The 66,967-nt window shown below is 53.7% G+C and overlaps 1 protein-coding gene across 6 annotated transcripts; it reads right to left on the minus strand.

The window, feature by feature from the left end:
* Positions 1 to 4,500: 4,500 nt before the first annotated feature.
* On the minus strand, positions 4,501 to 50,399 carry HEPH (hephaestin). Of its 6 annotated transcripts, none has more exons than XM_029067503.2 (21): positions 50,128 to 50,399; positions 39,407 to 39,609; positions 38,768 to 39,012; positions 36,435 to 36,647; positions 28,901 to 29,083; positions 27,374 to 27,628; positions 26,197 to 26,365; positions 22,392 to 22,531; positions 22,084 to 22,215; positions 21,687 to 21,973; positions 21,274 to 21,424; positions 20,099 to 20,311; positions 16,006 to 16,219; positions 15,231 to 15,370; positions 14,917 to 15,048; positions 11,881 to 11,987; positions 11,464 to 11,689; positions 8,673 to 8,812; positions 7,800 to 7,962; positions 6,465 to 6,497; positions 4,501 to 5,644 (listed from the first exon to the last, which is right to left on the minus strand). In XM_029067503.2, the coding sequence occupies exons 2-21, from the start codon at positions 39,580 to 39,582 to the stop codon at positions 5,409 to 5,411; spliced, it is 3,555 nt and encodes a 1,184-aa protein (XP_028923336.1). In that variant the 5' UTR covers positions 39,583 to 39,609; positions 50,128 to 50,399; the 3' UTR covers positions 4,501 to 5,408. The 6 variants fall into 6 exon arrangements, with proteins under 6 accessions (XP_028923336.1, XP_028923337.1, XP_028923340.1 ...); XM_029067504.2 differs by having other exon boundaries at positions 50,123 to 50,399; XM_029067507.2 differs by having other exon boundaries at positions 21,762 to 21,973; positions 50,128 to 50,398.
* Positions 50,400 to 66,967: the final 16,568 nt, after the last annotated feature.

Genomic DNA, 66,967 nt, shown 5'->3' on the forward strand with positions numbered 1-66,967 from the left:
TGGTATTTGCTAAGAGCTTACTATGTGCCAGGAGGATCCAAGCCTGGGGTGGATACAAGCAAATTGTGTTGGACACAGTCCCTGTCCCTGTGGGGCTCACAGTCTCAATTCCCATTTTACAGATGAGGTAACTGAGGCGTAGAGAAGTTAAGTGACTCGCCCAAGGTCACACTGTAGACAAGGGGTGGAGCTGGGATTAGAACCTTCTGACTCCCGGGCCCACGGTCTATCCACAACACCATATTTCTCTGTGAACTCGGCTTTCTTCTGCATCGAGACTGGAATAGGTCCCTCTCCGGCCCGCTCCACCCCAGCGACCTCAAGAGCTTCAGGCTCATCCCGCCCAGAGTTACATCCCTAAAATGCAGCAGGTTCTGGGGAGTTGACCAACTCTCAATTATCTGCCTTCGAAGGGGATCAGAAGAGCCCAGCTGAGACCCACAAATGTCAGTTTACCCGACTGGTTCACACTCTCCCCCCACACCCTGCCCCTATTCGATTTCCCATCCTTTTCTCTATAATAATAATAATAATGTTGGTATTTGTTAAGCACTTACTATGGGCCCAGCACGGTTCTAAGCGCTGGGGTAGATACAGGGTAATCAGGTTGTCCAACACGGGGCTTACAGTTTTAACTGAAGCACAGAGAAGTGACTTGCCCAAGGTCACCCAGCAGACAAGTGGCAGAGCTGAGATTAGAACCCGTGTCCTCTGACTCCCAAGCCCGGGCTCTTTCCACTAACCCACGCTGCTTCTCTGTGCTGCGTGAAGGAAGGAAGAAGAGAGGAGGAAGAGGACAATTCCATCTCCTCCAAGAGGCCTTCCCAGACGAAGCCCCACTTTTCCTCATCTCCCACTCCCTTCAGCCTCATCCCGACTTGCTCTCTTTGCTCTTCCCCTTCTCCCCCTCCCCAGCACTTATGTGTATATTTGTATTTTCATTTATTTATATTGTTGTCTGCTCACTTGTGTTGATGTCTATCTGCAGACTGCGAGCTCCTTATGGGCAGGGACTGTCTCTCTTTATCGCCGTACTGTACTTTCCCAAGTGCTTAGTCCAATGGCCTGCACGCGGTAAGTGCTCAACAAATACGATAGAACGAATGAAGGAGGAGAAGGAGGAGGATGAGGAGGAAGAAAAGGAGGAGGAGGGGAAGGAGGAGGAGGAGGAGGAAGAGGACGGGGTCAAGGGGAACGTAGAATAGTTGAGAGTGAACTAGAGAAGCAGCGTGACTCAGTGGAAAGAGCCCGGGCTTGGGAGTCATGGGTTCGAATCCCGGCTCTGCCACTTGTCAGCTGTGTGACTGTGGGCGAGTCACTTAACTTCTCTGGGCCTCAGTTCCCTCATCTGTAAAATGGGGATTAAGACTGTGAGCCTCACGTGGGACAACCCGATTACCCTGTATCTCCCCCAGCGCTTAACAGATACCAACACTGTTATTATTAATGCTCTGCACGCGGTAAGTGCTCAATAAATACGATAGAATGAATGAAGGAGGAGAAGGAGGAGGAGGAAGAAAAGGAGGAGGAGGAGAAGGAGGAGGAGGGGGTCAACGGGCACGTAGAATAGTTGAGAGTCAACTAGAGTAGCAAGCGAGGAACGCAGCGGCTTGGGTTGGGGCCGTCATGGACCGTGAGCAACTTGGCCGAGAGGCAGGTTAGACGTACCGAAGGCCGCCTGTAACCCGGTGTTCGCGGAACTGCCTGGAGAAACAGGTTAGTCCCACGCTGGCCCCCAGGAAGCCTGGGGTGGTTGAGGGCCTCAAGATAAGGGAGCCAAGGGACTCTGGCCTCTCTGGCTCAAGATCAAGATTTTGCAAGAGATCCTTCGGCCTCGCTCCTGGTCTGCAAGGCGGTCAGTCGGTCTCTCAGTCGGTCGAGCAAATTTACCCAACGCTTACCGTGTGCAGAGCACCGTACTAAGCACTTAACTATTAATGATAATAATAATAATAATAACTGTGGTATTTTTAAGTGCTTATTTGGGGCCAGGCACTGTACTAGGCGTTGGGGTAGATACCGATTTGTCAGGTTGGACATAATGCCTGTCCCTCCTGGGGAGCACAGTTCCAATCCCCATTTTTAACAGATGAGGTAACCGAGGCCGAGATGTTAAGTGACTTCCCCAAGGTCACCCGGCGGAAAAGTGGCGGAGATGGGATTAGAACCCACATCCTACTGACTCCTAGGCCCGTCGTCTACCCGCCAGGGCATGAATTTAAAATCCGATGACTGGACCTCCTGAAGGGAAAAGCAGGGTGGCGTTTGGGCGTGATCGTTGACTTCTTTAACCCTGCATTGATGTCAGCAGGTCTTCGCCCACTGACTTCAGTAAATGCCATTTCTCTCTTTTCTTCTGGCGAGGAAACCCGGCTGTGTCACGCGCCTTGGATCCCCAGTCCACCGAGGGACCGAACTCCGAGCCCGGCTCTCGGCCGCAGCGTGGGCCAGGTCCAGCTTTTACTGTTACTCCCAGGATGGCAGGGGTGGTTTTGTAGGGGCAGAGACGATGCAGGGAGATCCAGGGCTGGGGGCCGGGGCATGGGAGGGGCCAGAGTCAGACTGGGAGGGTGGGGGGCAACTTGGACCGTTTCCAGGACTTTGAGGGCCTCAGGGGGAGGGCGGAATTAATCCCCCCCCCCTGACCAAAACCACTCTGGCATCACCAAGGGACGTGACCGAGGGGTCCGCTGACCGCCGGGCACGGGGACCACTGGGGAGGTATGAATCTCACACAGATGGCGCCCACCATCCGAGCACCCCGGACAGGCTCTCGGCTGTCTGACTGCCCTCCAGGCCCCAGGATGCACTTCCTCCTTTTCCGGGAGCCGGCCCCGCCTTGACCACATAATAATAATAATAATGTCGGTATTTGTTAAGCGCTTACCGTGTGCCGAGCACTGTTCTAAGCGCTGGGGGGGGATACAGGGTAATCAGGCCCCACGCGGGGCTCACAGTCTTAATCCCCTTTTTCCAGATGAGGTCACTGAGGCACAGAGAAGTGAAGTGACTTGCCCAAAGTCACACAGCTGACAAGCGGAGGATCCGGGATTAGAACCCATGACCTCTGACTCCTAAGCCCGGGCTCTTTCCACCGAGCCACGCTGCCTCTCTACATGTCTCTTCTCTCTCTGTTCTCGCGACTTGGGTTCCAATCCCGGCGCCACCACCTGTCAACTGTGTGACCTTGGGCAAGTCACTGAGGTGCTCTGTGCCTCAGTCACCTCATCTGTAAAATGGGGAGTAAGACTGTGACCCCCTCATGTGGGACAACCTGATTACCTTGTAGTTACCCCCGTGCTTAGTACAGCGCTTGGCACATAGTAAGCTCTTGATCAATGCCGTCATTACTATTATTATTTGGAGAAGCCGCATGGTCTGGTGGATAGAGCATGGGACAGAAGGTCATGGGTTCTAATCCCCGCTCTACCACCTGTCTGCTGTGTGACCTCGGACGAGTCGCTTCACTTCTCTGTGCCTCAGGTCCCTCATCGGGAAAATGGGGAAGGAGTCTGTGAGCCCCGCGCGGAACAGGGACCCCCGTCCAGCCCGGTTTCCCTTGTATCCGCCCCAGTGCTTAGTGTAGTATCCGGCACATAGTGAGTGCTTAACAAATACCACAACGATTCAGGATGGGCTGCTTTTCACTTCACAGCTCTGGATCCTCTTCAGCTACCTGCCTCCGTTCGGCACCTCCATCCCACAGTCTCCAGGAGAGGGAATGTGAGCCGGTTGTTGGGTAGGGATTGTCTCTATTGCTGAATTGTTTTTTCCAAGCGTTTAGTACAGTGCTCTGCACACAGTAAGCGCTCAATAAATGCGATCGAATGAATTGAATGGAAGAAGCCCTGCTCTCTCTCTAGTCAGGCTGCCATGGGAAGCAGTGTGGCTCAGTGGAAAGAGCCCGGACTTGGGGGTCAGAGGTCGTGGGTTCTAATCCCGGCTCTGTCGCTTGCCAGCTGTTGACTTTGGGCAAGTCACTTAACTTCTCTGGGCCTCAGTGACCTCATCTGGAAAATGGGGATTAAAACCGTGAGCCCCAGGTGGGACAACCTGATCACCTTGTAACCCCCAGCGCTTAGAACAGTGCTTTACACATAGTAAGCGCTTAACAGATACCACCATTTATTTATTTTTTTTATTTTACTTGGCAGGGGTGGAATGAAGTGCAGAACGGGGTAAAGAGGCAGGGAGAAACAGGACCAAGGAGTCACGAGTGCCCACTCTACCAGCAGCCTGGCACCAACATGACTTTGCCCGGCCCCTTCTAGGGGTCCCACACATAATCAGTGTGGCTCAGTCAGGGAAAGAGGCCCATCCTCGCCTGATGACTGTACCTTGTTATTGCTCAGGGTCAACGGCCACAAAATCTGTAGAAAGAGGAAGCTTCAGGTGCCCACTGGACTGGACGAGGCTCCTTCTTCACTGCTGCCCTTCTCTTCCTCTCCTGTCCCCCAGCTCACCTCCAAGACGGCCAAGAGGAACCCAGTGCCAGTCCCCTGGGAGTGGGTTAAAAATTTATTTATCCACTCAGTAGTGATTTTTCATCTACTTCAACCCCCTTCAAGTCATCGATGTAGGACCGCTCGACCCCACCGTTAGACTAAAAGCTTCTCGAAGGCCAGGAACGCATCCAGTTCTTCCTCGGCCCGTATCCCAAGTGCCCGGGGCACTCGGTTCGGTCGATCCCGGAGGGGGTGATGCTTGTGGTGGTGATGATGATGAAGATGGTGGTGATGATCCTGCTTAAATCCTGCCTGGATACGTGCAATGGTGAGGAACGAATGCCCCGTCTCTTCCAGGCCCCTGACCCCTTTCCTCCCCTCTCCGCAGTCTCACACGGTCCCTTGCCATCGGCTCGCCTTCTGCCCCTGGGTTCCCTATCCCTTACCCTCTGGTCCCGCCCAGGGAGGGCAGGGTGGAGTCGTGGTCCACGGAGTGCTTGTTCCTGGGCCTTTTCTTCAAGGCCTCGTGTCTCTCTGCCAAGTCCTTCCCCTCCCTCCCGTGAGAGAGTCTCAAGACTGTTCCCCTCCCCGCCCTTCTCTACGGGAGGCCCTTCATGCTCAGTCGTCCAGCCGTTGGGGGAGGTGAAGCCGGGGAGCCAGGTGCTCAAGGGAAGGGGTGAGGAACTGGGCAGACTGTGTGGGCCACAGGGGGCCCAATTAGGATGGTCCAGCTGACAGACTGGCTATGGGACGGCAGGGAGGGGGACCCTGAGATGACCTCAGCGGGGAGGGTTTGGGACAAGGGGAAAATTTTGCTTAAATAAATTACAGACCAAACACAAGTGATGCCCAGTGCCCCGTCCGACCCTCCCTCCCCGGGGGCCCTCAGGTCCGCTGCTTCCAGCTGGGCCTTTGGGAGGGAGGGGGTCACCGGAAGAGGGATCCCGCAGGCCCCAGCGGTCACTACTTCATCGCCAGGAGTTTGAAGCTGTCGTCCAGGATAGACCTCCGATTTCTCCTCAGCCTCCTCTGCCTGCGTTGGTACCAGACCATGGCGGCCAGGGCCACGGTCATGAGGAACAGGATGACCCCCGAGACCAGCAGTCCGATGGTCAGCAACTGGGCGTTCTGCTCGGCCATTTCTAATCCCAGCATCCTCACCTGGCCCTGCTCGCTGCCTGCAGGGGCCGCAGAGGTCGCTGAAACAGAGAGGGGATGAGGGAGGGCGCGATCCAGAATCAGCGAGGAGGCAGACAGCCATTCTCCCCGGGGTTCAAATCCCTCACGATCCCCTTCGAGTCTGGGACGGCCCACGTGGATGACTTATCCAGGGTCAACCCTGAGTCAAGGGTGGGACCCGGAAGGACGGCCAACCCAGAGGCAGACGCCGCGGTCCCGGGCCCCTTAGCTTCTCTGTCTGGCTTTGCCAGCGGGAAGGCGTTTCCTCTGCTGAGTGATCAGCTGACCACCCATGGGCCCTCAGGCTGGCTTCATGGGCTTGCTCCACGTGTTCCGGGCACGGTGACCCAGGAAAGTGGAAAGATCTTGGCACGCTAGCCTGGGAGAGGGGGCGGGGTAGTCGGGTAGGGTCCCCACCCCTGCTCGCCCTTCCCGGGGACCGTAGTCACTCCCACCACCACCATCCTCTGAGACGCCACTGTAGTCCTCCGGCCTTGGCTGGTTGGAGGATGGAAAGAGGGAGGAGGAAGAATAAACTAGGCCTGTACGGCTTCTACCTGAAAGGGTTCTGTAACTGGCTCTGTCCTAGGAGAAAGCGGATTTAGTCCTTCTCTGCCAGCCTTTCCATACTACATACACCCAGCACACACCCATGCTCCAGGAGGGCCATGGAGGCCTCTCACCCAAAGGGAGGAGGCAAAAAAGGGTATGTGAGCCTGGGTCAGGGAAACAGGATCAATAGTGCCCACTCCCAAGACCATGCCCAGAACTCCCAGGGCCCCTACACATATCCAAGGGGCATGGACAGGGTAAGGGATCCATCCTCGACCAGTGTCGTACCTATTTCCTGAGCGGGATCGATGACCACTGATTCTGTAGAAAGAGGAAGAGGATTAGTGTCTCAGCCACAGTCAGTGGCAGCGTCTCACCTCGTCTCTGAGCACCTGTGCCCTGTTTCCTCCAGGATGCCCCTTTCTGCTCCAGCCCCACCGGGACAGCCAGACAGCAGGTCCACTTCTAAAAACTCGGATCACCCTGCCCTGCCCTGGAAGGCCTCAGACCGCGTGTCGGATCAGCCCACGTCAGAACCATTCATTCATTCAATAGTATTTATTGAGCGCTTACTATGTGCAGAGCACTGTACTAAGCGCTTGGAATGAACGAGTCGGCAACAGATAGAGACGGTCCCTGCCGTTTGACGGGCTTACGGTCTGATCGGGGGGAGACGGACGGACGAGAACAATGGCAGGTGAGTGGCTGAGCTGGAATTAGAAGCCAGGTCTCCTGTCCCCCAATTCCCAGGCTCTTTCCGCTAGATCACGCTGCTTCGCATTTAATCTATCAGGGTACGTTGTCTGTGGGTCGGTCCCAGCTCCCATGATAACAATAATAATTGTGATATTTGGTGTTCGTTAAGCGCTTCTGTGGGCCAAGCAAATTGGGTTGACACAGTCCCTGTTCCACATGGGTCTCACGGTCTCAATCCCCATTTTACAAGTCAGGTAACTGAGGTCCAGAGGCGTGAAGTGACTTGCCCAAGGTCACACAGCAGACAAGTGCGGAGCAGGTGTTAGAACCCATGACCTTCTGACTCCCAGGCCCGTGCTCTATCTACTACGTCATGTCACTCAGGGCTCCTTGGGGATGCGGACAGTGTATGTTCCATCTCCCCCTCTGGATCGGGGGCTCCCCGAGGGCAGGACCACTCCCGACCCATCTCCAAAACCAATCTGGGACACCCCGAGGGCCGGGACCGTGTCCATCCATACGCTCTACTAGTCCGGGGCACTCCGAGAGCAGGCCGAGCCATGTCTGTTCCATCCCCTTAGCGGACCCCCCCCGGGCTGGGCCATGTCCATTTCATCCCCCCAGTGAACACCTGGGCCGGGCTGCGTCCGTCCCGTCCCTCACTGGAACCCCTGGGTTGGGCCATGTCTGTCCCATCCCCCTCCTGGACTCCCTAGGCCGGGCTGTGTCTACCGCATCACCCCCGCTCGGACCGGGGCCTCCCTGGGGTGAGAGTCTGCGCTCTAACTGGGATCCCCGATGGCCGCCCCAAGCTCTGCCCCGATGGCGCTCAGCATACGCCTGCTGACTGGCTGCCAGGAGATCCTGGGCAACTTCCGCCCCTCCCCTACACCACCCACCCCTCACCCACCTACTCGGATCTCCTACCTTTTCTGGGTAGGACGGTGAAGAGACCCTCCATGCCAGCGTGGATGTGGTCGGCCACGTGACAGTGCAGCAGCCAAGTCCCGGGGTTGCTGGCCAACATCTCCACCACCTCAAAGGTGCCAGGGAACAGATCCACCACATCTGCCCGATGAGTCTTTCCGTTCTACTGGGGCCGGGGACATAGTCAGCCACCGGAGGGTCCCCGAGGGCTCTCGAGAGCCCCGGGGCCCAGCCTTCCACCTCGGGGCAGCAAAGCCGTCAGACTTACAGATACCTCAGACTGGAAGCGACCGTGCCTCTGCTTCCAGTCTGGAAGGAGCCTACGGCTCCCTGTTCAGGGACTCCCCTCCCTCAGCAGGGATGGGAACTCTGGTCCACCATTTCCTAGCCTAAACCCTCCCTCTGGTTCGGCCTAGTCTCCTGCCCCACAGCAGCAGGCCTCCAGGCTCTAGGCCTTCTCTGACCTTCTCTCCCTCGTCCCCGGCTACTTGCCATCGCATCCGAAAAGGCTGATCCCGGCTCACCTGGACCTGAGAGACCGACTTCAACTTTGGGGGACCTCAAGGGATCCCCATCCTTGGTGAGGGAAACATTGCTCTGGTACCTTCCATCACCCCATCCTAAATCCTCTCCCTTTATACAACCACGCTGATTTTCCCCTTTCTTCCATCCCAGAAATAAACCCACTGCCCAGACTGGGTGAGGGAGGACCAGAGAGCGGGGTGGGGTGGGGGCGGGGGTTGCAACATCCCCAAGGACCCCTGGTAGAGAACACCATTCCTCCGAACCTTCTTCTGGGCCCAGCTGTAGCCCAGGCCTCAGGCCTCCCTCCCCCCGAACCCCGCGGCCAGGCCGCCAGCCCGTGCTGCTCACGCGATAGAGGACGCTCTCGGCGTGGAAGTGGACAGTGTGGAGGTCGATGTCTTGACCCATGGCCAGCAGGTACCAGCTCACTCTCTCTCCCTGGTGCATGGTCAGGCCCGGCAGGTTGGCATACAGCTTCCCGTTGATGGCTGCAGAGGAGGTACAGAGGGATGAAGATGAGGATAGAAGAGGAGGGGGTGACCGGTGGCCAAAGCCCTGGCCATTAAGCTTTGCATTCCACAAGCTTCTCCTACCCTGGGCTCTTTCCGGATGGCCCGTACAGAGCGTGGACCGAATCCTGATGGTTCTGGAAGTACAAAGTCCCCAAATCCAGAAACCAGGACACAGACGAGCTCTTCTGGGAAAAATCTTGAGCATATCCCACCCAGCGACCCTCTGGAGCAGGGCAAGTCAGTTAGGGTCCTGACCCAAGCCCCTCGGGGCAAGGAAAGGCCTAGGAGACCTTGATTAAGCCTTAGAAATGCCTCCTGCCTCTTCTCTATCCCCCCACCTGTACTTCTCAGCAAATCAAAGCAACTGTCCCCTTTCTGACTTCTCAGTGGCTCCTTCCCCACTGCTTTCAAGCTTGCCCAAGTATCCCTTGGCTCCAGGGCACCTTCCAGTTATCACCCCATCTCCCTCCCTCCTATCATTCCTCTATAAAGTCTCTGAATGAGTTGTCAACACTCACCGCCTCCACTTCCTCTCCCCCGACCCTCTCCTTGATCCCCCGCCATCTGCCTTCCACCCCTTCCGCTCCATGGAAATGGCCCCCTTTAAGGTCCTCAGTGATCTCCTTGCCAAATCTAACGGCCTCTACCCTATCCCAATCCTCCTCGACTTTTCTGTTTTTTCCGACACCGTGCACCACATGGCCTTCTCCTGGAAACACTACCTAATCTCGGCTTCGCTGACACTGTTCTCTCCTGATTCTCCCATCACTCCGGCCATTCCTTCTCAGTCTCTTTCTCAGGCTCCTTCCCCACCTCCCTCCCCTTAATCATGGGATCCCTCATGGCTCAGTTCCGGCTCTCCCATGCTCCATCTTGGCTTACTCATTTGTTCCCACAGCTTCAACTACCATCTCTATACGGACGATTCCCAAATCTACCCCTCCAGCCCTGACCTCTCTCCTTGTCCGCACATTTCCTCCAGCCTTCAGGACAGCTCTATTTCGATATCCTGCCGACATCTCAAACTTAACATGTCCAGAACAGAACTCATCTTCCGATCATCTTCTCACCCAAACCCTGTTCTCCTCGTGACTTTCCTATCCCTGTAGACAGCACCATCATTCTCTCCTTCAACCCACACATTCAATCTGTCTGTCAGTTTTACCTTCCAACGTCGCTGGAATCTGCCCTTTCTTCTCCATCCAAAATGCTCCCACACTAATCCAAGCCCACACTTATCCTAGCCCACCTCGACTACCGCATTAGCTTCCTCACTCCCTTCTTCAGTCCATACTTTGTTCTCCTGCCCGGGTTTTCTTCCTGAGAAACTGTTCAGTCCATATCTCCCCACTCGTCAAACACCTCCGGTGGTTGCTCATCCACCTCTGCATCAAGCAGAAACTCCTTACCTTCTACTTTAAGGTGCTTAATCAGCTCTCGCCCTCCTACCTCTCGCCTCGCCGATCTCCTACCGCAATCCGGCCCACACAGTCTGCTGTACTGCCAACCTACTGTCTGCACCTCGATCTCATCTATCTCACCACAGACCCTTTGCCCAGGGTCTCCCTCAGGGCTGGGACTCCCCCCTTCCTCATACCCGACAGTCGACCACTCACCCCACCTCCAAAACCTTCCTAGAATCACATCTTCTCCAAGAGGCCTTCCCAGACTAAGGCCTTCCGCCCTCCCTTCGTCTACTGCGCACTGGGCTGTCAACCCCTTAAACTATTTGATACTCACTCTATCACCACAGTACTTACACAAATATTCTTATATCTACTATGTACTACTAGTGTTATCTACTATGTACTGCTAGTCTTCTGTCCACAATAAGTGCTCTATGAATGCCACTGACTCATTAGTGAACCTGGAGCGGGAGAATCTTCCCAATGGGCTTGTGAGGGCCCTGTTCCATCACCACCCACTGGCCATCCCTGGAGGTCAGAAGATGGCTCATTCATTCGTTCATTCAATCCTATTTATTAAGCGCTTACTCTGTGCAGAGCACCATACTGAGCGCTTGGGAAAGTACAGTATAATAAACGGTAACAGTCCCTGCAGCTCCTCCCTCGGATCCCCCCCCACCCCCAGCACCCAGTTGTGTATCTGTTCAGGTGTGTGAGGATGTGTGTGTCCTGCCTCTCTCTTTAGGCTGTCTATCGCTCAAGGGTAAGCTCCCTCTAGACTGTAAGCTCTTTGTGGGCAGGGAAGGTGTCTGTTTATTGCGGTATCTTAGACTCCCAAGCGCACAGTGCAGTGCTCTGCACGCAGTAAGCGCTCGATAAACACGATCGAATGAATCAGTGAATGAATAGGGACCATGTTTCTCCTCCCTCCGATTCCCCTGCCAGCATTCAGTTGTGTATACGTGTATGTGCCTATGTGCACGTCCTGCCTCTCTCTTCAGGCTGTCAGTCTCTCGAGGGTAGGGACCGTGTCTCTCTGATTTCCTCCGACCTCAGCACCCACTTAGGGCTCTGCCCCCCCTTGCGCTGATGACACCCCTTGGACTAGCTGACCGACTATATCGGCGGCGGCTGCGACATTCCCGCTCTCCTCCCCGGGACCCTCCCCATCCGGAGCCGTTTCACGAAGTCCCCCGGGGTGGCAGGGGGTAGCTCACGGACCGTGCATCTTGTTGCTCTCAATGAAGGTCTCGTTTGGCAAGCTCGATCCGTCCGACTCCCGGCCGCCGTAGACGGCCACGTTCTCCTGCAGGTACCACGACTGGTTCTCGTCGAAGATGAGGAAGAGCAGGGCGAATTCCCGATCCATGTCTCTCCGCTTCCCGAGAGGGTCGAGGGTCCCCTTCCGGCAGATGGCCAGAGGCCCAACCAGGCCACTGTACATGTCCTAGGCGAGCGAGAGGGTAATGAAGCAGAGCGGCCACACGGCCAGCTGCTCCTGCTCCTCGGAGTTCAGGTCTGTAGACGACAAGCACGACAAGCCCAGAGCCGGCTTGACCCAGTGCCCGTCTCGCCCAGTGGCGCAGGCGGCAGAGAGCCAGGCAGAAGCAGCCACGCAGCTGGTCGCTAGGTGCTTACCTTGATGGGATCGACTGCTGAGTAATAGATCCAGGGGACGCAGGCCGAGTCGTCGGGGCCGGGCCCCGACTGCTCTGGGATGTTCCACTGGTACGTGATCACCTCACCTGGGGCAGGGAGAAGGGGTCAGCAGGTCCAGCTTGGGAGAGCGAGCCGGGAAGCCTGCCCCTACACCCCGGGGAACCTCCCCTGCTGGGGGGCTCCCCGAGAATCGACATGCCCCACTGTCCCGATTCTGCTTCTGCGCTGGTGAGGCTTCCTCTCACTTTCTGGGCCTCAGTTTCTCCTTCTGGGATACAGGAACACCCCCCTGTCTGAATCCACAGCTCCCAGGAGGGACAAGGACTCCGGGTGACAGGAGCTGGGACTCTAGGAGAAGCGGCACGGTGGAGTGGATAGAATCTTTCTAATCCCGGCTCTGCCCCTTGTCTGCTGTGAGACCTTGGGCAAGCCACTTCACTTCTCTGGGCCTCAGTTACCTCATCTGTAAAATGGAGATTGAGACCGTGAGCCCCATAGGGGACAGGGGTGGCGTCCAACCTGATTTGCTTGTATCCACCCCAGCGCTTAGTACAGTGCCTGGCACACGGTAAGTGCTTAACGATTCCACAATTATTATTACTATTATTATTAGGACGTGGATCCTTTGACCTCCGACTCTGCCCCTTCCCCACAGCGTCTCCAGCTGAGACAATGAGAATTTCCCCTGGGGACGCTGGGGACGGATTGGGAGTGTGGCCCAGTGGATAGAGAGCGGGCCTGGGAGTCGGAAGGACCTGGGTTCTAATCCCAGCTCTGTCGCTTGCCTTCTGTGTGACTGTGGGCAAGTCATTTTACATCTCCGTGCCTCAGTTACCTGGTCTGTAAAATGGGGATTAAGATTGTGAACCCCATGTGGGACAGGGACTGTGTCCAACCCGATTAGCTTGTTTCTACCCCAGCACTTAGAATGGTGCTTAGGATACAGTAAGCCCTTAACAAATGTCGTTATTATTATCATCAGTATTATTATTATTCATTCATTCAATAGTATGTATTGAGCGCTTACTAGGTGCAGAGCACTGTACTAAGCGCTTGGAATGTACAAATCGGTAACAGATAGAGACGGTCCCTGCCCTTTGACGGGCTTACGGTCTAATCGGGGGAGACGGACAGACGAGAACAATGGCAATAAATAGAATCGAGGGGAAGAACATCTCATTAAAACAATAGCAAATAAATAGAATCAGGGTGATGTACATCTCATTAACAAAATAAATAGGGTGATGAAGATATATACATTTGAGCGCACGAGTACAGGGCTGAGGGGATGGGACGGGAGAGGGGGAGGAGCAGAGGGAAAGGGGGGAGAAGAGGGTTTAACTGCGGAGAGGTGAAGGGGGGGTAGAAGGAGCAGAGGGAAAAGGGGAGCTCAGTCGGGGAAGGCCTCTTGGAGGAGGTGAGCTTTGAGTAGGGTTTCGAAGAGGGGAAGAGAATCAGTTTGGCGGAGGTGAGGAGGGAGGGCGTTCCGGGACCGCGGGAGGACGCGGCCCGGGGTTCGACGGCGGGACGGGCGAGACCGAGGGACGGTGAGGAGGTGGGCGGCGGAGGAGCGGAGCGTGCGGGGTGGGCGGTGGAAAGAGAGAAGGGAGGAGAGGTAGGAAGGGGCAGGGTGATGGAGAGCCTCGAAGCCTAGAGTGAGGAGTTTTTGTTTGGAGCGGAGGTTGACAGGCAACCACTGGAGGTTTTTAAGAAGGGGAGTGACAGGCCCAGAGCGTTTCTGCAGGAAGATGAGCCGGGCAGCGGAGTGAAGAATAGACCGGAGCGGGGCGAGAGAGGAGGAAGGGAGGTCAGAGAGAAGGCCGACACAGTAGTCTAGCCGGGATATTACGAGAGCCCGTAGCAGTAAGGTAGCCGTTTGGGTGGAGAGGAAAGGGCCGATAAAGGGACAAGCTCCCATGAGTCCCCAAATCTCTTGCAGCGGATGTGTGCCCTCTAATGGAGACAGCAGTCTTCGGTCCGGGGCAGGAGCCAAGCTTGGACAGGAGGGCAGGGGTTTGCAGAGCCTTTCCCAGAGAAGCGGGTGGGCTCCAGCCTAGCCACTAGCCCTCCCTCAAGCTGCCTCACAGGGGGCAGCTACTTCAGAGCCGAAGAGTCCTGCCCCACCACAGAATGAATGCCCCAAGCCCATTATTTTTCAATGGTATTTAATAATAATTTAATAATATTAATAATATTGATGGCATCTGCTAAGCGCTTACGATGTGCCGGGGCGGATACAGGGTAAGGAGGCCGTACCACGTGCGGCTCACGGTCTCCATCCCCATTTTACAGATGAGGCAAGTGAGGCACAGAGAAGTGAAGCGACTTGCCCAAGTTCACAAAGCAGACAAGTGGCGGAGCTGGGAACAGAACCCACTACCTCTGACTCCCAAACGTGGGCTCTTTCCACTAAGCCACGCTGCTTCTTATTTGCTAAGCACTTACTATTGCCAGGCACTGAACTAAGGATACAAGCTAATCAGGTTGGCTACAGTCCCTGTCCTGCATGGGGCTGTAAAATCCCCATTTTACAGATGAGGTAACTGAGGCCCAGAGAAGTGAAGTAATAATAATGGTGACATGTGTTAAGCGCTTACTATGAGCCAGGCACTGTACCACGCACTGGGGTAGATACAAGGTAATTGGGTTGGACACTGACTCTGTCCCACACTGGGCTCACGGTCTCAATCCCCATTTTACAGATGAGGTAACTGAGATCCAGAGAAGCAAAGTGACTTGTCCAAGGTCACACAGCCGACAAGTGGCAGAGCCGGGATTAGAACCCAGGTCCTTCTGACTCCCAGGCCCATCCTCTCTCTATCCACCAGGCAATGCTGCTTCTCTTCCCCCGGCTCCCCGTGTTCCCGCTCCCCGAGGCGGCCCAAACGCGCAGTAAAGTGGTGCCAGACATAGAGGAACCAGGGGGAGGTGAATGGAGCTGACATCATTTCCGCTTGCGCTGAAGATGGGGTGCAACCGTCTCGGTCCCTCCGCCCCCACCTTCGCCCCGCTCACCGGGCTCGGCGTAGGGCACGTGGCTCCCTCCCTGCTCCAGCACCCCGTGCGCGTGCACGGAGAAGGCCCGGCTGGCCTGGTTCTTGAACACGATGGTCAGGATGTCACCCACCTCTCCTCGGAGCAGGGGCCCTGGGGAGGAAGGAGGGAGGGAAGGGCCTGTTTGCGGATGCAGTTCTCCTCTTTGAAAAAGAAAACGGAGAAGGAAAGCGGGTGGGGATGGGAGGGTCGGAAGGGGCCTTGGGACACTGGGCCCGCCGGCCGTCAGGGGACTCTCTCGGAGGCGGCCCGCTGCGACCCGCGGCTGCTCTTACCTAGAATTCCCAGGTGCTTCTCGGCGCTGGACCGGGGGCTGGCGGTGGTGAACGAGCCGTCTGTGTACTCCCTGTACACGGCCTTCTTGTACTTGGACCCCAGCAGCCCGCCTTCCTTGCTCAGAAAGACGTGGCCGTAGCTGGGAAAGACGAATGCCTCGTCACCGCTCCGGGGGCCCGACTAGGCCCCTGCCAACCCCCCCTGCCTGCCCCCCTCGCCCTGGCCGGCCGTATCCATCCGCTGTTGCCCTGCACTGCTTCCGACTCCTCGCCAACCTCTCGAGTTGGCAACAGACACGTAGGGGGCCGGAGGTAACGTTGGTATTTTTAACGTTGGTATTTGTTAAGCGCTTACTATGTGCAGAGCACTGTTCTAAGCGCTGGGGGAGATACAGCGTAATCAGATTGTCCCAAGCGGGGCTCACAGTCTTAATCCCCATTTTACAGATGAGGTAACTGAGGCGCAGAGAAGTGAAGTGACTTGCCCACAGTCACACAGCTGCCAAATGGCAGAGCTGGGATACGAACCCATGACCTCTGACTCCCAAGCCCGGGGTCTTTCCACTGAGCCACGCTGCTTCTCATGAGGTACCCCTCATGGCGTGGAGGAGGGTGGGTGGGTGGTGACCGCTGGAAATATGGAGCCACAGCACAGTGAGGGGGGATGGGGGCCTGGGGAGAGGGGCAAGTGAACGGCAGGGCACGGACTAAGGAGTAGAGATGGGGCTGCCTACGGGGGGATGGGTTTCCCCACCATCCACTCCTCCCCACTCACCTCTCCTTCCCGTCCTCACTGTGCCGTTCCCGCTCCCAACTCCGGTCCGGGGAATAGTCCCATTCCACCTCCTCGGCCATGATGTAGTAGGTCCGGGCGGCCTGGTAGCGTGGCCGGGCAGCAGGGGCATCGGGGCGGCACTGCTTGACGTTGTAGATGGCCTTCATCCCGGCCTGGAGGTGGCGGCCCGCTTGGCAGTAAATCTCAAAGGACCCTGGGGGAGCGAGAGGGGGTGGGGGACGGAGGGAGAGGGGTGCTGAGACCTCCTGGAGGGAACCCTTGTGAGCCCCCTCTGCCCTCCGTCCTCACCGCTGGCTTTAAAGCACTCAATCACCTTGCCCCCTCCTACCTCACCTCGCTACTCTCCTACTACTAGCCAGGCCGCACACTCTGCTCCTCCGGTGCTAACCTTCTCACGCTAACCTTCTCAGTGTGCCTCCACCTCGCCTATCTCGCCACCGACCCCTGGCCCACGTCCCGCCTCTGGCCCGGAACACCCTCCCTCCTCAAATCCGACAGAGAGTGACTCTCCCCCGCTTCAAAGCCTTATCGAGGCTATTCCCTCTCCCTTCTGCGTCGCACGGACTTGCTCCCTTTATTCAACCCCCCTCTCAGCCCCACAGCACTTATGTACATATCTGCCAAACGGGGATTCGATACCTCTTCTCCCTTCTACTTAGAATATGGGCCCCAAGTCTAACCTGATCATCTTGTATCTCCCCCAGTGCTTCTAATAATAATAATAGCGGTAAATGCTTACTATGTACCAGGCACTGGGCTAAATGCCGGGGTGGATTCAAGCAAACTGGGTTGGGCGCAGTCACTGTCCCATGTGGGGCTCCCAGTGTCAATCCCCAATTTACGGATGAGGTAACTGAGGCACAGAGAAGTGAAGTGACCTGCCCACAGCTGACAAGTGGCGGAGCCGGAATCGGAACCCACCACCTTCCGACTCCCGGGCCCATGCTCTGTCCACTACACCTTGCTGTCGAGTTAAGTGCTTAAGTAAACAGGAGCGTGGCCAAGTGGATAGAGCACGGGCCTGGGAGTCAAAAGCATCTGAGTTCTAATCCTGGCTCCTCCTCTTGTCAGTTGCGTGACCTTGGGCAAGAAACTTCCCTGCGCCTCGGTCACCTCATCTGTAAAACGGGGATTAAGAATCTGAGCCCCATGTGGGACATGGAGTGTGACCAACCTGATTACTTTGTATCTACCCCAGTGCTTAGAACAGTGTCTGCCACATAGTAAGCGCTTAGCAATACCATAAAAACCTTATTTATAATTATTTTTACAGCTAGGTTAGTTTGAGGGCCACAGGGGGCTGGGGGCCAGACTTGGGGTGGCGGGGAGACCATGGTGCCTTGGGACTGGGATTGAGAGGGGCTGAGGGAATACAAAATAATTGTGGTATTGTTAAGTGTTTATTATTTGTCAAGTGTTTTCATAATAATAATAAAAAATGATAATAATAATAGTAGGGTTTGTTCAGCACTTGCTATGTGCCAGGCACTGGGGTGGAAACCAGCTAACCAGGTTAGACACGGTCCCTCTCCCACAAGGGGCTCACGGTCTTAATCCCCATTTTACAGGTGATGTAACTGAGGCACAGAGAAGTAAAGTGACTTGCCCCCAGTCACATGGCAGATAAGTGGCCGAGCTGGGATTAGAACTCAGGTCCTTCTGACTCCCAGGCCCGGGATCTATCCACTAGCCCACGCTGCTTCTTTTTATTAAGTTTTGGGGTAGATGCGAAATAATCAGGTCTCACGTGGGGCTCCCAGTCTAAGTAAGATGGAGAACAGGCAGTGAATCTTCATTTTACAGTTGAGGAAACTGAAGCACGGAGAAGGGAAATGACCTGCCCAGAGTCACACAAGCAGGCAAATGGCAGAGACACACGAAAGGGAAAAGGAAGCTATAAAATGGTTGGAGGACAACTGCCAACAAAATTAATCGGTCTTAACCGCCCAATCACTGACACCTGATTCCTCTCCAAACTCCTTTGTTCATAATAATAATAATAATATTGGTATTTGTTAAGCGCCTACTAGGTGCTGAGCACTGTTCTAAGTGCTGGGGTAGAAACAGGGTCATCAGGTTGTTCCACGTGAGGCTCACAGTTAAACCCCATTTTCCAGATGAGGAAACTGAGGCAAAGAGAAGTGAAGTGACTTGCCCACAGTCACACAGCTGACAGGTAGCAGAGCCGGAATTCGAACCCATGACCTCTGACTCTCAAGCCCGGGTTCTTTCCACTGAGCCACGCTGCTTCTCTATGGTATTTGTTAAGTACTAAAGTAATCAGGTTAGACACAGTTCGTCTCCCACATGGGGCTCGGATTCTCAATTCCCATTTTACAGATGGGGCACAAGCATGTTAAGTGTCACCTAGCAGAGCTGGGATTAGAACCCAGGTCCTTCTGTCTCCCAGGCCCGTGCTCTACCCACTAGGCCAAGCTGCCTGCCCTCTTTCCTTGATCCTATAGCTTCTCGAATCACGTTCCTGAAGTCCTCCCCTCCTCAAAAATCTCTAGTAGCTCCCCATTCCTCTTCAAAGAAAAAGCTCCCGACGGCTGGCCTCAAGGCGCCACGGCAGCTGTTCCGCTTCACCCCGGCCTACGCCCTCTCTGTTCTTCCCAAGGCCTCCTCTGAGCTGCCTTTCACTTGCCACCCTCCCCTCGCCAACCTATTGCTGGTGATGATGATGATGATGGTATTTGTTGAGCGCTTACTGGGAGCCAATCGCCGTTCTGAACGCTGGGGTGGATACAAGGTAACCTCTCTCGCCGCACAGAACTTTCAACCCCAGCAAGTCTGCCAAACCCCGAAAACCTACTGAAAAAGCTATGTCCTCCAGGAAGCATTTCCTGATGAATCCCCCGCCCTGGGCACGCCAGCCCCTCTGCCCGGGAGGGGGCTGGCTCACCCTCATGGGCACCGGGGCACAGGGGACGTGAGCAGTGGCTCCAGAGCTGGAGGAGGGGCCACCTCGGTAGCCACTACGTTCTCCGCCGCCTATTTTCGGGATTCTTACTGAGCCCGCTCACTAAGCGAGATGCCTTGGGTGGATCTTTAGACAGAAGCCTTTGACACCGGTGGCCCGGCCCAAGTTCCCGTGCCTCCAGCCAATTCACCCCGTCACCGTGGTGAGGTGTGGGTTGCTCTATGCGTCCAGTATCGCACTCTGTCCCAGGACCCGCCGATTATCAACTGAGAAGCCGCTTGGCTTACTGGATAGAGCACGGGTCTGGGAGTCAGAAGGACCTCGGTTCTAATCCCGGCTCTGCTACACGCCTGCTGCGTGTCCTTCCACAGGTCACTTCACTTTCCTGGGCCTCAGTTACCTCACCTGGAAAATGGGGATTAATGTGGAGCGGGGACTGTGTCCATCCTGATTAACTTGTATCTACCCCAGGGCTTGTCACATAGTAAGCCCTTAACAAGTACCATAATGATTAATTATCAATTACCAGTCTCTGAGCACATTCGTGCTCAGCGCTACGTGTGATACATACGCATATGTCTGGTCAGTCGATCATTTATTCTGCTTTCTCATCCAAACACATTTGTGCTACTAACTACCGCAATCTTCGTTTTTCCTCCTGCTCCTACCATTTGCAAAATGTGACTCCCCTAGTAGATTGTAAGCTCTCTGAGGGTAGGGAAACTGTGTTTTTCTCCTGGGGTCCTGACCCAGTCACTTAGTACTCTGCTCCCAGTAGGCGCTCCATCAATCAATCAATCGATGGTATTTATTGAGCGCTTACTATGTACAGAGCAGTGTAGCAACCGCTTGGGAGAGTCCATTAAAACAGAGTTGCTGGATGCATTCCCTGCCCACAACAAGCTTACAGGCTCGGGGGCAGTGGGGGAGAGAGAGAGGGACCGATTGATTTTCTGATTGATGACTCTGTGCTGTTGACAGTCAGGGAGGATCAGCTTGGCCCCGGCTGGTCTCGCCCCTCCATTTTTCACTCACTGCTCGGCCCCATCCGGCCCCCTCGCCCTCTGCCCCACAGTCCCCGACCCGTCCCGGGGTCCAGGGCCCGGTGACCTCTCTGGCACAGACTACTGAGCTGCCCGGCCCACCTACCTGGGTTGTTGGGCTCCATGAGCACCGTGGCGAAGGTGTGGGGGAACAACATGGCCGCCCCCTTCCTCATGCCGTACAGCTGGACCGTGTTGCCCTGGAACATGGCTCCGTGCATGTCCGTCTCAGTGCCCAGCCCGAGCAGGTGCCAGGACACACGGTCTCCCTTGCACATGTCCAGTCTGGGCAGGTTAGAGAACAGGAACCCGTTAACAGCTGTGAAAACCAAGCACAGAACAGGGTAGGGGGATGGTACCATTCGGGCTCACCCTCTCCGCCGGCAAGTGTACCCCACGCCCTCTGGAATCTCCTAATTCCGGATCCCACCGGTCATCCGGGAGATCCCGGCTAGCAGAGCCCTGCCCGGCCACGGGGAGTGAGGGGATCAATAGATATGGGGTATTTATCAAGCGCTGACTATGGGGTGAACATTGCGCTGAACGGTTGGGAGAGTAAAACACAACAGAATTAGCCAGCACGTTCCGTACCCAGGAGCAGCTGGACTCCAGGGGATGACAGGGCTGGATTACACAGACCCATCACTTTGGTTTTATGGACTAGAGGGCGGGGAGAGATCAGGCCGGCAAGTCAATCTACAGAGCCGGAATTAGAACCCATGACCTTCCGACCCCCAGGTCCCTCCTCTCTGCACTACTTCATGCCGCTTCTCACTCTGGCTGTTCTGCTCCTTTCCTGCACACGTCCCTTCTCGGGGGACGGGGTAGGGGTCTGTCCAGGGGCAACAGATCATCTGCCCCGCACATCCCCTCCTCCCCAGTCCCCAGGTGACCTGTGTGCACATCCCCTTTCCTGGTCTTCCACTGGATTTGGGGGCTGCGTTTCATAGATCTCCTTTCCGCACGTCACACGTCAAAATGAGTGGAGGGAAATTGTTCCGGAGTTGAATGACCCTCACCACCCACCGCGGCAGAAGATTTCCGGCCTTTCTCATCCAACCCAGATGCCGTCTCTTCCCCTCACAGCCCCCGCAGGACACAGAGACAGACGTCTGCACTGGTGGGACTCTCCCAACCCAATCCGCAGTGCTGGGCTCTACAGAAAGACCCCAGGATCTGCGGACGTGTCACCCAACGCGGCCCGTTGAACCCGAACGGTGTTGGATCTTGACCCCGGAGTGGGGATGAGGGGCTCCGTAAGCCAGAAACCCCAGTTCCTACCATGCATCTTGTTGGATTCCTGGAAGTTCACGTCATCCCAGGAAAACTGTTTAGGGTCCAACATGGCAGTCTTCTCGTTACTGTCCCGGTACCAGCTCTCGTTTTCATCGAAGATGGTGAAGAGGAGGAAGAACTCCTTGTCCACTCCTTTCTGTCAGCCCAGGAGGAGGAGGAGAGGGTGAGAACGGGCGGGGAGGGGTCCTCCTTCCCCAGACCCCTCTACGGAAGCCTAGTGGGGGTGGGTGGGGGAGTATTTTCCAGGTTGGATCTGCCCCGCAGGAACTGGGAGGATGAAAGCAGATGTCTGGGGCACAGTGGAGAGAGGCGCAGGGAAAGATCCTCTGCATCTGGACTAAATAAGATAAGCGGAAGTCAGCAGCTCCCGTTTCCGAGACCGTGGCTTCGGCGCTCACCGGAACCGATCCGCTGCTCTGCTCCACATTCTCATCCCCGGGGACCCAGGAGTCCCGCCGCGACTTTCCCCACACCTGCTTGCCGCTGTCGGTCAGGGTGCCGGGCTTGCAGACAAGCAGGGGGCCCACGAGGCCCGAGTTGGTGTCCCTGACGGGGTCCACAGCCGAGGAGTAGAGCCAGGTGAGGCAGTCGGGGTCCACGGCCGTGGGGCCGGCGTGGGCCGGCACCGTCCAGAGATACGTGACTCTCTCCAGGGGCTTGGCGAATAGGCCGGACAGGGCCGACCCTGGAGGGTGGGAGAGACGGTCGGGGGCCTCACTCTCACTGACCGGAAACGGGCTCGGCCCCTGGCCGCCGCAGCCGGCCCCGCTGGTTCCTGGGGTCGCCCCCGCTCACCGTTGCTGTACACGGTGCCCTCGAAGGCCTTCTGATAGAACACGCCGTGGGGTTGGATGCTGTACGGCCTGGACGCCCGGTTATAGAAGACCACCTGGATAGTGTCTCCCACCTCAGCCTTAATCACGGGACCTGGGTCCGGGGAGAGGAGGGGACGAGGGACCGGAGGGGGCACCGGTCACAGACCACCACCCCGCTCCCCTCACCCTCCACAACAGAGGGTGTCCCCAGAGTCCCCCCTCCCTGCCACCCGTCACTCCTCGGAGGCCTCCGGGCCCTCCTGCCCGGTGCCGCCCTGGGTTGCTCACCCAAAAGGCCCAGGTGCTTCATCTCCTCAGACTGCGGCTGCTCCTTCGTGAACGTGGCGTCCGTGAACCCTCGGTACACTACTTTCAAGTATTTGCCACCGATCCTGCTGGGCCCCTTCTGAAAGAACTTCCAGGCCTCGCTGGGAGCAAGATGCCAGCCATCAGGCCCAGCCCCGGCCCCTGGGACTCTTGGGCTGAGTCATTTATAACAGTCATTAAGTGCTTTCTAGGTGCTAAGCACTGGGGCAGACCTGTCCCCCCCTGGGACTCTTGGGCTGAGTCATTTATAACAGTCATTAAGTGCTTTCTAGGTGCTAAGCACTGGGGCAGACCTGTCCCCCACGGGACTCACAAACTAAGAGGTGGGGGGGGGATCAAGACAGAAAAGGAGGTAATAATAATAATAATAATAACGATATTTGTTAAGTGCTTACTATGTGCCAGGGCTGGGTTGGACACAGTCCGGGTCCCGCATTGGGCTCACAGTCTTAATGCTCATTTTACAGATGAGGAAACTGAGACACAGAGAAGTGAACTGACTTGCCCAAGGTCTCACAGCAGAACCTGGATTAGAACCCAGGACCTTCTGACTCCCAGGCCCGAGCTCTACCCACTATGCCACGCTCCTTCTCTAAACGGAAAGGTTGCCCTAGGACCCGGCAGGCCAGCGGTGGAAGCAGGATTAGAACCCGGTCCTGCACTCTTTCTACTAATAATAATTAATAATTACGGCACTTGCTAAACACTTACTATGTACCAAGCACTGTTCTAAGCACTGGGGTAGATACAAGTTAATCGGGTTGGACAGAATCTCTGATCCACCTGGGGTTCCCAGTCTTAATCCCCACTGTAGGGATGAGGTAACTGAAGCCCAGAGAAGTTCAGTGATTTGACCAAGGTCACACAGCAGATATGTGGCGGAGCCAGGATTAGAATCCAGGTCCTCCCAGGCCCGTGCTCTATTCACTAAGCCACGCTACTTCCCTGTGGGACTCCTCACTCTCCTCAGCCCGGCCTGAGCCTCTTCGTTCCCTGCCTTGAGTTTCTTGGTCGGCCTATGGCGCTTGCTCGGAATTTTCGTGGCTACGGCCTGCTGACCGGAAGCCCGGCTACCCCAGCTCCCGGCGCTCCTTTGCCAACTTGGAACCCTGGCCATCTCAGCCCCCACAAAAGTGCCGGGAGGGAGCCTGTCCCCCACCCCCTCCCATGTCCCCCCACTCCCGGGCCGAAGGAATCGGGGTGGGCCTGAGAGGGCGCAGAGAGCTTGGGGTGGTAGCGGATTCTGCCCCCATGCCACCCTTTTTTCTGCCCACTCCGCCGAGGTCTCGGGCAGTGCCACGGCTGCAGGGGCCCCGCCGAGTCAGATGGCCAGGTGGCCCGGTTAGCCTGGGCTCCCTCCCCCTTCAGCGACCTCTCTCCTCAAAGTCCTGAGGCTTTGGGACACACTCGACAAGGTTTCTGGACATACTCATCAAGGTTTTGGGGGGTTTGGGCTGTGGGACGGGGAGACCTGAGGGTGGCCGGAGGAGGGGATGGAGTGGTTTTGGGAAGAGGGGCAGACAATTTGGGAAGGAAATCAGAACGGTGCAGCTGGGGGGTGAGGGAGACGCCCTCTTGCCCAGAAGGTAGCAGAGAAGGCCGTTAACCAGGCAGAGCGGGAGCACCCTGGACATCAGAGGCCCGGGGAAGTGCAGCTACCCGTTGCTCTCCACCCTACTTTGTACTTCCCTGACCTCCTTCTTTCCTTCCCTCATCCCTCCTTCACCTCCTCTCCCTAACTTACTCTCAGTCAATAGTATTTTTTGAGTGCTTACTGTACGTAGAGCACTGTAATAAATGCTTGGGAGTTACAATGTAACAGGGTTGGTGCCTACAATGAACTCACAGTCTAGAGGGAACTCACAGCCCAGAAGGATCCTCTCCCTCCTTCCCTTGTCTTCTCCCTCCTTGCCTCCCCCTCCCCTCCTTCCCCTCCTTCCCTCCCCCTCACCTTCTTTCCCTCCTTCCCTCACTCTCTCCTCCTCTCCCACCTTCTCTCTCCCCCTCCTCCTTGCCTCACCCTCACCTCCTCTCCCTCCTTCCCTCTCCCTCTCCTCTCCCTTCTTCTCCCCTCACCTCGTCTCCCTCCTTCCCCTTCCCTCACCTTGTCTCCCCACTTCTCTCTCCCTACCTCTCTTTTCTTCTCCTTCCCTCTCCCTCACCTCCCTTACCTCCTTCCCTCTCATCTCCTACTACCACTAATAATAATTATGGTACTTGGTAAATGCTTACTATGAGCCAGACACTGTTCTAAGTACTGGGGTAGATACGAGTTAATCGGGTTGGACACAGTCCCCGTCCCACATGCGGCTCACACACTTAATCCCTATTTTACAGACGAGGTAACTGAGACCCAAAGAAGTTAAGTGATTTGCCCAAAGTCACACAGCAGACATGTGGCAGAGTCAGAATTAGAACCCAGGACCTTCTGACTCCCAGGCCCATGCTCTATCCACTAAGCCACGCTGCCTCTCCTCCTCTACTACCCTCCCTCTCCCTCACCTCCTCTTCCATTTTCCCTCTCCCTCACCACCTTCTCTTCCCCTCCCCTCCTCTCCCTACTTCCCTCTCCCTCCCCTCTTCTTCCTCCTTCCCTCTTCCTCCTTCCCTCTCTTCTCCCTCCTTCCCTCTCCCTTTCCTTCTCTCCCTCCCCTCTCTCCTTTCCTCTCCCTTCCCTCCTCTCCTTCCTTCCCTCTCCCTCACCTCCTCTCCCTCCTTCCCTCTCTCTCCCCTCCTCTCCCTCCCCTCCTCTCCTTCGTTCCCTCTCCCTCTTTCCCTCTCCCTTCTTCCCTCTCCTCCTCTCCCTCCCTCCCCTCTTCTCCTTTCCCTCCTTCCCTCTTCTCCTTTCCCTCCTTCCCTCATCCCTTCTCCCTCCTTCCCTCTCCCTCCCCTCCTCTCCCTCCTTCCCTCTCCTCTTCTCCCTCCTTCCCTCTCCCTGCCCTCCTCTCCCTCCTTCCCTTTCCCTCCTTCCCTCTCCTCTTCTCCCTCCTTCCCTCTCCCTCCCCTCCTCTCCCTCCTTCCCTCTCCCTTCCTCCTTTTTTCCCTCACCTCCTCTCCCTTCCACTCCCCACTTCTCTACTTGCCCAAGACCCTGGAGCCCAGTACCTGAGCATCCCTCCCTCTCATCCAAGCATCAGGTCTAGGTGGGGCAGGAGGCCTGGCAGGACCAGACTCAAACTAAATCCCGAGAGTGCTTGTTTAGAAGCCTCCTCCAGGGAGCCCGCTGCTGGGCCGGGGGTGGCGGCTCATTCGAAGTGGGAGAGTGCAGATCTGCCCTAGGCTGCTCCTTGGTGTCTGGGGTCACCCCAGCCAGTCCAGAAAGTCATGCTCAGTCCCCCACCTGCTCAGACTCCCTGGGCAGCCACCAGAGAACTAGTTAGCCCCCAGCTAATAGGGGGTGGCCACAGAGACGTGACTCCTAGCCCCCAGTGAGCAGAGGAAGGGTTCCAGAGCTGTGGGTGGGAAGGGGCCTAGGGCTGAGAGGAGGGGGCCTGGTCCCTATGTAATGATAATAATCATAATAATTTTGGTATTTAAGCACTTATTATGTGCCAGGCACTGTACTAAGTCGTATTGGACACAGTCCTTGTCCCACATGGGCCTCACAGTCGCAATCCCCATTTTACAGATGAGATCACTGAGGCCCAGAGAAGTTCAGCGACTTGCCCAAGATCACTCAGCAGACAAGTAGAGGAACCGGGACTAGAACCCGGGTCCCTCTGACTCCCGGGCCCGCGCTCTAGCCACCAGGCCACGCTGCTCCTACCTGCCCGGCTCCTTCAGGCTGGTTCCAGTGCTGCCGTCCCGGCCCGTCGGCCCGTAGTCCCAGAGGATCTCGTTGGAGGCGATGAAATACTGGCGGAGCCTGCCGGGCAGCGGGGGCTGGCGGGGCACTGCCGAGCACACCTTCACCCTATAGAGAGCCTGCATCCCGTCTGGGAGAAAGGCAGGGGTACCTGCTGGCAGCCGCTCCCGCCCAGCGGGGTTAGCCCAGAGGGGAGCCTTGCCCACGGACAGGCTTCCTGTGCCCAGCTGGGAGAGGCCCTGAGGTGAGGACAAGTGAGGCAGGACTCTTCCTCTTATTCACTCACACCCCAACATTCATTCAAGCGTATTTATTTAGTGGTTCCCATGTGCAGAACAGTGTACTAAGAGCTTCCAACAAACTCTGATGCCCGCACTCACCTCAAAACCCTCAGATTCCTCAGCAACTCACACTCTGACAAACTCACCTAACCCTGGTGCTCCCGTTCATCCTATGCGCTCACCCTCAGATCCACCCATTCCTTCCTTCATTCCCTCAGTCGTATTTATTGAGCTCTTACTGTGTGCAGGTACTAAGCGCTTGGGAGAGCACAGTGCAAAAACTGACACGTTCCCTGCCCACGCACCCCTTCACACAGGTTCACTCCCTCCTCCTAGAGCACTCCATTGATCCCCACGCACAGACAGCCAGACTCTCTCTCTGTCTGTCCCCTTAAAGACCCCTCTAATTCCCCATACTCACCCCTTTCTTTGCCCTGACTCTGCCCCTCCTCCCCAGTGTCTCATCTCCCTTCCACCACTAACCCCCAACCCGCCTGAAATAACAATAATAATTGTGGCATCTGTTAAGCACTTACTTTGTGCCAGGCATTGCACGAGAAGCACCGCGGTAGATACAAGGAAATCGGATTGGACACGGTCCCTGTCCCACAGAGGGCTCACAGTCTTAAACCCCATTTTACAGATGAGGCAGCTGAGGCCCAGAGAAGTGAAGTAACTTGCCCAAGGTCACATAGCAGACAGGTGGTGGAGGCAGGATTAGAACCCAGGTCCTTCTGATTCCCCCACGGGTACTGGCTTTTGGCCTCGCGTCCTGGCCCGCAGCCTCGGCACAGGGATCCGGCCAGTGTCCAGGCCCCTCCGCACCCCTCCCGGCCCTCGGTGGGCACCGGTCTTACCTCTCAGGTGGCTGCCCACTTGACAGCTGAGCAGCCAGGTGCCGGAGTTCTGGGGCACCATCTCGGCTGCCACGAAGGTGGCCGGGAACAGGTTGGCCACGTCCGTTCGGTGGCCCCGGATGGTCAGCATCTGTCCGTGGAAGAAGGCTGTGTGCACGTCCACCTCGCTGCCCATGCCAAAGAGGTGCCAGGCCACGTGCTCGTGGGCACACATGCTCAGGTCAGGAAGGTTGCCGAAGACATAGCCATTGATCGCTACAGACACGAAGCCAAACGTAACCAGCCGGATTTAGGGTGGGCTCCTGGGGAGTCCCACACCCGAGAGGCCCCACCTTCCACTTGGGTTCAGTCTGACCAGTCCAGGCTGGGAGGCTTTCAGTGGCCGCGGGCCTCTCTCTGCCCTGGCTTCTGCCACAACTGCCTTCTCCACAGTCTGAATCCCAACTGAGGAGAGAGGCACTGGGGCTGGGAGCAATGGGGAGAGGGGTGAGGGGTGGAGAGCAAAAACTCCTCACCGTTGGCTCTGAAGCAGTCCGCCCCCTTGTTCGCTCCTACCTCACCTAGCTTCTCTCCTACAGCGCAGCCTGCACACATCGCTCCTCTAGTGCTAACCTTCTCACTGGGCCTCCATCTCGCCTGTCTTGCCCCCGACCCTTGGCCCACATCCTGCCTCTGGCCTGGAACGCCTTCCCTCCTCTAATCTGACAGACAATCACTCTCTCCCCCTTCGAAGTCTTCCCAGACCAAACCCCATTTTTCCTCATCTCCCACTCTCTTCTCCGTCACCCTGACTTGCTCCCTTTGCTCTTCCCCTCTCCCAGCCCCAGTGCACGCATGTCCATATCTGTCATTTTATTTATTTGCATTGATGTCTGTCTCCCAGCCTCTAAACTGCAAGCTTGTATGAGCAGGGGATACATCAGTGTTTACAACTGTTATTATTGTGCTTTCCTAAGGGCTTGGGACAGTGCTCTGCACACAGTAAGCGCTCAATAAATACGAATGAGTGAGTGAGTGGGGGCAGGGGCAGGAGAGAGGGGCAGAGGCTGAAGAACTGGGGAGAAGGGCCGGGGTTTGGAGCAGTAGAGACACCTCTGATACTTTGGAAATCAATTTTTTATGGTATCTGTTTATCGATCAATCAGTGGTATTTATTGAGCACTTACTGTGTGCAGAGCACTGAACGACGGGCTGGGTAGCTACAAGATAATCCGGTTGGACACAATCCGGGACACAAAACGGGATCCACAGTTTTAATCGTCCTTTTACAGGTGAGGTAACTTGGGCACAGAGATGTGAAGCGATTTGCCCACGGTCACCCGGCAGACAAATGGATTAGAACCCAGGGCCTCTGACTCCCAGTCCCGCGCTCTTTCCACTAGGCCACGTTGCCTCATTCGTTCGATGTTCTGAAAACCCCCACGAACTGGGCCCTTAAACTTGGAGCTGGGAGCTTGGGCGCTTTTCGTGAGGAGGCTGCAGGACCGCCCTACAGCCCCAGATCCCCGCCTCCCGGCCCCCACTCACCATGCATCCTGTTGCTCTCCTGGAAAGCTTTGTCCTCCTTGTCCACACTGGCCGGGTCGGTGCAGGAGCGTTGGATGTTCTCCTCCAGGTGCCAGCTCAGGTTCTCGTCCACCACACTGAACAGCAGGAAGAATTCACGGTCCACGTCCCTCCGGTGGTTTGTGTGGCCTCCATCCAGGGTTCCTGGGGAGAGCGCAGGGGCCAGTCAGACCTGGGACCAGTTTAGGCAGGCTCTGGGGGTCGGGGACCTTGCCTGGGGTGCGGAGGGAGGCTTCCGGAGAGAGCCCGTAGCCCCCAGACTCAACTCTCTCATCCACTCCGCTGCCAGATTCTGCCAGGTTTCTCGACACATTCCCCGTCTTGGCCCCTTCCTGTCCACCCAGACTACCACCGCCCTGGTACAAGCTCTGGTCTGGCCACTGTTGAGAAGCGAGACGGTTGAGTGGAAGGAGAACGGGCCTGGGAGTCAGAGGACCTGGGTTCTAATCCTGGTTCCGCCACGTGCCCGCTACGTGACCTTGGACAAGTCCCTTAACTTCTCTGTGCCTCACTTTCCTCATCTGTAAAATGAGGATTAGATCGTGAGCCCCATGTGAGACAGGGACTGTGTCCAACCTAATTCGTTCGTATCTACCCCAGCGCTTAGTACAGTGCCTGGCACAGAGTAAGCGCTTCATAAATACCACAGTTATTATTATTATTATTACAGTTAGACTATTTCCCTAGCCTCCTCTCTGGTTCTTCCTGCCTCCCGCCTCTCCCTCCTCCTCCACCGTTCGGACCATCTCCCTGAAGCATCGCTCGACCCACATCTCTCCCCTCCTCAAAATCCTCTGCTGACTCTTTAAAAAAAATGTACTTTTTAAGAGCTTACTATGTGTCAAGCACTTTATTAAGCGCTCGGGTAGATGCAAGATAATAAGGTTGGACTCAGTTCCTGTCCCACATGGGCTCTTCTCCTTTAAACAAAAACTTCACAATCAGCTAACAATAATAATAATGATGATGATGATAATGGCATCTGTTAAGCACTTACTATGTTCCAGGCACTGTACTAAGACTTGAGGTGGATACAAACAAATCAGATTGGATGCAGTCCCTGTCCTGCAAAGGGCTCACAGTATTATTCATTCATTCAATCGTATTTATTGAGCGCTTACTGTGTGCAGAGCACTGTACTAAGCGCGTGGAAAGTGCAATTCGGCAACAGATAGTGACGATCCCTAACCAAAAACGGGCTCACAGTCTAGAAGGGGGAGACAGTCAACAAAACAAAACAAGTAGACAGGCATCGATACCATCAAAATAAATAGAATTATAGATACATACACTGTTAATCCTCGTTTTACAGATGAGGTGACTCAGGTACAGAGAAGTAAAGTGACTTCCCCAAGGCCACACTGCAGACAAGTGGCAGAGCTGGGATTAGAACCCATGACCTTCTGACTCCCAGGCCGGTGCTCTATCCACTACACCATGCTGCCCCAGTCAGTCAGACCGTCAATCGTATTTATTGAGTGCTTGCCGTGTGCAGAGCACTGTACTGAGCACTTGGGAGAATACGATATGAGATGAGAGTACAAAATGAGAAGCCGCGTGGCTCACTGGAAAGATCCCGGGCTTGGGAGTCAGAGGTCATGGGTTCGAATCCCCGCTCCGCCACCTGTCAGCTGTGTGACTGTGGGCAAGTCACTTCACTTTTCTGTGCCTCAGTTACCTCATCTGTAAAATGGAGATTAAGACTGAGCTTCACGTGGGACAATCTGATTACCCTGTATCTACCCCATTTTTTAGAACAGTATTCTGCACATAATAAGAGCTTAACAAATACCAAGGTTATTACAATATAACAATATAACAGGCACACTCCCTGCCCACAGTGAGCTTACAGTCTAGAGAGGGAGATTACCTAGTTACTTTCTTCTCCTGTTTTCACCTCCCCTTCCTCCGTCCCCTCACAAATCCTTTTCCTCTGGCTTGGAACTCTTCCCTCCCCACGTCAGACGTACCACAAGCTCTCTCCACGGTCAAATCCCTCCTCAAACCTCACCTCCTCTAACAGATCTTCCCCGATTTATTTCTCGGCGACCTGAGCCACATCAAGCCCTCAGCAACTTTCACCACTCTAAACTTTACCACCTCCTTAGGACATATATATATATTGGCCCACTTTATTTATTCTCGACCTCCCTAGGTGTATGCATTTTTAATGTCTGTCTCCCCTGTTAGAGTGTAAGGTGTTTGGGGTAGGGGATGTCTCAGTGCTTTATTCTGGACGGCCCAGATTCCTCTCACGGAGCACACTGCACCAGATGGGCATTTGATAAACGCTCTTCCTCATATTACTCTTCCTACTCCTCCTCTTCCGCCTTCTTTTTTGAAATAGTATTTGTTAAGTGCTTCCCGTGTGGTAGGCACTAAACTAAGCCTTGGGGTAGATATACGCTACTCAGGCTGGAAACAGTCCCTGTCCCACGTGGGGCTCACAGTCGTAATCCCCATTTTACAGATGAGGGAATCGAGGCCCAGAGAAGTTAAATGACCTGCCCAAGGTCATACAGCGGAAGAGTGGAGGAGCTAGGATTAGAACACAGGTCCTCTGATTCTCAGGTCCTTGCTCTTCCCGCTAGGCCACGCTGCTTCCTCCTCCAACTCCTCCTCCTCCTACTCGATCAGTGGTACTTCATGAGCGCTTACCGTACGCTGAACACTGTACAAAGTGCTTGACATCTCTACTGTACTAAGCAAGACATCTCTACTTGGATGTCCCTCAATATCTAAACAGAGCCCCTTATCTTCCCACCCAAACCCCGTTCTTCCCCTGACTTTTCCATCATTACAGGCAGCATCACCATCCTTCTTTCTGACTCTCTCTCATTCAACATTGCTAAAATCCACCTTTTTCTCTCCATCCAAACTGCTGCACATTAATCCAAGCATTTATTCTGCCTTGATTACAGTAACAGCCTCCTGGCTGACCTCCCTACCTCCTGTCTCTGCCCACTCCACTCCACACTTCAGTCTGCTGCCCGGATCATTTTTCGACAAAAATGTTCAGGACACGTTTTCGCACCCCTCAAGAACTTCTAGGGGTTGCCCTTCCACCTCCGCATCCAACGGAAACGCCTTACCAACAGCTTTTAACCACTCATTCACCTTACCCCCTCCTTCCTCACCTTGCTACTTTCCTACTCCAACCCAGCCCACACACTTTGCTCCTCTAATGCCCACCTCCTCACCGTACCTCAGTCTCGTCTATCTCGCTGCCTGGGTCTCCCCCACTGCCTCTGGCCTGGACCGCCCCCTCTTCGTATCTGACAGACAGTGACTCTCCCCTCTTTCAAAGCCTTACTGAAGGTCCATCTCCTCCAAGAGGCCTTCCCTAACTAAGCCCTCTTTTCCTCTTCTCCCACTCCCTTCTATATTGCCTTGACCTGCTCCCTTTATTCATTCATCCATTCAATCATATTTATTGAGTGCTTACTGTGTGCAGAGCACTGTATTAAGCACTTGGGAAAGTACAACAATAAACAGTGACATTCCCTGCCCACAATGAGCTGACGTGGGGAGACAGACATCAATACAAATAAATAAAATGATAGATATGTACAGAAGTGCTGTGGGCTTGGGAAGGGGGGAGAGCAAAGGGAGCAAGTCAGGGTGATTCAGAAGTGAGTGGGAGATGAGGAAAAGTGGGGTTTGGTCTGGGAAGGCCTCTTGGAGGAGATGGGCCTTCGATAAGGCTTTGAAGAGGGGGAGAGTCTTTGTCGGATTAGAGGAGGAAGGGCGTTCGAGGCCAGAGGCAGGATGTGGGCCAGGGGTCTGGGTTAGGGGTCGGCGGCGAGACAGGTGAGGTGGAGGCCCAGTGAGAAGGTTAGCACCAGAGGAGCAAAGTGGGTGGGCTGCGTTGTAGAAGGAAAGAAGCGACGTGAGGTCGGAGAGGCAAGTGATGGCGTACTTTAAAGCCAATGGTGAGGTGTTTTTGTTTGATACGGAGGTGGTTGGGCAATCACTGGAGTTTTTTGAGGAGGGGAATGACACGTTCTGAATGGTCTTGTAGAAAAATGCTTAGTACAGTGCTCTGCACACAGTAAGCGCTCAATAAATAAGATTGAATGAATGACAAATGATCCAGGCAGCAGAGCAAAGTATGGCCTGGAGTGGGGAGAGACAGGAGGCTGATGCAATAATCCAGGTGGGAGAGGATGAGTGATTGTATTAACGTGGTAGCCTTTATTCATCCCCCTTCCCTGCCCCACGGCACTTATGTACATACCTGTAATTTTATTTATTTATATTAATGTCTGTCTCCCCTTCTAGACTGTAAGCTTGTTGTGGGCAGGGAATGTGTCTGTTATATTGTTCTATTGTACTCTCCCAAGCACTTAGCACAGTGCTCTGCACACAGTCAGCATTCAATAAATAAGATTGATCGACTGACTGGTTTGGGAAAGTACAAGAGGGCGGAGTTGGTAGAAATATGCCCCGCCCACAAGGCACACACAGTCTAGGGGTGGAGAATGGCATTGATATAGGTAAATGAATTCTAGATGTGCACGTAAGTACTGTGGGGTAGAGGGAGAGGTGAATAAAGGGTGCAAATTCCAGTGTAAGGGTGACACAGAAGGGAGTGGGAGAAGAGGAAATGAGGGCTTAGTCCGTGAAGGCTTTGAAGGTGGGGAGAGTGGTGGTCTGTCTTATAAGGAGGGGGAAAGAGTTCCAGGTCAGAGGGAGGGTGTGGGAAAGGGGTGGGTGGTGAGATGGGTGAGATCTCAGTACACTGAGCAAGCTGGCGCTAGTGGAACAAAGTGTGTGGCCGGGGCTTGTAGCGGGAAATAAGAGAGGTGAGGTAAGAGGGGGCCTAGCGATTGAGTGCTTTAAAGCCGGAGGTAACGGGTCTCTGTTTGATGCGGAGGTGGATGGGCAACCATTGGAGGTTCTTGAGGAGTGGGGAAACGTAGGCAGAACAACTTTGCAGAAGAGTGATCTGGGCAACCGGGTGAAGTATGGACTGGAGTTGGGAGAGATGGGGGTAGGGAGGTCAACAAGAAGGCTGATGCAGGAATCTAGGAAGGGTAGGATAAATGCTTGGATTAAGAGGGTAACAGCTAGGGTGGAGAGGAAAGGGTGAATTTTAGTGATACCGTGAAGGTGGAACCGAAAGGATCTGATTGAATATGTGGGTTGAATGAGAGCAATGAATCAAGGATAATGCCAAGGTTATGGCCTTGTGAGACGGGGAGAGTGGTGGTGGTGTCTACAGGGACGGGGAAAAGAGGGGGACGGCAGGGTTTGGGTGGGAAGATGAGGAGTTCTGTTTTGAACATCTTAAGTGTGAGGTGCCAGCAGGACATCCAAGTGGAGATGTCCTATAGGCAGGAAGAAATGTGACAGTGCAGAGTAAAATAATAATAATGATGGTATTTGTTAAGCACTTACCATGTGTCGGGCACTGCACTATGCGCTGGGGGGATGCAAGTCAATGAGATTGCACGCAGTCCCTGTCCCTCGTGGGGCTCACAGTCTCAATCCCCATTTTACAGATGAGGTCACTGAGGCACAAAGAAGAGAAGTGACTTGCTCACGGTCACACAGCAGACAAGGGGCGGTACCGGGATTAGAACTCATGACCTTCTGACTCCCAGGCCCATGCCGTGACCGCTATCCACTATGCCGTGCTACTTCTCATGAAGCAGAGAAAGAGAGAGATTGGGGCTGGAGAGAGAGATTTGGGAATCATAACAATCGTAACCATAATAAAAATAATAATTATAGTACTTGCCAGATGCCTACTATGTGCCGGGCACTGTTCTTAGTGCTGAGGTAAAATCAAGATAATCAGATGGACACAGTCTCTGTCTCACATTGGCCTTATAGTTTCGGTAGGCGCAAGTAAGACTTAATCCCCATTTTACAGAGGAGGAAACTGAGGCACGGAGAAGTTAAATGGCTTGCCCAAGGTCATACAGCAGAAAGAGGCAGAGCCAGTTAAGGGGTGGGAGGCAGAGGAGAAGCCTGCAAAAGAGACTGAGGCTGAGTGGCCAGAGAGGAGGAGAAAGAAGCAGAAGAGGACAGGGTCAGTGAAGCCTAAATTAGGTTTAGCAGTAGGGTTTCCAGGAAAAGGGAGTGGCTCACAGTCTCCTTCTCTTCCCCTCCTCCTCCTCCTCCTCCTTTCTCTTTCATTCATTCATTCAATTGTATTTATTGAGCACTTACTATGTGCAGAAGACGGTACTAAGCACTTGGGAGAGGAAAATACAACAATAAACAGACACATTCCCTGCCCACGACAAGCTCACAGTCAAGAGGGCTTCTTCTCCTCCTCCTCCTTCTCCTACTAGTCACAAATCAACTCCTCACTCTAGGCTTCAAGGCTCTTCATCACCTTGCCCCCTCCTACCTCTCCTCCATTCTCTCTTTCCACCGCCCACCCCGCACGCTCCGCTCCTCTGCCGCCCACCTCCTCACCGTCCCTTGGTCTCGCCCGTCCCGCCGTCGACCCCCGGGCCACGTCCTCCCGCGGTCCCGGAACGCCCTCCCTCCTCACCTCCGCCAAACTCATTCTCTTCGCCTCTTCGAAACCCTACTTAAAACTCACCTCCTCCGAGAGGCCTTCCCAGACTGAGCTCCTCTTCTCCCTCTACTCCCTCTACCACCCCCCCCTTCACCTCTCCGCAGCTAAACCCTCTTTTCCCCCTTTCCCTCTGCTCCTCCCCCTCTCCCTTCCCCTCCCCTCAGCACTGTACTCGTCCGCTCAACTGTATATATTTTCATTACCCTATTTATTTTGTTAATGAGATGTATATTACATGTACATAGCGAAGCAGCGTGGCTCAGTGGAAAGGGCACGGGCTTTGGAGTCCGAGGTCCTGGGTTCGAATCTCAGCTCTGCCCCTTGTCAGCTGTGTGACTGTGGGCAAGTCACTTCACTTCTCTGTGCCTCAGTTACCTCATCTGGAAAATGGGGATTAAGACTGTGAGCCCCACGTGGGACAACCTGCTTCCCTGGTGTCTACCCCAGCGCTTAGAACAGTGCTCTGCACACATAGTAAGCACTTAACAAATACCAACATTATTATTATTATTACATCACCTTGATTCTATTTATTTGCTTTTGTTTTAATGAGATGTTCATCCCCTCGATTCTATTTATTGCCATTGCTCTTGTCTGTCCGTCTCCCCCCATTAGACTGTGAGCCTGTCAAAGGGCAGGGACTGTCTCTATCTGTTACCGATTTGTACATTCCAAGCGCTTAGTACAGTGCTCTACTATTGAAGGAATTCCCATCCTACCCCAGCCCTAGTCTCTCCTCACTTTCTGGCCTTTGTCACCCTCCAGTCAGTCAATCAATCAATCAATCAATCAATCAATCTTTCGATGGTATTTAATGAGCCCTCACAGCGGGCAGAGCTCCAACTCTAAGCTCCAACTTTCCACCCCTCAGAACCCATCCTCCCTGCAAGCTAACTGGGTCATCAATAGGACTCAAGGTGCGCCCTGCTTTCCGCCTCCCAGGCCTCCCCTGCCCCTGACCTCTCTTGCAGGTGAGCAGGGCTCCGATGAGGCCCGAGGCGATGTCCCGCGGGGCATCTATATGGGAGTGGTAAATCCACGTGAGGCAGGCGGGGTCAGCTTCCGTGGGCCCGTGGTCCTCGGGGATTGTCCAGTTGTAGACGTGGCTGCTTCCCGGCAGGACCGAGTCATCTGCTTTGTGCCGCCCCGAGGTGCCATCCGGGTACAGGGAGCCTTGGGAGAGAGGCAAAGGCGGCTCAGTAATAATCATGGTATTTATTCCTCGCTTACTACGTGCCGAGCGCTGTTCCGAGCGCCGAGGTGGACACGGGCGAGTCCCTGTCCCACGTGGGGCTCAGAGTCGCAGTCCCCATTTTAGAGATGAGATAACTGAGGCACAGAGAAGTGAAGTGACTTGCCCAACATCACACAGCAGACCAATGGCAGAGCCAGGATTAGAACCTTCTGAGTCCCAGGCCCGTGCTCTATCCACTACGCCACGCTGCGTGGCCGGGGAGTGGAGAAGGAACAGGGACATGGAATCTGGGGGCTGGGATAATAATAATAATAATAATAATAAATAATTGTGATATTTGTTAAGCTCTTACTATATGCCAGGTACTGTTCTAAGCTCTGGGATAGAGACAAGCTGATCGGGCTTGACACAGTTGCTGTCCCTAATAGGGCTTCCTGTCTTAATCCCCATTTTCCAGATGAGGGAACTGAGGCATAAAGAAGTAAAGTGACTTGCCCAAGGTCCCACGGCAGACAAGTGGCAGAGCCGGGACTAGGACCTAGGTCTTTCTGACTCCCCAGCCCAGGCTCTATCCGCTAGACCTCACTCCTTCTCCTTGAGCTCTGAGGCCCCGCTGCTGGGGACCCAGATATAATAATAATGATAACGATGGCATTTGCTAAGCGCTTACTAAGGGCCAAGCACTGTTCTAAGCGCTGGGGAGGATACAAGGTGATCAGGTTGTCCCCCGTTGGGCTCCCAGTATTCATCCCCATTTTCCAGATGAGGTAACTGAGGCGCAGAGAAGTGAAGTGACTTGCCCAAAGTCACGCAGCTGAGACTGTAAGCCCGTCACTGGGCAGGGATTGTCTCTATCTGTTTGCCGAATTGTCCATTCCAAGCGCTTGGTACAGTGCTCTGAACGTAGTAAGCGCTCCATAAATACTACGGAATGAATGACAAACGGCAGAGCCGGGATTCGAACCCATGACCTCTGACTGCCAAGCTCTTCCACTGAGCCACGCTGCTTATCCGGGCCATGGGTTCGGGAGGACAAACAGAGGGGGTATAGGAAGAGGGGAAACTGTGTCTTCGTTCCGCTAGCTACAGAGGGGGCAAGCCAGGGTCTCTATGTAAGAAGTTAAAAACCCTCGAGACTAAAACAGTCAGGGGTATGGGGAGGAGCTGGGGTTGGCGTGAGCAGTGTGACCTAGCAGAAGTCCAGAGTCCAGGCCTGGGAATCAGAGGACCTGGGTTCTGATCCCAGATCCACCATCCGATCGCTGTTTGACCGAGGACAAGTCACTTAACTTCTCCGTGTCTCAGTTTCCACATCTGTAAAATGGGGACTCGATTCCTGTCCTCCCTACCCCTTAATGATAATACTGGCATTTGTTAAGCGCTTACTATATGCAAAGCGCCGGGGAGGATACAAGGAGGTCAGGTTGTCCCACGTGGGGCTCCCAGTCTTCATCCCCGTTTTACTGATGAGGGAACTGAGGCGCAGAGAAGTGAAGTCACTTGCCCAAAGTCACAGAGCTGACCAGCGGCGGAGCCGGGATTTGAACCCGTGACCTCTGACTCCCCAGCCCCTGCTCTTTCCACTGAGCCACGCTGCTTCTCTGAGCAGCATATGGGAACAGGGAGTGTGTCCAACCTGATTGATTTGCATCTACCCCAGGGGTGAGAGCAGAGCAGAGAGTAAGCACTTAAACATCAAGGTAACGATGACAATAATAATAATAATAATAATAATAATAATAATAATCCCCAGTCTAGTCACTTAATGGCTCCGTGCCTCCGTTTCCCCATCTGTCTAATGGGGATTCAATACCTGTTCTCCCTTCCCCTTAGACCGGGATCCCCAGGGGAGACAGGGACGGTGCCTGACCCGGTTATCTCGCGCCTTCCTCGGTGCTTAGCCCCTAGCCTAACAGACAGCACAATTATTATGATTATTAGCATTTCAGTGCTCTTCACGATTACAGTTGCTCCAACTTGCTGGGTGACCACGGCCCCGGCGTCTCACTTCTCCGGTCCTCGGGGTGACGCCAGAGGAGCGGGCGAGATGAGGGAGGAGGAAGGAAGAAAGGAGGGAGGGAGGAGGAGGGGCACCCACCTTCTGAGTCCTTCTCGTAGAAGACGCCGTGGGGGTGAATGGTGTAGGGGCGGCTGGCAAAGTTCCTCAGGTGGATGCGGATGGTGTCTCCCACCTCGGCCCGCAGCACCGGCCCTAGGAATCCCAGCCAGCGGGGCCGGGTCACCTCGGTAGCGTAGGAGCCGTCGGTGTACTCCAGGTAGACCGTCTTCAGGTAGGTGCCCCCAATCCGGTCCTTGCCGGGGCTCAGGAATTTGGAAGCCACACTGGGGAGACAGGCAGCAGTAAGCAGGGACGCCTTGGGGGCGGGGGGAGGCCGGGGAGGGACTGGGGCACGTCCCACGAGCCTCTTGTTCTCTTTTCCCATCCGGCACAAACCCAGGGGAAATCATCGAAGGGTGTAGTGGGAGGTATTTCGATTCGGGCGGTTGAGGGTCACGAGATCGCCCGGGCCAGGGGTGAACCGAAGCCTGATTCTGGGACCGGAAGGGGAGAGCAGTCGGTCCCCAATCTGCGCCTCACCCTCCCCATCCCCTTCAGCCCAGCCTCGTAGGCCGGGAGCGAGGGGTTGTCTCCAAGCTCGAGGCCCCAGAGCCAAGCAGGGAGCTTTGGCCCCTTGGCATCCGCTGTCCCGCTCCCCCAGCCCCAAGAAGGACCTACGGGTCGCTGTCGATCTTCCGTCCGGCGATCCGATTCTCCCTCTCCGGAGCGTAGTTCCACATCCGGTCCCGGATGCCCAGGTAGTAGGTGCGGGTGGCCGCTTCGGCCGGGCAGGGCCGCAGCTCCCAGAGGGTCAGCAGGGCCCCGAGGAGGGGCCACGGGGCCGGGACCCGCATGGCTCGGGGAGGCAGGCCTGGGCGCAGCTGGTGCAGAGAGACAGAGAGACGGAGAATGGCTGGCGTCGCCGGGAATCCGGGAGGGCAGCGGGGAGCCTCTGGTGCAGCCCTGCCAGGAGGCCACGGGGCTGCCTTGGGGGAGCTGAGTTGCTGGTTAGGCCACAATAAAACTGGTCTTACTGGGTTCACCAAGGATGATAATTGCCTGCAGCCTAACCTCTCCAGGCTCCCAGGGCTCCACTCAGCTTCAAAGGCTCAAGAGGTCAGCCCACCCATCCCCAGGCTCCAGACAGCAGACAACCTGGCCCAGCGGGGAGAAAGGCCGGCGCCTCTTCGGGTCTCTAGGACGGGACTTACCTGTCTCAGGGTTTAATCACTATCCTTGTCAGCGAGCACTTCCTTAGATCTAATCTGTATTCTTCCCGCCTTCGATGAAAGGCAGGGAACAGGGGGATAGCATTTCCCACAGTCTGATCTGACTTGTATTATTATTAATTTGGGCCGCGGGGTCCTGGCCTCTCCTCCCCCGACTCCTGCAAAATAAACATTTTCCAGCTCCTCCTCCCTTTTTGCCGCTCTCTGTGCCCTCTGAAAATTCCCAGTGAATCAGGATGGGGTGAGCAGGATGCCAGGACACTGCGCTAGAGTTGGGGACTGGCAGTTGCAGAACAAACAAGGAAATTTTCCTCCCTTACCGGGTGGGGAGAGGGCAAGCGCCCATAATCCGTTTCCGCAGGGGACTCTTTTTTTGTTTGTTTTTCAAACGGCATTTGTTAAGCACTTGACTATGTGCCAGACACTGTACTAAGTGCTGGGGTACCGAGATAGGTACAAGCTCATCTCTGTCCCATGTGGGGCTCACAGTCTTAATCCCCATTTTCCAGATGAGGCACCTAAATGTTCACTCGATCCGTATTTATTGAGCACTTACTGTATGCAGAGCATTGTACTAAGCGATTGGGGGAATACAATATAACAATAAACAGACACATTCCCTGTCCGCAGTGAGTTTATAGTCTAGAGAGGGAGATTACAGATATGTGCTGCACTGTACCAAGCACTGGGTGTTGATGCAAGATAATCAGGTTAAATGCAGTCCCTGTCCCACATGGGACTCACAGTTTTAATCCCCATTTTGTAGATGATGTAATTGAGGCCTAGAGAAGTGAAGTGACTTGCCCAAGGTCACACAGCAGACAAGTGTCAGAGCTGGGATTAGAACGCAGGTCCTTCCGGCTCCCAGACCTGTGCCCTATCCACTACAGCAGGGAACACCAGCGTGGTCCAGAGGGAGAGATTCACGGATGCGTGTCCAGGCTGGCTCCCTGGAGGGAAAGTTAGGGATGGGGAGGGAAGAGTGAAGGGGATTGGATGATCTGTGCTGGGCCACTGGAGGGAGAATCGGGGATGGGGAGGTGAGTGAGAGGGACAGGACCATCCATGCTGGTCATCGGAGGGAGAGTCATGGGTGGAGAGCGGAGAGTGAGGATCATCCCTAACCATGAGGATGGACTCCTCCAAGAGTCCTTGGCGTCTCTGTCGGTCAGAGTCCTGGGCTGGATGGGCTGACCTGGGAAACGTTGCTCCGGAACCACGTCTCAACTGAGGGAGGGGTCAGGGATGCGTCGTCTCCCTCCCCGACCCACTGCGTGCCTAGCATTGTACAGCCGCTTGGAAGAAGAGACGGTGGGTAGGCTTCCTTTGGGAGAGAAATTTTCAAGGGAGAATCGCCCCTTGGCCTGGAACGAGCTGACAGAAAGCGAAGCTGCAGCATCGAGCTGAGCCGGAGACCCCGCACTGCTGCAAGGTGGATTAGCGAAGCGGCGTGGCCTAGTGACAAGAGCCCGGACTTGGGAGTCAGAGGACGCGGTTCTAATCCCGGCTCTGCCGCTTGTTTGCCGTGTGACCTTAGGCAAGTCACTGTGCCTCAGTTACCTCATCTGTAAAATGGGGATTAAGATTGTAAACCCCATGCGGGACAGGGACTGTGCCCGACATTACCTCGTATCGACCGCGGCGCTTAGAACCGTGCTTGGCACATAGTAAGCGCTTAACGAATACCATAACTATCCTATAGACTGTAAGCTCGTCGTGGGCAGGGGATGTGTCTGTTAACTGTTGTATTGTACTCTTCCAGTTGCTTAGTACAGTGCTCTGCACACAGTAAGCGCTCGGTAAATATGACTTAATGAATTAGGCCAGCGTTTCTCAAGCCCCAAGACAGCCGGCCCCTCTTCCTGCCTGCCTTTGCAACCTTGGGATCAGCCTGGAACCGTGAAGCTAGGCATTTCTCTATTATCTCTAGTATCTCTACTCTCTACTGGCATTTTTCTACAAAAAAGTACAGGCCGCGTTTCCCCTCTCCTCAAGAATCTTCAGTGGCTGCCCATCCACCTCTGCATCAAACTCCTCATCACTGGATTTAAATCATTCAATCACCTTGCCTCCTCCTACCTCACCTCGCTACTCTCCTACTACGATCCAGCCCACATTCTTCGCTCCGCTGATGCCAACCTCCTCACTGTACTCGATCTCGTCTATGTCGCCGCCATCCCCTCGCCCACGTCCTCCCTTTAGCCTGGAACGCTCTTCCTCCTCAAATCTGACAAATTACTTTCCCCAGACTTTAAAGCCTAATTGAAGGCACATCTCCTCCAAGAGGTCTTCCCTGATTAAACCCCCCTTTCCTCTTTTCCTACTCCCTTCTGCGTCGCCCTGACTTGCTCCCTTTATTCATCCTCCCGCCCAACCCCTAGCACTTATATCTGTAATTTATTTATATTATGTCTGTCTCCCCTCTGGCCTGTAAGCACGTTGTGGGCATTGAATGTCTCCGTTTATTGTTATATTGTACTCTCCCAAGTGCTTACTACACAGTAAGCACTCAATAAATATGACTCAATAAATGAATTATTTAATGAATTATCCCCCCCACCCCACCCCGGTTCTGACCCTCCACCACGAGCCTGCCATTCTGAAGGGGAGGGAGAGGAGAATGGGGGGAGGGGTCCCTCAGGGAGATCCCCATTTTCCAGCAGGGCAGGTTGCAAGGAGAGGGGGCTTAGGGGTGCCCAGACATTAGAGACTAACTGGGATCAATCAATGGTATTTATTGAACACTTACTATGCAGAGCACTGTACTGAGCGCTTAGGCGAGTACAGTACCACAGAGTTGGTAGACATGTTCCCTGCCCACAACAAGCTGACAGTCTAGAGGTTCCCCCAAAACAATGGGGAGGCATGAAACATGAAATTTCACTGCCAAATTTAAGACAACCTGATAGCACCTATGAGTCATTACAACAAAACACCCCTATATTTCAGCCAGATTTCATTTGAGTTGCTAGGATACATGTGAATTCCGTGCTTATTTTGTAAACAGATGCTAAATTCATCAGAGTCTTCAAAGACACCATACTCTTCAGATGGCAGGGATACTGAGGGTTTGGAAACGGGGCGTGTCCTCACTTTCAACTCCTGTTAGCATCCTCCCTGCTCCCTTGACCACGGAACTTCCTGTCAGGCTCATATTGAGTTTGTGGTCCACCGGGAACCCCGGCTCGTCGTTCCTCGGGCGGCGGGGCTCAGTCTCTCTCACTTTACCCACAGACAGGGTGACGCTCTGAGGATTTCCCAGTCTTCTCTCCTCACACAGATGTTTTAGGTGGGAAGAAGCACCGAGCCTCCTGGTCCTCAGAGGAATGAGCTTTCACTGCAGTGGGTTTGAGGACCCAGGGCCGGCTCCCCTGGCTGAACCGGGAGAGCGGCCGGTGTGGCTTTTCTTCCCTCTGAGACCAGTGGTACCGTCGGGACCCCGATCTGGGTTCTGGACTACTGGCTCCTGAGGGCCTTGGGCCTCTCCCAGATGTTGCCTGGGCCTCCAGCCCTCCCTCTGGGAGATGAGGGGGTCAACTTGGTTCCACCCTCCCTCCCTATCTTTCCTATGAGACTCCCTGGAAAATGGGAGGTGTGGGGAAAACGGTGAACGCCTCCAAAGAAAGGTGGCCTGCCGCCTGACTTCACAGGATTCCCTTCATCTCTGTTCCCGGGACGGGCTCCGGCTTGTTGAGGGCCAGGGTGAGTCAGGGTCAGGGCAGGGCCTCAGCTCTACTCTCTCCCCTGTCTCACACCAGAACACATAGGGTGACCACAATCATACCCTGACACTCATTATAACCCTGAGAAATTCACAGTCACACCCGTCGTGATGCTCGCTGTTGTACAGAGAAACAATCCTATCCGACAGCATCACCGAGAGCCACTGGCACGGACACCGCACGCTCAGCCCACACCACACACCATAATCACGGGGCCTCCTCACAGACATTCCCCATCACACACGATGATGCAGCCATCTCACTCATAAACAGACGCTCACATAGACACTCAAAAGCCTTCACAGCTGCAATACTGGGCCCCGGCAGTGCCCGCCCCCCTAGAAATTCACAGCTACATGGGTGCTCCACACTGGCACATCCCTCTTCCTAGTCAAACACAGAGTCACACACAGATGGGGACTCCCACACGACAGCCAATCCACCCGGGGAGAGGCAAAGCGTAGAATCATCGTTACACGCTCCAGTGCGTCCACACCCACAATCACGCGCACGTTTACAAAAACATCCTTATCCCAAAAGTCACAGACACGCAGCAGCACCCAGAAGGGGGTACACCAAGTCATCATCATAAAGATGCGTACACAGCCACATTCACGGGAGTATACATGCACACGCATGCACACACGGAGTCTAAACACCTGAAACAGGCTTGGGAGATGCTCAGCATGGAAGTGGATCAATATGCACCCCAGCTAGGCGGTGGGGGTCTTGGGTCCCTCGTTTGCACAGGAGAGGCAAGCAGGAACTAGGAGGGGAAGGAGCAGTTTTGCTTAGGCAGCTGGCCCCTTCCTTCCTCCTCTTCTCTCCCGCCCACCATTCCCGGCCACATCTCCACCGCCAAACTGAAGCCGTTGAGGGAAGATCTGAATAATTCAGGCCGAGACCCCATATTTGACAAATAGAAATTCTTTGTCTCCCGTAGACTGTCAGCTCCTTGTGGGCAGGGAAATGTGGCTACCGACTTGGTTACATTGTGCTTTCCCAACCATTTAGTATATGCAGTGCACACCGTAAAAAATACACAGTATACACACAGTGCACACTCAATAAATAGGACTGACCGATTGATTTGCGTGGAATAGCTGGAGGGCTGAGTTCAAAGGGGAAGATGTGGGGGAGGTAGGGATGGGTGAGAAGTTATCCAGGTCAAGCCTGCAGTTGAATGTACTGACTTCACGGACGGATGCTCTCCTGGTTCTCCTCCTTTCCCTCTGGCCCTTCCTTCTCAATCTCTTTTGTGGTCTCCTCCTCTGCCTCCCACCCTCTACCCGTGGGAATCTCTCAAAGCTCAGTTCTAGATCCCCTTCTATTCTCCATCTACACCTACTCCCTTGGAGAACTCATTCGCCTCTATGGCTTCCGCTGCATCTCTACCCAGATGATTCCCAAATTTACCTGTCCAACCCTGACCTCTCTCCTCCGCAGTCTCACATTTTCAATCGATCAATAGTATTGATTGAACATTTACTGTCCCTCACTGTCTGCTGACTTAGTAGACGTATTCCCGGCTTCCTCTTACCTTCACTATATCTCTACTTGGATGCCCCACCAACACCTCAAACAGGTCCAAAACAGAACTTCTCATCTTCCACCACAACTTGGTCCTCTTCCTGACTTTCCCATCCCTGTAGACAACACCTCCATCCTCCCACATCAAACAAAAATTCCTCACCATCGGCTTTAAGGCGCTCTTCTCCTACCTAACGTTGCTCCTCTCCCACTACAACCCAGCTCGCACACTATGCTCCTCTAAATCCAACCTATTACTGTAGCTACATCGTCTCTAGACTGTAAATTCACTGTGGGCCGGGAATGAGTCCGTTTACTGTACTATTGTATTCCCCCAGTGTATGCTCTGCACACAGTAAGCGTTTACTAAATAGGATTGAATGAATGAGGGTAGCTCAGTTTGCCTCTCTCACTACTGATCACTTGCTCTAATCCTCTCTTCCTCCTTCACATCTGAGAGACCACCACTCTCCCCATTTTCAAAGCCCTACAAAAATCGTCTCGCCTCGGAGAACCTTTCCCCGGCTAATTCTCATGTCTCCACTTCTGTAACGCTTATGCATTTGGGTCCGTATCCCCCTAAGCACGTGGATATTCACTCTCACAGCATTTATCCTCCTCCGCTTCACCTATCTGTCATTCGTTCTAATTCCCGTCTCCTCAGCCAGATTATGAGATCCTTGGAGGGCAGACTTCGTTTCAACCATCTCTACTGTACTGTATCTTCCCAAGCTCAGTACAAGGTGCTACACACAATAAACACTCAATAATACTAGCACCGATTAATTAGTTGATTGAACTGACTGCTCAGTCGGGACCTGGAAAATCGCTCAATCACATTTATTGAGCACCGTGGGCAGAACCCTGTATTGAGAGCTTGAGAGAGTACAATACACCCTTTCAGGAAGATGACCGCTCCCCACCTACATTATTGCCTGGGGAGCCCCTCTGAGAGGGGAGCCTCACCGCCCACCCCCCTCAAGTCTTGGGCTGGGAATGCATCCAGCCTGGAATGATGGGTCAAAGGGTCAAAGGACTTAGGTTCCAGAGCTTGATAGGTAGAAACTGATCGGTTGGGGAGACGGGATGAGTTCATTATGGCAGAACAAGCAGAACTAAACCGAAACTGCAGCAGGAGGTATTTTGATTACACAGCAAGAGCAACTGGCCGAAAAAACAAAAGCAAGGCTCAGAGCAGGGGGAGTCGAGGGGAATCTTGAGCCACTGAGGAGGATCACAGCCTGCCCCGATTCCCTCTCAGAAGTGTCGCTCCCAGTAATCTTAGACTCTGGAGGGTCGGTGAGTGTACTTGAGGGTTCCATTAACCTCTGAGGTCCTGAGCAGGATCTCCTGCTTCTCATTCCTGGCCGTTTACAAATACCAGGGGAACCTAGAGAAGGGGAGAGTCCAGAAAACTTCTCCTTCAGCAACACTGTTGGATAAATGACTCGACTTAGATTAGCATATTTTGGACACATAACCAGGAGGACTGATTCTCCGGAGAAGACGCTAATGCTAGGAAAAGTCCAGGGAAAACGTGGAAGAGGCAGACAGGCAGCTAATGGATAGAGACCCTAACCACGATCACGGAAGAACCATTAGAAAGATTACAGATTATGGCAGACGTTCTGGAGAAAGTCTATCAACGGAGTTGCTATGAATCAGAAATGACTCGACGGCACTTAATAATAATAAAAGCCTCCTGGGCTGCTGAGGTGGGCAGTGTCCCTCCTGTGCCCGCTTAGCTCCTCCTCTTCGCCAAGCAGCCAGTTCAGCTGAACCCTGGCAGGGAGTCGGGCAAGCGGGGGTTAAGGAAGCAGGCTGGGGGAGGGCCTCAGACCCCAGGGACCAAGGAGGGAGAGAGGGAGGGAGGAGGAGGAGAGATTACGGAGGAATTCCTGGCCAGAAAAGGCTGGAAGACTCAGTTAGGTGAAAGCACCGATAGGCTAGCTGAGGCCGGGAAGGCTGATGGCCTGCGGAAGTGACCTTCGCATGTAGCCCCCACCTCTCGAGCCACTGTCTGTCTCCAGTCGATTCAACAGATGAGGAGCCCGGGACTGTAGCCCCTGGAGTTTATTTATATGATATTCCTTTAGAATTTCCACTCCTCCCCAGAGTGCCCCCCATTAAGCCTCTCCGCCCAGAGTCAGATGAGGATGAGGGAGAGAGAAGGGTCCCAAAGGCAGAGGCAATGGGTGGGCTGACAGAGGGGGCGGGCAGGTAACACTCCTCCCAGATTTGTGGGGATTCCTCCTCGGAAGAGCCCTGGCTATGGATGGGGTTAGATGGAAAACAGAAACCAGCCCATCCGTTTTCCACTTCTCTTGCTCAGCTCCGACCAGGGGTGCCCACCTCACCCATCCAGGCAACTGCCTTGAGAAGCAGCATGGCTTAGTGGCTAGAGTCAGAAGGACATGGGTTCTAATCCCGTCTCTGCCACTTGTCTGCTGGGTGACCTCGGGCAAGTCAATTCACTTCTCTGGGCCTCCGCCTCCTCATGTGTAAAATGAGGATTGAGACTCCCGAGCCCCATGTGGGTCACGTCCAATCTGATTCACCTGTATCTACCCCAGGGCTTAGAAAGGGCCTATACCGGGAGGGAGCTTCATCCTCACTGCCCCATCCCAAGAAGAAGCCTTGGGGGGTGAGTGGGGGATGGAAGAGATTTGAATTACAGTGCTCTGCACATAATAATAATAATAATGTTGGTATTTGTTAAGCGCTTACTATGTGCAGAGCACTGTTCTAAGCGCTGGGGTAGACACGGGGGAATCAGGTTGTCCCACGTGGGGCTCACAGTCTTCATCCCCATTTTACAGATGAGGTAACTGAGATGGGATAACATAGTAAGCGCTCAATAAATGCTATCGAATGAATGAATTCTCTTTGCCCGAGCTTGGACTCAGCACGCAGTGCAAGCGGTAATAACAGTGGTAATAGGAGTAATAATATTAATAATAATAATGGTATTTATTAGGTCCCTACTATATGACACGCTCTGTTCTAAGCCCTGGGGTAGATGCAAGTTAATCAGTTCGGACACCGTCCCTGTCCCTCGGTGGGTTCACAGTCTGAGTAGGAGGGAGAACGGGTTTGGGATCCCCAACTTGCAGATGAGATCACTGAGGCACAGGGAAGCCAAGTGACTGGCCCGAGGTCACACAGCAGGCAAGTGACACAGCCAGGATTAGCCTCCCAGGCCTGGGCTCTTTCCACTAGGCCCCGCTGTTTCTAGTACTATTTATTAAGGGCTTACTGCGTGCACGGTGTTGGGAGAGAATACACAGAGAATTAGACAAGGACCCTGTCCCTCAGAGGGGCTCACGGTCTAAGAGCATAAGTGAGGAGATGGGATTAGAGACAGGGGATGGGCAGGGGGTTAAGACCGAGGCAGTGCCCAGGGGAAGGGTGAGGGGCTGCTGCTGTTTCTAATCCTAGCCCCCATTTTTGTCCCAATTCTTCTCAGCTGGGGCCTGGGCCCCCGCTTTGCTCCCAAACCAACTCGGCTTATGCAGAGATGAACCATCTGGAGAGAAACAAAAGAGCGTATTGTTCCCCCTCCCTTTGATTTTAGCAGCAACTGAACTTCCTCACGCGTCCTGGCAACTTTCCCCAAATCTCCCCCTCACCTTCGCCCCCACCCCGACCTGGGGGCAGAGATTGGGCCCGGTCTTACCTTCCTTCCCCCTCCTGCTCAGATGGCTGCCTGAGGTTGGGTGGCACCCCTTCCCCACCCCCGTCTCTCCCTCGTAGCCTGGGCGAGGGGGTGGCCGTCCTCTGGGACCCCGAGGTTCTGGGTTCTGGGGGAGGTTTCTGGTAGGGTTGGGGGAATGGAGGGGTGATGGCTGGGGGGGGGGGGGGCAGCAGCACTCACTCCACAGGAGTCTTGAGTCTTTGCAAAGGACCCGACCGGTGGGCCGGCTCCGGACAAAACCAGGGCTGGTTTCTTGGGAGACATTCAAGGGTTTTCCAAATCCTGGTTTGGATCGGAGGAGGGAGGGAGGGAGTCTCGGAAGGGTCAGTCCCTGCTTTTGTTATCTTGGCAGCCGAGAGGCTGAGGAATCCCGAATGTCGGGAGTCTAGGCCGTGGGCCCCGAGGGACCGGGGGAGAGGCCCAGTCAAGCCAAGGGGCTGCTTAACAGGACCCTCTGTGGGGAGAAAAGACCCCAATCTTTTCCTGCTTAGGCAGCATCCAGCCTGTAGGCTGGGTCCTAGCAGGGGAAGAAGGCAGACGTCTCTTTTTAAAGTCTCTGTTTCCTTTCGACTGCTGGCTTCCCCTACCCCTGGGAGGAAAATTGTGTGTTTTCCTTCTGCGGAGACCCAAATGAAAAGGGTTCGGAATGGGCTCCCACCCGCTATCCCCGACCCCTTCCACCCTGAAGCTGAACTCTGGGGGATTTTCAAAGAGAAACGTAGCCTAGGGGAAGGAACTTGACCTCGGGCCTGGGAGTCAGAAGGACCTGGGCTCTAATCTCGACTCCGCCGCTCGTCTGCTGTGTGACCTTGGGCAAGTCACTTCACTTATCTGGGCCTCAGTTACCTCATCTGTAAAATGAGGATTAAGATGGGGAGCCCCGTGTGGGCCCCGTGTCCGATCCGATTTCCTTGTATCTACCCCGGCATTTAGTCAAGTGCCTGGCATCTAGTAAGCACTTAATGAAAACCACGATTATTATTAATTATTATTATTATTAGAAAAGGAAATCCCTGTTGAATGAGGTCAAGGATCCCTAGGAGCTTAAAGGTGATGAATCGGGGAGCCGGGAAAGAGGACGATTTGGAAAATTGAAGTAGACGTGCCAAGGAGGAGAGGTTGAAAGCTGGCCCTCAGGAATACGAGGGATGAGTTCCCTCCCGTCTGTCCCCTGATACCCCGGAAAACTCCAGGTAGGGAGAAAGCTGGGTCGGATCACCTTACGTTTCAACGCGATGGGGGAGTTTCGGCTAGGAGTGGTCGCTGTTTCCAAGATGGGCTGGACACATTTCCTCTGGGGCTTGAAAGAGTCCGGAACCGGCCTGCCGAGGACGGGCAGAGAGACTTGCTGCTCTCCAACAGGGCGAAGTCCAAGCCCATAAATTCCCCGCAGTGGCTGCCTGGGGACCGTGGAGCAGGGCGGGGTGGGTCAGAAAGAACCCAGCTCCCCGCACGTCCCCACTCTCTCAGATGCCTTCACTCCTTGCCCCACCGGCTCCTCTCCCTCCTCCTCCTCTTCCCTGCTTTCTCCACCAGCTGTGGACCTTGGAGTCGGACCCCACGGTAAAGGCGGGGTGCATCGTGGAGCGACCCAAGTCCAGACTCCATGGATTTATGGCAGGGAGGGGAAGGGGTCAGGACACACCGTGACTCACTCCTGCGATAAAAGCGAGGTGACAGCCTGGATTGAGGCAACACAGATTAGGCTGGTGGGGTAAGGGTGGGGGAGAGGCTGCCCACTCTTCTGCCTTTTATTTATTCCTGTGATTTTTTTTTTTAAATCACAGGAAAATCAAGCAATCGAACAGTATTTACGGAGGGCCCACAGTGTGGACAGCATGATAGTACGCTCGTTATGAGTTACGGTTAACATGTCTACCAACTTCGTTATATTGGACTCTCCCAAGCAATTAGTACAGAGAAGCAGCGTGGCTCAGTGGAAAGAGCCTGGGCTTTGGAGTCAGAGCTCATGAGTTCGAATCCCAGCTCTGCCACCTGTCAGCTGTGTGACTGTGGGCAAGTCACTTAACTTCTCTGTGCCTCAGTTCCCTCATCTGTAAAATGAGGATGAAGACTGTGAGCCCCACGTGGGACAACCTGATTCCCCTGTGTCTACCCCAGTGCTTAGAACAGTGCTCTGCACATAGTAAGCGCTTAACAAATACCAACATTATTACAGTGCTCTGCACACAGTAAGCGCTTGGTATGATTGATTGATACTGAGCGCTCGAGAAAGTCCAATACAGCTGGTTGCCAAGATCCCCGCCCTCAAGGAGCTTTCACTCTACTTGGCTCTGAACTAAGTGCTTGAATCAGCTTACAGTGGACTCTGCGTGAAGCACTGTACTAAATGCTCAGCAGAGTTCAGGAGTTCAGGGACACGATCCCTATGCTCAAGGGACTTGGAGCCAACTGTGTGCAGAGCCCCGTACTAAGCACTTGGGAAAGACCATAGCGTTGGAAGACACGATCCCTGTCCAGAAAGGGTTTACAGTCTAGCTTACAGACACTGCCATGAAATGCAGACAGGAAGGAGAAGGGATGTACCAGTGTGTCATTCTTTGAATACGTACAAGGATGCCCCACGTGGCTCCGAGCACCCGGGTGCGTGTGGTTGGCGCAAGGTGTTGGGATTGTAGCTGTGGGGCGGGTGGGGGTGATGGAGATAACCTGAGAGGATGGAGAAATCAATCAAGGAGGGCTTCCTGGAGGCGAGGAGATTGCAGAAGGGCTTCGAATCGATCAGTCAACCCATCACTGGGCGCTTACCGTGTGCAGAACACTGTACTGAGCGTTTGGGACAGTGCAACGCCACAGAGTTGATAGGCATGTTCCCCGCCCACAGTCTAGAGGGGGAGACAGACGTTAATACATTATTAATACATCACTACACATTCATATATAATACATTAATACACCTTACATTACATTAATACATTAATGTATAATTAACATATTAATTCTACTGATTTAACAGAGAGGTAGGCACCGCGTTTCCTTTCTTTCCACCCACCGCTTTCTCAACTAGCCCTAAGGGACTCGGGTCTGGCCCAAGCAGCGTGGCTCAGTGGAAAGAGCCCGGGCTTTGGAGTCAGAGGTCATGAGTTCGAATCCCGGCTCGGCCACCTGTCAGCTGTGTGACTTTGGGCAGGTCACTTAACTTCTCGGTGCCTCAGTTACCTCATCTGTAAAATGGGGATTAACACCGTGAGCCCCACGTGGGACAACCTGATTCCCCTGTGTCTACCCCAGCGCTTAGAACAGTGCGTGGCACATAGTAAGCGCTTAACAAATACCAACATTATTATTATTATTATTAAAGCTCTGCGCCCGGGCATGGATTGGGATCCACGAGAAGCAGCGTGGCTGAGTGGAAAGAGCACGGGTTTAGGAGTCAGAAGTCATGGGTTCTAATCCCGGCTCCACCACCTGTCAGCTGTGTGCCTTTGGGCAAGTCACTTAACTTCTCAGTGTCTCAGTTACCTCATCTGTAATAATGGGGATTAAGACTGTGAGCCTCACGTGGGACAACCTGATTACCCTGTATCTCCCCCAGCGCTTAGAACAGTGCTCTGCACATAGTAAGCGCTTAACAAATACCAACATTATTATTATTATTATCAATCAGTCAATCAATCAATCAATTCATTCATTCTATTGTATTTATTGAGCACTTACTGGGTGCATACAGACCCATTCCCTGCCCAGAGTGAACTCACAGTCTAGAGTGGGGGGGGCAGACATTAATATTCATAAATTAACTAAAACTAATCGATCAGTGGTATACATCGAGTCCTTATTTTGTCCAGAGCACTGTACAAAAGTGCTCGGGAGAGGACAAAGACAATAGAAGACGGGGAGGAGGGTGGCCTGATGGAAGGGGAAGAAGGTTTCAGGCAAGCGGAGGTTCATTCGGTCGTTCAATCGTATTTAATGAGCGCTTACTGTGTGCAGTTGTGAGGCAGAGGGTGGAGGCGGGAGGGATGAGAACGAGGCGCGGTGTGTAGATGAGAGAAGAAATCCCAATCTGTGCTCCGGAGTGAAGAATCACCACCCATCCCAAAACGCGTGCAGAGCAGAACTCCTTATCCTTCCGCCCTAACCCTGTCCTCCCTTAACCCTACCGCTATCCTCCCTCGTCTCCAAGCCCATAACCCCGGTGTGAACCTCAACTGATCTCTCTCATTCGACCCCCATATTCCATCCCTTCAACCTTCCCAACTTGGTTAAAATCCCCCCCTTTCCTCTCCATCCAAACTGCTACTATGTGGATCCAAAGACTTATCCTATCCCGCCTTGACCGCTCCATCGGCCTATCACTGAATTCCCTGCATCCTGTCTCTCCCCACTGTAGCCCAAACTTCACTGGGCTGCCCGGGTCGCTTTTCTTCCGAAAATATCTAGTCCATCTCTCCCCGCTCCTCACAAGCCTCCAGTGGTTGCCCATCCACCTCTGCATCAAACGGAAACTCCTTACTATGGGCAGTCAGTCAACATGTCCCCTCCTACCTCACCTCACTGATTGCCCGCACATTTCCCTTCTCCAGCTCCGGCTCGCTCACTGTGCCCCGGTCTCCTCTATCTCACCACCGACGCCTTTCCCGCATCCTCCCTCCGGCCTGGAATCCCTCCCCCTCCATTTATGCCAGACCCCGACTCTGCCCAGCTTCAAAGCCTTCGTAAGATCACGCGTCCTCCAAGAGGCCTTCCGCGATGAAGCCCTCTTTTCCAGGGCTCCCTCTCCCTTCTATGTCATCTACACACTTGGATCTGTGACCTTTGGGCATTTGATAGTCACCCCACCCTCAGCCCCACGGTATTTACGTACATCTCTCCGCTAAGCCACGCTGCTTTAGTCTCACAGCCTTTATGTCCATGTCCGTAATTTCCGTTAACGCCTGTCCCCTCCGGTAGACTCTAAGCTCACCGTAGGGAAGGGAAAATGCCTTCCGACTCTGTCGTTCTGTACTCTCCCAAGCGCTTAGCCCAGTGCTGCGCACACCGTAAGCACTCAGTAAATGGCAGCCGAAGGCCCAGCAGGATCCACTGTTGAAGGCAGTCTCAGTTGCTCCCCTTAGCAGCGTGGCTTGGTGGAAAGAGCCCGGACTTGGGAGTCGGAGGTCATGGGTTCTGATCCCGGCTCCACCGCTTGTCAGCTGTGTGACCCTGGGCAGGTTCACTTTGCTTCTCTGTGCCTCAGTTGCCTCATCTGGAGGATGGGGATGAAGACCGTGAGCCCCCGTGGGACAATTTAGACTGTAAGCCGGTCATTGGGCAGGGATTGTCTCTATGTGTTGCCGAATTGTCCATTCCAAGCGCTTAGTACAGTGCTCTGCACATAGGAAGCGCTCAATAAATACTACTGAATGGATGAATTTCTATCAATTCTAAATTATTTATTCATTTATGTTAATGTCTGCCTCCCCCTCTAGACTGTAAGCTCGTCGAGGGCAGGGAACATGCCTACCACCTCTGCTACTCTCCCAAGAGATGACGATGATGTATTTGTTAAGCACTTACTCTGTGCCAAGCACTGTTCTAAGCGCTGAGGGAGACACAATAATCAGGTTGTCCCACGTGGGGCTCACGGTCTTCATCCCCAGTTTCCAGATGAGGTCACTGAGGCCCAGAGAAGTGAACTGACTTGCCCAAAGTCACACAGCTGATGAGTGGCGGAGCCGGGATTTAGATCCCACGACCTCTGACTCCCAAGCCCGGGATCTTTCGACTGAGCCACGCTGCTTCCCCAAGTGCTTAGGACAGTGTTCTGCACACATTAACTACTCAATAAATACGATTGATTGATTGATGAGATCACCACACTTGACTGGGCCTTCTGCTTGGAGCAATGTTATCAATCAGTACTATTTACTGAGCACTTAAACTATGTGCAAAGCGCTGTCCTTAGAGCTTGTACAATACAACGGAATCAGCAGACATGTTCCCTGCCCATAACGACCTTGCGGTCTAGAGGGGGAGACAGACATTAATATGAATAATTTAGTCATTTATAATAAATGATTTAAAGAGAGGTACGTGAGGGGTTGCGGGTGCGGCGGCAGGTCAAAGACCCAAGTGTAGAGATGATGCAGAAAGGACAGCAAGCCAGGGAAAAGAGGGCTCGATCAGGGAAGGCCTCATGGAGAAGACGTGACCTTAATTAGAGAAGCGGCGTGGCTCAGTGGAAAGAGCCCGGGCTTGGGAGTCAGAGGTCATGGGTTCGAATCCCGGCTCTGCCACTTGTCAGCTGCGTGACTGCGGGCAAGTCACTTCACTTCTCTGTGCCTCAGTTTCCTCATCTGGAAAAGGGGGATTAACTGCGAGCCTCACGTGGGACAACCCGATGAGCCTGAATCTCCCCCAGCGCTTAGAACAGTGCTCTGCACATAGTACGCGCTTAACAAATAGCAACGGTATTATTAATTGTGCTTTGAAGGTGGGGAGAGTGGTGGATATACGGAGGGGGAGGGAGTTCCAGGCTAGGGAGAGGACATGGGAAAGGGGTTGGTGGCGAGATAGATGAGACCTCCTCGTCCCCTCAGCTGCCTTTGAAACCGTGGCCCACCCCCTTCTCCTGGAAACGTTATCCAACCTTGATTTCACCGACAGATTCGGTCGCCTCCTGGTTCTCCTCTTATCTCTCTGGCCGGGCATTCTCAGTATCCTCCTCTGCCTCCCACCCCTTAAATGTGGGGGTCCCTCAAGGTTCAGTTCTGGGTCGCCTTCTATTCTCCATCTCCACCCACTCCCTTGGAGAACTCATTCGTTGCCACGGCCTCAACTACCAGCTCTATGCAGATGAAGCAGCGCGGCTCAGTGGAAAGAGCGCGGGCTTGGGAGTCAGAGGTCATGGGTTCTAGTCCCGGCTCTGCCGCCGGTCGGCTGTGTGACCTTGGGCAAGTCACTTAACTTCTCTGTGACTCAGTTCCCTCATCTGTCAAATGGGGATTAAAACCGTGAGCCTCACGTGGGACAACCTGATCACCTTGTATCCCCCAGCGCTTAGAACAGTGCTTTGCACATAGTAAGCGCTTAACAAATGCCGCAATTTATTTTATTTTTTTTATGATCCCCAAGTCTCCATCTCCTCCACTGATCTCCCTCCCTCTCTCCAGGCTCCCATCTTCTCCTGCCTTCAAGACACCTCTACTTGGACATCCTCCCGTCACCTCAAGCTTAACGTGTCCAAAACAGAGCTCCTATCTTCCTACCCAAACCCTGTCCTCTCCCGGCCTTTCCCGGCACTGTAGACGGCACCACCATCCTCCCTGCCTCACAGGCCTGTAACCTCGGCGTTATCCTTGACTCCTCTCTCTCATTCCACCCACATATTCAACCTGTCACCAAATCCTGTCGTTCCCACCTTCACAACATCTCTAAAATCTGCCTTTTCCTCTCTATCCAAACTGTTCCCACGTTAATACAATCACTCGTCCTATCCCGCCTAGATCACTGCATCAGCCTGCTTTCTGACCGCTCAACCTCCTGCCTCTCCCCACTCCGGTCCACACTTCACTCCGCTGCCCGGATCATCTCTCTACACAAACGTTCGGAACATGTCATATAATAATAATAATAGCTATGGTATTATTGTTGTGGGGAAGCAGCGTGGTGTAAAAGTGGACAGAGCATGGCCCCGGAGCCAAAAGGTTAAAGGTTCTAATCCCAGCTCCACCACTTGTCTGCTGTGTGACCTTGGGCAAGTCACTTCACTTCTCTGTGCCTGTTACCTCATCTGTAAAATGGGGATTGAGACAATGAGCCCCAAGTGGGTGCAACTTGATTTGCCTGTACCCACCCCCGTGCTTAGTAAAGTGTCTGGCAACATAGTGAGCGCTCAACAGATGCCATCGTTATCATAGGGTGTAGCGGATAGAACACAGACCTGGGAGTCAGAAGGGCATGGGTGCTAATCCCGGCTCTGCTCCTTTTCTCTGTGTGACCTTGGGAAAATCACTTGACTACTCTGGGCCTCAGTTACCTCCTCTGTAAAAAGGGGAACGAGACTGGGCCTTTTGTGGGACAGGGACTGTGTCCAACCCAATTTGCTTGCATCTAACCCAGCACTTAGTAAAGTGATTGGCACGTAGTAAGTGCTTAACAAATGAATAATAATAAAAACGACGGTATGCCAGGTACTGTACTAAGCGCTGGAGCCAAGAACAGTGCTTGGCACATAGTAAGCGCTTAACCAGTGCCATCATCGTCATTATTATTATTATTATTATAAGATACTCAGACCAGACACTGTCCCTGTCCTTCACGGGGCTCACAGTTTTAATCTCCATTTTACAGATGAGGTCACGGGGGCACAGAGAAGTTTAGTGTCTCGTCCAAGGTCGCACAGCCGACAAGTGGAAGGAGTGGAATTAGAACCCACGTCCTTCTGAGTCCCAGGCCCGTGCTCTATCCATTAGGCCACGCTATAATCCCCCCGGCAGGGCCCGCCAACACATGAGATCGAAGGGAAGTGTTCCCCCCATCACCCGTCCCGTTAGCTGAGCGTATATGCCCTCTGCTCTTCCCCCTTCCCCTCCCCACAGCACTTGTGCATATTTGTATATATTATTTATTACTCTATTTATTTTGCTAATGAGGTGTATATCTCTATGATTCTATTTATCTTGATATTGACGCCTGCCTACTTGTTTTGCTTTGCTGTCCGTCTCCCCCGTTTAGACTGTGAGCCCGTTATTGGGCAGGGATGGTCTCTCTCTGTTGCCGAATTGTCCATTCCAAGCGCTTAGTACAGTGCTCTGCACATAGGAAGCGCTCAATAAATCTGATTGAATGAATGAATGAATGAATACGGGGGAGGAAGAGGGCAGCGCCACCTGCTGGTAGGTGTGGCATCCTTCAGTCATTCAATCGTATTTGTTGAGCGCTTACTGTATGCACAGCACTGTGCTAAGCGCTTGGGAGAGTACATTACAACAATCAACAGAGACATCCTCTGCCCACAACAAGCTTACAGCCCAGAGGGAACCAGGACTGGGGTACAGAAGCAGCATGGCGTAGTGGCTAGAGACCAGGCCTGGGAGTCAGAGGTCACGGGTTCTAATCCCGGCTCCGCCACTTGTCTGCTGTGTGACCTTGGGCAAGTCACTTCGCTTCTCTGGGTCGCACTTCCCTCATCCGGAAAATGGGGATTGACACTGGGAGCCCCACGTGGGACAGGGACTGTGTCCAACCCCATTTGCTTGGATCCACCCCAGCGCTTAGTACAGTGCCTGGCACATAGTATGTGCTTAACAAATACTATTATTATTATTATTATTATTATTATTAATAATAATAATCTATCCCCAGGAGCACCTTCCTGGGCTGAGACTTCTCCCGGGTTGCAGGTGAGGAGAGGAAGTTCCCAGCCGCTTCCCAGAAACAAACGCTCTTCAGTGCAACGAGACGATTGCCTTGGTGACATCGCCCGGCTGCTGTAAACACAACACCAGAGATGAGAGGAAGCACAAACGGTTTTGTGTCTGGGAGATTCCCCCTCTCACCGCCACACTCCGCTCCAACCCCGCGCCTTCTTGGCCTTACCTTCCGGGGTGAAATTCTTTTCTTTACACCCCCCAGAAAGGAAATTCTTTCCTTTACCCCAGGTTGAATATGTGAGAGAGAGGAGTCAAGGATAACCCATTCCTCTCAAACCCATGGCACCCCAGCTCGGTGAGGCTGCGCGGGCGCTTCAGTCGAGGGGGGAACCGTGGACCTTCAGGTTGGGGACGGGGAGAAGGCCACGTCGCTCCTCCTTCGTGCGAACTGTCCGGAAATGCTGATTTGAGTCATAAAAATAATGATGGTATTTGTAAGCGCTTACTGTGTGCCAGGCACTGTACTAAGCACTGACATGGGAGAAGGTGGAATGTCTGTCCCCTTTGGACACTTGATAACCACCCACCCTCAGCTCCACAGCACTTACGTCCGTATGTGTAATTTATTTATATTAATAGCTATATCCCCCTCTACCCTGTTAGCTCCTTGGGGGCAGGGAACGTACCTACCGAGTCTTGTATTTTTTTTTATGGTGTTTGTTAAGCACTTACAATACCCCAAGAACTACACTAAGTGCTGGGGTAGATACGAGGTTGTCAGGTCGGACACAGTCGCCGTCCCACATGGGGCTCACAGTCTTAATCCACATTTTACAGATGAGGTAACTGAGGCACAGAGAAGTGAAATGACTTGCCCAAGATCACACAAATGGCAGAATGAGGATTAGAACCCAGGTCCTTCTGACTCCCAGGCTAATGCCCTTTCCACTAGGCCACGCTGGATTGGACTTTCCCAAGTGCTCAGTACAGTGCTCTGCACACAGTAAATGTCATCATTGACTCATTGATTGCGGGCAGAAAACGTGCCTACCAACTCCGTTTTATTTTACTCTCCTAAGTACAGTGCTCTGCACCCAGTAAATGCTCAATAAATATCATTGATTCCCCCCTTCTAGACTGTGAGCCCATTGTTGGGCAGGGATTTTCTCTATTTGTTGCTGAATTGCCCATTCCAAGCGCTTAGTAGAGTGCTCTGCACACAGTATGCGCTCAATAAATATGACTGAATGACTGAATGAAGGAACTGATTCATTGATTGTGGGCAATGTGTCTCGGTTGTATTTGACTCTCCCAGGCGCTTCGCAGAGTGCTCTGCACAGAGTAAGTGCTCAGTAAATACCATTGATTGACTGACTGATCGAAGGTGGCTGTCAACAGGAGGGCTCCAGGTTGCAGGGCGAGCCCAAAGGCTCTCGAACACCCTCCCCACCCACTCCCAGGTGGTGGAGTGAAGGTCCTTGTTTGCTAAGCTGACTCAAGATGACTCAAGTACCGGTGTTCCGCCACGCTGCGTGTCACAAGGGGCAGGTTGGCCCGTGTGTTGGCTCTGGGGTTTTATCGTATTTATTAAATCGTATTTATTAAACGCTCACTGTACGCAGAGCACCGTACGAAGCGCTTGGAAAAGCACGCTACAACAGTAAACGGTGACATTCCCTGCCCATCACAAGCTCACAGTCTTGGCGTGGGGAGACAGAGATCAATACAAATAAATACCATTAGAGATAGATACAGAAGTGCTGTGGGGCTGCGGCGGGGTGGGAAGAGCACAGGGAGAAAGTCAGGATGACGCAGAAGGGAGCGGGAGATGAGGAAAAGTGGAGCTTAGTTTGGGAAGGCCTCTTGGAGGAGATGTGTCTTCAGTAAGGTTTTGAAGCAGGGGGAGAGTAATTGTGTGATGGATTTGAGAAGGGAGGGTGTTTCGGGGCAGAGGCAGGAGGTGGGCAGTGGTTGGTGGCGAGAGAGGTGAGATCGGGGCACAGAAGGTTAGCACTGGAGGAGTGAAGTACGCGGGCTGGGTTGTTGAAGGGGGAGAAGCGAGGTGAAGTAGGAGGGGGCAAAATGATGGAGTGCTTTAAAGTCAATGAGGAGGAGTTTTTGTTTGCTACGGAGATGGACGGGCAGCCACTGGAGGTTTTTGAGGAAGGGGGGGATGACATGTCCTGCAAGTTTTTGTAGAAAGATGATCCGGGCAGCCGAGCGAAGTATGGATTGGAGTGGGGAGAGGCAGGAGGTTGGGAGGTCAGAAAGGAGGCTGATGCAGTAATCTAGGCGGGATAGGATGAGTGATCGTATTAACGTGATAGCAGGTTGGATGGAGAAGAAAGGGCAGAGTTTAGAAATGTTGTGAAGGTGGTAACGACAGGATCTGGGGACAGGTTGAATATGTGGATGGAATGACAGAGAGTTTTGACAAGGTTTGAAGGAATGGGGCCTGATGCGCATGTGGAGGGGGTGGCATTTGAGAGGAGCCAGGACGTTCACACCTGAGGTGGCCAACCTGACTTGTGACCAGGGTAACTTGCTCCTGGACTGCCCCGGCCAGGGAGGCAGTGAGGCCACTGGAGTTGGCCGAGTTTCTCTGTCTCCTCCACCTCCAGCCAGCGGCCCTTCCCTTGCGGAGGACCAGAGTCCGGCCAGTGCTCAGGGTCACCCCACGGGGAGCCGCAACTCCTGGAGGGCGGCAAGGGAAAGTGGATAGAGCACGAGCCTGCGAATCGGAAGGTCCTGTCTTCCACTCCCGACTCTGCCACTTGTCTGCTGTGTGGCCTTGGGAAGATCCCTTCACTTCGCTGGGCCTCAGTTGCCTCATCTGTAAAACGGGGATTAAGAGCGTGAGTCCCATTGTGGGAAAGGGACTGTGTCCAGCCCAATTTGTTTGTTTCCACCCCAGCACTTAATAAGTACATAGCTTATTAACAGATACCATTCATTCATTCAATCGTATTTACAGGGCGCTTACTGTGTGCAGAGCACCGTACTAAGTGCTTGGCAAGTACAATTCAGCAACAGATAGAGACAATCCCTACCCAACAACAGGCTCACAGTCTAGAAAGGGGGAGGCAGACAACAGATCAAAACAAAACAAGGAAACGGGCATCAATTGCATCGGTATAAATAAATAGAACTCTACACAGTCCCCGTCCCACATGGGGCTTTCATTCGAAATATTGAATCCCCATTATACAGTGGAGGAAACAGGATCTGAGAAGTTAAGTGGCTTGCCCAAGGTCACACAACAGGCAAATGGCAGAGCTGGCAGTGGAACCTCCGACTCGTTAGACTCTTTGGTTTTTGGTTTTTCTACTGGCCGCGCCGCTTCTTACTGAAACGAGTACGGGGGTAAGGGGTGGAGAGATAGACGGTCAGGAAAGGGGGACAAAGAAGAGGGTCAGGGAAGAGGGACACACAAGTGGCGGGTACACACCCGCAAGGCTGACCACTTTGAGGATGGTTGTGTGCATGTGGGGTGCTGGAAGGTGGGCTCTGTCACACCAGGAGACGAACAGTTCGCTAACCTCACTGTACCTCCATCTTATCTATTCCGCTGCTGACCCCTCACCCACGTCCCCCCTCTGGCCCGGAACGCCCTCCCTCCTCAGATCCGACAATCGCTCTCCCCGCTTCTAAGCCTTATGGAAGGCACATCTCCTCCAGGAGGCCTTCCCTGACTAAGTCCACCTTTCCTCTTCTCCCGCAACATTTAGGAAATGCCAGAGTGGTGAGTTCTTCCCACTAGATTGCCAGTTCCTCCGCTAGACTGTAAACTCCACCACTTGCCTGCTCGGCCGTGAGCTCGTCGTGGGCAGGGAATGTGTCCACCAGCTCTGTCGTGTTGTGTTCTCCCGAGTGCTTCATACAGCGATATCTACATACCGAGTGCTCAATAAACACGACTGATTTATCGATTGATTGATTTCCTCCTGCTTCCTCATCTGTAAATGGGAATTCAATGCTTGTTCTCCCACCCTCTTAGACCACGAGCTTCATGTGGGACAGCGACTCTGTCCAACCTGATGATCTTGTACCTAATCCAGCGTTTTACTAAAGTGCTTGGCAAGTATTAAGCACTTAACAAATACCACTACTATTATTATTAACAATAATAATAATAATATGCTCCTTGAGGGCCTGAGCCGTGTTTGCTTACTCGATTGTACTCTCCCAAGCGCCTAGTACAGAGCTGCGCACACAGTAAACGAGAAGCTGCACGGCCTAGTGGATAGAGCAGGGGTCTGGGAGTCAGAAGGACCTGAGTTCTAATCTTGATTCTGCCACTCGTCTGCAGCGTGACCCGAACTTGGTCAAATCACTTAACCTCTCTGTGCCTCGGTGACCTCATCTGAAAAATGGGGATTAAGACTGGCAGCCCCAACGTGGGGCAGGGACTGAGTCCAACTGAATTAACTGGTATCTACCCCAGCGCTGAGAACGGTGCCTGGCACATAGTAAGTGCTTAACAAACGCCATTTTTTTTTTTTTTTTTTACAAAAAAGGAAGCGTTCACTGAAGACCACAGATTGACTGGCTGCCTCTGCTGCGGGAGCCCGCCCGGCCTGGGTCCGTCCAGGTTGGAGAGCTCCAACAGAGGGAGGAAAGCCTTCCGTCAGTGGCCAAACTTAGACGACTGACCGGCAAAGGGAGGCCCGGCCAAACCTCAACTCCCATCTGGGACGTGGGATTTAGAGCCCGGGATCAGACTCCAGCAAACGATCCGTCAGTAGCTGGCCCCGACCCCAGAGCCTGGCTGATGAACTCTGAGGGGTCCAGAGGCGGCAGACTGAAAACCCCTCCCAAATGTCCCCCAGGCCCTGGCTCTTCCCCACCTCCTGAGCAGATCCAGGAGGGTAAAGAGGTAAGTCAGAGTCTAGCACAGTGCCTGGCGCATAGTCAACGCTCAAGAAATTCCATAATTAAGTCAAGCACAAGGGCTAGCCTCACCTCCCTGCACCAACCAGCACGGCCTAAGGGATAGAGCACGGGCCTGGGAGTCAGAAGGACCTGAGTTCTAATCCCGCTCCACCACTTGTCTGCTGTGTGACCTCACTTCACTTCTCTGGTCCTCAGTTCCCTCATTGGGAAAATGGGGATTAAAACCGTGAGCCCCACGTGGTGCATGGACTGTATCTAACCTCATTGGCTTGTATTTACCTCAGTGCTTAGTTCAGTATCTGGCCCTTAGTAGGTGCTTAGCAATCATTATTATTACATAACGCTAGCTCGCTCGGAGGGAGCCGGCTCAGAAAAGGCCAGGCTTGGACTCAGGGAAGTGTGGGGCGGGGAGGAATAGCAGGAGGCTGGGACTCCACTTTTCGCCTCCTGGGTGACCTTGGGTAGGTCACTTAATGCTCCGTGCCCCATGGTCCTCCATGCCCCATTGTCCTCAAAAATGGGGACAGAATATCTGTTTTGACTCCCTCTTAAACTGGGAGCCCCAGGTGGGACACGGAGGGTGTCCTGTCCGCTTATCTCGTATCAACCCCAGCGCTTAGCATGCAGTAATAATAGTAATAATACCAATAATGATGGTTACTATGTGCTAAGCACTGTTCTGAGCACTGGGGGAGATACAAGGTTATCAGGTCGTCCCAGGTGGGGCTCACGGTCTCCATCCCCATTTTACAGATGAGGTAACCGAGGCACAGAAAAGTAAAGTGACTTGCCCAAAGTCACACAGCTGACAAGCGGCGGAGCAGGGATTAGGACCCACGACCTGTGACTCCCAAACCCGGGCTCTTTCACGCTGCTTCTCAGTAAGTGCCGTCCACCGCGATTATTATTACTATTACGTGACAAAAAGAGGTAAACACTTGGGGCTCTTCCCTGGGAAGGAAAATGCACTTTGCCACGGTTTACTTTCTTCTTGGATACGTGGCTGAGCGGGAGGAGCCCGCCTCTGAGCCAGAAACGCTGGGGTTATCCTGGTTTAGAGATAGCAAAGCAAAGTCACCACAGTTAGGTCCTCAGAGAGAACAGTTTCTTCTCCAATCATCCCCTCCCAGCGGTTAATCGATAAACGCCGGAGACCCGCGGCCTCTCTCCCTCTTGAAAACTGTCAGTCGAAGAGCTTTCGAAAACTCATTCGTTTATTTTGCAACACCTCTACCCTGTAAACTCTTTGTGGGCACAGAATAGAATAACAATAATTAATAATAATAACGGTATTTCATTCAATAGTATTTACTGAGTGCTTCCCTATTTTACAGATGAGGGAGCTGAGGCCCAGAGAAGTGAAGTGACTTGCCTAAGGTCACCCAGCAGACAAGGGGAGGAGCCAGAAATAGAACCCATGACCTTTGACTCCCAGGCCCGTGCTCCATCCACTACGCTGCGCCGCGGCTGTTATATTGTTATGTCGGATTCTCCCAGCTCTTGGTAGAGTGCTCTGCACTCCGTGAGTGCTCAGGAAATACGATGGAATGATACTTTGCAAGCAGGTGTACCGCTTTGCTGGGTTGGCTTCAGGCCAGTGACCCAGCGACCGATTAGCCCTGGTCCCAGAGTCCCGCCGCCCTGTAGCTGGGCCGGATCCCAAGCTATTCCTGGCCGATGACAACATTGGGCGGAATGAGCAGCTGCCCTGGAAGCTTACCAAGGGCCGGGCGTCTACCTCCTGGGCTGGCCGGGGCGTGCCGGGGCCCGGCAGGCTGGGGTGGGGAGAGGATGGCTCCAGGCAAGTAGGCGTCCCCCACCCCCTGACTCCTTAAGAAGCAGCGTGGCTTAGTGGAAAGATCCCGGGCTTAGGAGTCAGAGGTTATGGGTTCTAATCCCAGCTATGCCACTTGTCAGCTGGGTGACCATGGGCAAGTCACTTAACCTCTCTGTGCCTCAGTGACCTCATCTGGAAAATGGGGATGAAGACGGTGAGCCCTACATGGGACAACCTGATTGCTTTGTATCTCCCCCAGCACTTAGAATAGTGCTTGGCACATATTAAGCGCTTAACAAATACCAACATTATTATTATTATTGTTACATGGAGCTTTCCCTAAAACAATCTTATCACGGATCTTCTCCTCCGGGCCTGATCTTCCACAGCCACAGGGTCTCTCCCGCCCCACACTTCCATTCATTTGCTCTCCTGTATAACTGGCTCCAACCCAGGTGCTTTGGGCAGTCTCCCCGACTGCCCTGGGTGACCACTCACCTTGCTTTGGGCAGGCCCATACCGGATCTGGGAGCCGAAGCCGGGAGGACACCCGCCTCGGCCATGGCGAGGGGGCGGTGGGGGGGTCATTCGTTATTATTATTATTTAATTTATTGAGCGCTTACCGGTTGCAAAGCACTGTACTCAGCGCCGGCAGCAGGCTGGTGACGAAGATGAGTCAGCCCCTCAGCCTACCTATCTCCCCTTCTCCCTCAGTACACATCTCCCCACTTCTCAAGAACCTCCTGAGGTTCCCCATCCACCTCCGAATCAAACAGAAACTCCCTACCAACCTCTAGACTGTAAACTCATTATTAGCAGGGAGTGTACCTATTAATTCCGTTGTATCATACTCTCCCAAGCATTTAGTGCAGTGCTCTACACGTAGTAAGCGCTCAATAAATACCACTGATTCATTTAAAGCACTCAATCAGCCCGCTCCCTCCCACCTTATCTCACCAGTCTCCTTCTATCAATCAATCAGTCACATTTATTGTGTGCTTACTGAGGGCAGAGCACTGTATTAAGCACTGGGGAGAATACAACGGAGTTGGTGGACACATTTCCTGCGCCAAATGAGCAGGGGGAGACGGGCGTTAACAGAAATTAATAAGTAATATACGTAAGTGCTGAGGGGCTAAGGGAGAGGTGAATAAAGGGAGGAAATTCAAGTGCAAGAGCAATACAGAGGGGAGTGGGAGAAGAGGAAATGAGGGCTTAGTCAGGGAAAGCCTCTTGGAGAAGACGTGCCTTCGATAAGGCTTTGAAGGTGGGGAGAGTCAGATATGAAGAGGAGGAGCTCTCCAGGCCAGAGGCAGGATGTGGGCATTGGTGACGAGAGACATGGGATCAAGGTACAGTGAGTAGGTTGGCGTTAGAGGAGCCAAGTACGCAGGTTGGCTGGATTGTATTAGGAGAGCAGTGAGGTAAGGTAGGAGGGGGCAAAGTGATTGAATGTTTTAAAGCTGACGGTAAGGACATTGTTTGATGCGGGAATGGATGGGTAATTACCGGACGTTCTTGAGGAGCGGGGAAACGTGGACTGGACATTTCTGTAGAAAAATGATCAGAGCAGCAGAGTGAGATATGGACCGGAGAGACAGGAGGCAGGGAGGTCAGCAAGGAGGCTGATACAGTAATCAAGGTGGGAAAGAATAAGTGCTTGGATTACCATGGTAGTAATTTGGATAGAGAGGAAAAGGCAGAATTTAGTGACGTTGGGAAAGTCAAACCAACAGTAGTGATGGATTGAATATAACCAACATAATAATAATAATAATAATAATAATGTGTGGGTTGCATGAGAGAAATGAATAGAGGATAATGCCAAAGTTATGGCCTTGTGAGACAGGAAGGATGGTACTGCTGTCTACAGTGATGGGAAAGTGAAGGGAAGGGCAGGGTTTGGGTGGGAAGATAAGGAGCTCCCTTTTGGACATCTTAAGTTTCGGGACATCCAAGTAGAGGTGTCCTGAAGGCAAGAGGAAATGTAATACCGCAGAGGAGAGAGGGCAGGGCTGTAGATGTAGATTTAGGAATCATATGCACAGAGTTGGCAGTTGAAGCCATGGGAGAGAA

The sequence above is a fragment of the Ornithorhynchus anatinus genome, chromosome 6 (genome assembly GCF_004115215.2).
Source record: "Ornithorhynchus anatinus isolate Pmale09 chromosome 6, mOrnAna1.pri.v4, whole genome shotgun sequence".
Taxonomy (NCBI): domain Eukaryota; kingdom Metazoa; phylum Chordata; class Mammalia; order Monotremata; family Ornithorhynchidae; genus Ornithorhynchus; species Ornithorhynchus anatinus.

Coding starts and splice junctions, on each gene's coding strand:
- HEPH (XM_029067503.2), bottom strand. CDS start 39,582: ATGCGGGTCCCGGCCCCGTGGCCCCTCCTCGGGGCCCTGCTGACCCTC. Junction 36,648..38,767: donor CTACGAGAAGGACTCAGAAG/GTGGGTGCCCCT, acceptor CTCTCTCCCAAG/GCTCCCTGTACCCGGATGGC. Junction 5,645..6,464: donor CGATCCCGCTCAGGAAATAG/GTACGACACTGG, acceptor TCTCTGTTTCAG/CGACCTCTGCGGCCCCTGCA.